We start from the raw sequence: 71,788 nt of genomic DNA, 5'->3' as shown, positions 1-71,788 counted from the left end.
ATCTCCTGCTTGCAGTGACAACCACTCACCTGTCCACCAAATGCACTACCCATGTATAAGACGAGCCCCAATTTTAAACATAATTTTTGGGGTAAAAATACTTGTCTTATCCATGGAAAAATACAGTACTTTTCAGATTTTTAAAGAATTTGAAATGGCTTTGACCAATGCTTTTTTTCTGGTGGTATGCAGGGGTGCACATACCCCTAAACATTTTGTGAATCCAAGGGCGGCTTCATTTCCTTTCCTGGTGATTTTTAAGAAAAAAAGCACTGGCTTTGACTAGAATCATGGTTGGACCAAGGCTATCTGAAAGACTGCATATCCCTATACAAAACTGCCTGGGTGCTAAGACCCTTGGCATACCCTCCAACATTTATCCGATGAAAATAGGGACGTTCCCATTCCATAATGATAATTTTACTATTCATGCCCCACACATCTAACTGGGTTGCATGAGCTACTCTGGGCAGCTTCCAATATATATAAAAACACAATAAAAAATTAAACTTTTTTTTAAAAAACCCTTCCCTATACAGCATTGCCTTCAGATGGCTCAGGGGTTGGATAACTCCATACCCTTCACCATTTCTTCAGTGAAAACAGTGACATCCTAAGGAAAAGTGGTGCATTCCAGGATCAAATCAGAAACTGGGGTGGCTTCTTTAAATCAGGGATGTCCCTGGAAAATAGAGATACTCTCTGCCAGTGAAGAAGGGGTGAGGGAATATCTACATCAGGAACAAGGGGGATGGGTGGGAAGAAAGACCAGCATTGGGATCTGCTGCCCCATGGATCCTGCCACCTGAGGCAGTCACCTCACCCTGCCTCATGCATAGGCCAGCCCTTGCAGTTGGGCTGCTGTGAGTATTTCTGCTGCTGTCTCTGGAGCCAATGTGGCTTCTGTGTTGTTGTTTTTATATTGTTGTTGTTTAGTCGTGTCCAACTCTTCGTGACCTCATGGACCAGAGCACACCAGGCACTCCTGTCTTCCACTGCCTCCAGCAGTTTGGTCAAACTCATGTTGGTAGCTTCCAGAACACTGTCCAACCATCTCGTCCTCTGTCGTCCCCTTCTCCTTGTGCCCTCAATCTTTCCCAACATCAGGGTCTTTTCCAAGGAGTCTTCTCTTCTCATGAGGTGGCCAAAGTATTGGAGCCTCAGCTTCCCGATCTGTCCTTCCAGTGAGCACTCAGGGCTAATTTCCTTCAGAATGGATGGGTTTGATCTTGCAGTCCATGGGACTCTCAAGAGTCTCCTCCAGCACCATAATTCAAAAGATTCAATTCTTCAGTGATCAGCCTTCTTTATGGTCCAGCTCTCACTTCCATACATTAACTATACAGACCTTTGTCGGCAAGGTGATGTCTCTGCTTTTTAAGATGCTGTCTAGGTTTGTCATTGCTTTTCTCCCAAGAAGCAGGTGTCTTTTAATTTCATGATTAAAGGTAAAGGTACCCCTGCCCGTACGGGCCAGTCTTGACAGACTCTGGGGTTGTGCGCCCATCTCACTTAAGAGGCCAGGGGCCAGCGCTGTCTGGAGACACTTCCGGGTCACATGGCCAGCGTGACATCGCTGCTCTGGCGAGCCAAAGCCGCACGCGGAAACGCCGTTTACCTTCCCGCTGGTAAGCGGTCCCTATTTATCTACTTGCACCCGGAGGTGCTTTCGAACTGCTAGGTTGGCAGGCGCTGGGACCGAGCAGCGGGAGCGCACCCCGCCGCAGGGATTCGAACCGCTGACCTTTCGATCGGCAAGCCCTAGGCGCTGAGGCTTTAACCCACAGCGCCACCTGCGCCCCCAATTTCATGATTGCTGACACCAATAGGCACTATGTAAATACACATTAGTTTAATGTTTTTATATTACAGACATTAAACTAATGTGTATTTACATAGAGTCTATTATTATTAACAAGTAGGATCTGGACAGCAGATGGAGTAATCTTACAAGTCACCTACACCACTGGCTTCCCCAGGATGAGTTTATTGAATTTACAGTGGTTACTTCAGGTTACAGACACTTCAGGTTACAGACTCCGCTAACCCAGAAATAGTACTTTGGGTTAAGAACTTTGCTTCAGGATGAGAACAGAAATCGTGCTCCGGCGGCGCGGCAGCAGCAGCGGGAGGCCCCATTAGCTAAAGTGGTGGTTCAGGTTAAGAACAGTTTAAGGTTAAGAATGGACCTTCAGAACGAATTAAGTACTTAACCCAAGGTACCACTGTATATTTAAATGACAGGCATTCTAAATCAGCCACTCTATGCAAATTAGTGTCCTCTTTTGTCCTCCTTTTTGGGGAATGCATTTCCTCTTTTTAGGACCAAAGCATATATGGCTCCTTTTAATGAAATGAGGCTCCATCATCTTAACAGTCCCTCTAAATATATGTGCTTGAAGCTCAGGGTCTCAAACAGTCCATACTTTGAGCAGTCAGAGCTGAAACAGTCTCTCTAGGCACCTAAGCAAGCCTTGTGTGCTGTTTATGTCTAAGTAAACAGAGGTTTATTGAGCCAGCAGTGCCTGTGTGGCTTCTTAACTTTGGTATTCTGTATGTGTGTGTGTGTATTTGTACATAAGGAACAGTTACACAACGGTGATGTAATATTACACCACACAGCAGAACGAAGCTGTGTTTTGATGCACCAAAGCTCATGGCTCTGTTTTCCAGGAGCCTTGCCACTCTCCTAAACAAGTTCATCCTCGATGCTAGACACTTTTTCCAGTAATATTTGGCAGAAGGAGATGGGCAAGATTGCATAATGATCTGACAATGAGTCAAAAATGGGGAGGGAGGAGAGATAGAGATTCTTTCCAGAAGATACTATTTCTTTCTATATTTTTAAAAAGGTTGTTGTTAGTTGCACAACCTGCAAGACGCAAATGTCCCGAGACCCTCGTTCCCACCCTTTAACCTTACATTTCCAATATGTGGTTGCTTTTAATTTTTTTAATTTTCTACAGTGCCTTATTTCCCCCCCCCACCTTTTAGGGTAAAACTCTCACAATGTGACTCACAGCAATGAATAAATACAATATATCAAACAAATAAAACTTTAAAGACAAAATCGGTCAATTTAAAAATCAAAACAGTCACAGCTCAAGCTTGAAGCCAAATAAAGCCATCAATAAGAAGCTGAGCTGAATTTAAAATGATCTAATATCCATCAATGAAAGGGCTGTTATACACACCACCAGGGAAGGGAATTCCAAAATGTGGGGCCACCATTGAAAAGGTCCTGTCTTTAGTACTTGCTGATATATGATTGTTCTTAGAGGCAAATCAAATAGTAGAACCTCTGATGATGATCCCGGGTCTCAAATTAAATCCCAGATGTCTCCACTTAAAAGAACCAGATACCATGGGGAAGGGAAATACCTCTATCAGAAAGTGGCTGCTAATCCAGATAGACAATACTGGGGTAGATGGACAAATAATTTGACCAGAGGACTAAGGCAGCTTCCTATGTTCTCTGAGATTAGATGTGACTGAGAGAAGTGGGCGTTGCTGTGTTTGTGTATTCACATGCCAGCAAATAATCATTTTTTAAAGTCACGTACAGCCTCTTAGCACATTGTAAAAAGTTGCTGATAGCAGTGGTTTCGTCACTGCCTGTTATGAATTAAATTATTTGCTACCCTCTGTGTAGCTGCTTCTGATTATGTTTCCATTTGCTCCAGGCTGCTACGAACGGAAAGCACTCCGCATTTATATAGAGCCACCCCCTGTAGATTCTGGGCTGTTGCAAACTAAACCATTTAGCGCTTTATATATAAAAATTGTTGCTAATCACCCCTTCCGCCTGGCCTGTTCTAGGCTATGCTGTGTGTGCTGAGGAACTCTAGAGGAGTAATGAGCTGGCAACTGAAACATACCAAAATTTAAAGATGTGAGCAGCCACCATAATCACAGATGGTATCTTCTATATCGCTGAGTAAGAATTTTTATTTCATTAAGACTGACAGCTGGTCTTGAAAAATGCCTTGCTGGTAATTGGGTTGAGCACTGACAGCTAACACTGTAGCACCGAATCAAGTCCTATATTGGATGGTTTGTATCTTGAACTCATTAGTGATTAAAAAGGATTGAAATCACAGGTGAGCAGGAGGAAGACCAGGATTTACTGTTAGGTCTCTGGGTGATATGAGAAATATAATTCATTGATTTGCATTTATATCGCACCCTTTCCCCTCCCTTATTTAACCCTCACAACCCTGCAAGGTAGGTTTGGCTTAGAGGCAGTGAGCAGCCTATGGTCACATGGTGAGCTTCATGGACAAGTGGGGGATTTGAACCCTGGCCTACACCTGATTTGTTGCCCCATGCCTGCAACCCTCCACACTTCTCTTCCTTTAAGCCACCACCTACCTGTGCACAAGGGACGCAGGTGGCATTGTGGGTTAAACCACAGAGCCTAGGACTTGCCGATCAGAAGGTTGGCGGTTCAAATCCCCACAACAGGGTGAGCTCCCGTTGCTCGGTCCCTGCTCCTGCCAACCTAGCAGTTTAAAAGCACATCAAAGTGCAAGTAGGTAGGAAGGTAAATGGTGTTTCCGTGTGCTGCTCTGGTTCGCCAGAAGCGGCTTAGTCATGCTGGCCACATGATCTGGAAGCTGTATGCCAGTTCCCTCGGCCAATAAAGCGAGGTGAGCGCTGCAACCCCAGAGTCGGCCACGACTGGACCTAATGGTCAGGGGTCCCTTTACCTTTACCTGTGCACACACTGTCATCTATGCACATGCAACAGAGGCAGGGCCATCTTTACCTGGGGATGCAAGGGATGCAGGGCACCCAGGCGCTGAATTCTAGGGGGTGCCAGGTGCCTGCTGCTGAAGCTGCCTAAGCTCTTTATCTATCTACCTGTTTTGAAATAATAAATAATATTGATCAAGCTAGAAAAACAAAATACATATATACCTAGGTATTACTGAAATGTATACCTACTGTTTCACTAAAGGACTTCTGACTTTGTGAGCTCATTTACCAAAGATGTGCCATGCCAGCAGTGGCGCTTGTCATTCACAGTGGCGGCACTTGTCAGACTTGGGGGCGCTGGGTGGATCTTTGCACCCCGGCGACACATATGCTAAAGTCTCCCCTGAACAGAGGTCTGAAATGCACCCACTTCCGCTTAACCATGGCTTACTTTTTCAAAGCTGATGGAAGCTGGTTTGAGGGGAAATGCATGAAGCCCCTGCATGCAACCACAATGATCAAGGGATGGGGAAACTCCCCAATAGAGAAAGGTTGCAGCAAACGTGAGTAAGACAGAAGCTTACAAAATTATGCACAGCATGGAAAAAGTGGATAGAAAAAACTTTTTCTCCCTTCATTTTGAACCAATGAAGTTGCAACTTAGAAGATCCGGGACGGATAAAAGAAAGTGCTTCTCCATGCAGTGCATAATTATATTATGACATTCAGTCCCAAAGGAGGCAGTGATGGCCACCAACTTGGATGGCTTTGAAAGAGGATTGGACAAATTCATGGAGATCAATAGCTACTAGTCACAATGGCTACATTCTCCCTCCACTGTCAGGAGCATCATACCAATTGCTGGGAATTGCAGGTGGACAGAGTGCTCATCATCATATTTTCATCATCATTTTTAATTTGTATACCGACTTTCTATCTTACAATACTCAAGGTGGTTTACAAGCTGAAGAAATAAAAAATGTACATATAACAATCTAATGCAATACAAAAATGTGATAATAAAAATAACTTTAAAATAGGCAGCCTACATCAAAAAAATAACAGTTAACAATCATTAGAATAGTATAAAATAATAATATCAACATATAAGCATTAAACAGAAATCCACTCAACAGTTACAATAAACAATATCTAAACTATAATCAATAAAAATAATGGCAAGCCACAGTACATAAAACAATACAATACGCATTGAGAAGCAGAGGGTGGGGCAAGGCAGGTGGAAGGAGGCCTTGCCTGATGGAGTCTCTCCCCTCACAGTTCTTCCTCCAGGAACAGCTCCCTCTTGTGCTCAGGTCCTGCTTGCCTGCTTCCCACAGGCATCTGGTTGGCCACTGTGAGAACAGAATGCTGGATTACATGGTTCTTCTCTTATTCTTATTTCCCAAGAGACTACAGGATACATATTGATGGAGGCTAACGTCCTGTGTACTTGGCTTCAAACACTGGTGGTGGGAGTGTGCTGGAACTGGAGTAAATGGTAATATGCACACAGCTTCAGTTTCCCCCCTGGTATTCAAAACAAATTCCTAGGTGGAGAATTTTTAAACTCTAAACCCATATTCATGTGCTCTTCTACGCATAGGTAGAACTGGCCTGCAAGGAGCATGCACTTAGCCTCACCCCTAATTTCATGTGAATTTCCCTGGCACTTAGTGTTATAAAAAGTACATTTCTGCGTCGGGGGCGAGGTTGGGCTCCCCATGCAATCTAGAACCCTGATCTTCCACCTGTATGAATGATCAGTCCATCTGATCAGCATGATGTTTATTTGACAGAGTGATTAATGCATGGCTCTGACCACTGTGTACGTACACACAGTTGGAGCGGGGCCAAGAAGCTTAATACAGCAATAAAGCACTAAAAGTACAGCATTCCAACTTATGCAAGTCAGCCAGAGGTTACATTAGGAACTCACTTTGTTTATTTTCTAGGGTGTCTTTTCTCTTGCATCTCTGTTTCGTGTGGTGGTTTTGACGAATCCTGCTTTTACACACATACACACACGTTTTGGCCCATGATGTTCTCTGCACCTGAAGCAAGTGGTTTACTGCCGACAATATTCAGCTCAGCAGGCATTTCATTTAAGATTCCTGCTCTTAAATGTTTGCAGAAGGAAGCACCCATAAATTCAGATTGGTTGTAGTTTCACTGATGTTTTCTAAATGGTGCGTTTTATGCCTCATTTCTTGCTGGATTTACGACATTTGCGCAACTGGCTTGGCCTTGTTGGCTCCAAGCTCTTCTCATCAACATCTGCAGAAAGTTCTCTTTTTGTTCTTCTGAATGTTGTTATTGTGTGGAGAGGATGGGTGTGTGGGGAGAGTATACACATGTTTTTCTGGACATAAAGTTAAGTGTTATTTTGTGAATCAAATTGAGTAATGGTCACTTTGAGGTTTGCTGATATCAAACTGGAAGAGATTTCACAATGCTGCTCATGAAACTGGCCATGCTTGAAGTGGATAAGGATTTTCAAGGAGGCAGATAAGGCTGTGAGAATCAACTAGACCACAACCCAAGGGCAAGATGCTCTGTAGCATGGCATGCACATCAAAACACATTTCCAACTCAGTGGATCAGGATGGATAAAACTGTTAGGTAGCAGCAGTGTTAAGACTTCTAGAACAAATTGATTCTGGGCAGCCCAAACTCTGGATTGCATTTCCATTCTGGAGCAGAATCTAGAATGGCCTTGGCCATGGGCTGCTAACATTTAGAACACGTATTGGAAACCTTTGGCCCTCCAGATGTTACTGAACTACAACTCCCATCACCCCTGGCCATTGGGAATTGTAGTTCAGCAGCATCTGAAGGTCCAATGGTTTCCCAGAATTGTTTTCAGGTAAAAAAGAGCAGGAGACAAACCCCTACTCACTCCCTTCCCATAATCAGGGATTATGAAGGAAAATAAATCCCTTTTATTTTCCCCACAGATAAACCATGGACCAATTTGTCTGCAATCTGACAGGCTTAATCCACTCTGGAAGGGTTCCTATGCCAGTGAATGTTATCTACTTTGGACAAAAGAGGAAACGTTACAGTTGCTTTCTCATTATACTCCACGGGAAATACAAACCTTTGTTTGGAATCAAAACACAGATTGAAATCAAGAGAACACAGATCAATTCAGAAACAGACTAGACTTTTAAAAGAAAAGAAAACACAAAGATACAAGGCAAATCTTGGTGTCCATTCACACCCCTATTTGTAAAGCCATCTCAGTTATATACATCTATGGTACATTTTGTACCTAAAATTTAATTGGACTGATGGCCTTTCCCCCTTTGTTTCAAACCTGAATTGCCTATATTTCAACAAATCTAAAGGTATAAGTAGGAGCCAGAAAGGATCTCCAACAATGACAGAAGTGAGAGATGGAGAAAAGCAGGGAAGGCCAACATCTGTATCATAGCCTATCTCATAATATTAGAACTTGAAGGTCATCCAGTGAAGGCGAACATTGGAAGATTCAGAAATTTGCTCTCAGAGGAGGTAGTGATGGCCACCAATTCGGATGGTTTTAAATTAAGCTAAGGCTATCAGTGGCTACTTGCCCCAATAGCCATCCCTCCACTGTTGAAGGCAGTATGTCTCTGAATACCAGTAGCTGGCAACCACAGGAGGGAAGAGTGCAGTTGTGCTCAAATTCTGTTTGTAGGCTTTACATGAGCATCTGGTTGGCCTCTGCAAGAAAAGAGTGCTGGATTAAGGATTTAGGACATGGACAGGGTGATAAAGGGGAGAGGCACATTCTTCCCTTCACACGCTTGCAAAAATCAATGATGACTGTCTTAAACATGCAAGCCCTCACTTGCCACTGCAGTCATCAAGCCTTGGCCATGGACCTGTGGACTCAACTCTAGAAGTTCAGCACTCCCTGAACTAACCTCTTCTAGCTGATAGAACAGACTTCTACAACATACAGAAATGTCTACTGTTTTCACCCTGATTAATACGATGAAGGTTAAAAATACTGTACATTTCCACCAAGTCCTGTGAATATTTTATTTGTTCCAACTGGCAGGATGTAAGGGAGGAAAAGTTCCTTCCGTTCAATAGCACTCCACTCATGGTGGTCTGGCGCAAGTTTAAATGATAGTTTTGAAGGCTCAGAAGACAGCATCTTGGAGCCTTTCTTAGAAATCAATATGTGCAATGAAATTAATTTTCTCTCCTCTGATGATGACAAAAAACAAACAAACCACACACTTGTAATAATAATAACAATTATAGGAAAATCCAGGAACATTGATTGAAGAGAACTGAAAAATGCATTTGAAAGCCAATTGCAATAGATATTTGTAAGCAAAGCTAGGGTGGGTGCGTTCCTCCCTCTTTAATATTCTCAAGAAAATATAAGAAGAGCTTGCTGGATCAGAACAATGGCCCATCTAGTCTCAAAGTAGCCAACCAGATGCCTGGTGAAAGCTGAAAAGTGGGACCTGAGCACAAGAGCCCTCTTGCTTCCTGTGATTTCCAGCAAGTGGTATTCAGAAGCATTACTGCCTCTGGCCATGGAGGCAGAGGATAGTCATCATGGCTGGTAGCCGTTGAGAGCCTTGTTCTCCATGAATTTGCTGAATCCTCTTTCAAAGCCATCCCAGTCGGTGGCCATCACTGCCTCCTGTGGAACATTATTGTTACTTGGATGGAAAAAGGAAATAAAAATAAATAAATACCCACAAGAATAGCAGCCAATCAAGGATGTGAATAGACACCTATTCATTTTTGTTTGTTTGTGCTGAAAAAGATCACAAAAGGATATTCAGCTCAATCCCACCACTGAGTGTTTGTCCAAAAGTTGAAGATGCCAAACTGAATGCACAGCTGAGCTGTCCGTTCAGCACTATAATCTCCAGGGAAAATTGGGAATCATAACAGCTGACTCTGGGTTTTTTTTAATCTGGAAGATTGTACAGTGCACTTGAAAAGTGAGTGTCTGAGATTCAGATTTGAACTGACTTTATCTTGCATGTTTCCTGGCCAAGGGTCGAAGAGCAACCAGGAACAGGGTAGCCAGAGAAAATATGTTGGAAAGGTGGAGAACAAGGTAGGAAGCTTGAGGAAGCAAGGGTGAGGCTAAACTGGTTGCAGAACATTTTACAGCCTGAAAGTCACGTTTGGTACTGGTGGGTGGGGCTAGAGGCAAAAGTGGGTGGAGTAATTAATATAAATTTTACCTCTGTACCATAGGCCAGTTTTACACACAGTTCCACAATGCTCTCTTGCCCATCTGGACAAGAGTTCAAGGACACATTTCAGCCATGCAAATACACTCAGAAAAAGTGCAAAGCACAGTCAATGAAGGCATGGCTGGAGATGGAGTGTGGTCTGGCGGAGAGTGCTGAGGGTTTCCTCATCCCTGGGTTAAAAGGTAATGCAGCACATAGTGGGAAAGACCTCTGTCAGAGCCCCTGGAGTGATCCTGCCATTCACAGTAGGCAATTGATGGATCAATAGTCTGACTCAGCACAAGGATATTGTCATATATCTTCATATGCTGCCATATGTCCACCTGCATGCTGGCCGTAAATATGAGTTTGGGAATCCTGTGTTTGCTACTGAACATCTCCTTCCATTATGGGTTGCTGTGCTACACACTGGAGGCATTATAAACATGTAACTGGTGACCTGAGGGTGACAGAGGGGATGAGTGTACTAGCTTCAGCCTCCCCTGACTGTTTTCATTGCCTTCCATGAGTTGGAAGCTACATATGGTGGGGAGCCTTTTGTATCAGTCTTGCATGTCTTGGAACCTTGGTACAGGGAACCTCCATGGATATAAGAGTCCCCCCTTTTTAGACAGCAGACTTCCAGTGTGTGGAAAGCAATGAAAGCAAGCATGGAGAGGGCAGTGTGATCACTCCACTTCCCTCACTCAGTGGCTGCATTCACAGGGCACAGGAGCTGGTGTGGTGTAGTGGTTAAGAGCGGTAGTCTTGTAATCTGGTGAACTGGGTTAGATTCCCCACGCCTCCACGTGCAGCTGCTGGGTGACCTTGGGCTAGTCACACTTCTTTGAAGTCTCTCAGCCTCACTCGCCTCACGGAGTGTTTGTTGTGGGGGAGGAAGGGAAAGGAGAATGTTAGCAGCTTTGAGACTCAAGCGGGATATCAAATCCAAACTACTACTCTTCTTCTTCTTCTTCTTCTTCTTCTTCTTCTTCTTCTTCTTCTTCCTCTTCCTCTTCCTCTTCCTCTTCCTCCTCTTCTTCTTCTTCTTCTTCTTCCTTTCCCCCAATGTTTCCCTATCAGTTTCCTCACTATATCTGAGCTTTTACACCATGTAAAAGCCACTTCTGCAAATCTAATGGAATATAGCACATGTTTAGCACTTATTTTCTTTTTTCGGAAAAAGACCCATTTACAGCTCCTTTAACCCAGAAAATTATGGCAGCAAAGTGATGTGATTTTGAGTGGTAGACTGGCATATAGTTCTTTCCTGCTGTTTCCCTGGGGGAATCGTGGAAGAACAGATGTAAGAATGTGCAGAAAGGGACAGGAAGCTGTGGCATTGCCCAATGACATCTGTTTTGTATCACATCATGCCCACTGGTATGAATGACATTTAGCATGGCATGCTGGTATATTGGTCAAAAAGCCACTGTTTCAACATGACTTCAGTGGATGTCCATGAGCTTTAATGTTGGAACAGAGGGAGAAAAGCTTTTCTTTCTCCACTTCTATCATGTCCCCTTGTACTTGCCTTTTCTCTAAACCAATCAATCTGATGGTTGGGGACATAGCAATTTTCATCTCCATCAAGGCTTTGGGTTCAGCCTACTCCAGCTGTGTTCACTTCAATTTCTGTTGCCTTTTTTACTCCTCCACCAAAGTTGGCAGGGGCCTAGAAAAAAAAAATCTTTTGGGGATTGGTCAAGCTGCCAAACTGAGCGCTAATCGCCCTGCCCTAGATCAGGTCCCTTTCCAGGTTACACTCCCTCTCTCGAGGTCACAACCCTTAATGGCTCTGCTCTGCATCTCAAATAATTTTGCATGACAGGAATGTGTCCTTGCACTGTGATAATGCCTCTTGCTTGCCTGAATGGAAAAGTGTGGGGGTATAAAGACCCCTGGATTTCACATTGCTAGAATGTAGCCTACTTTCCGGAGGGAAAAGTTGCACCCCTTTTTCCTCCACCCACATTTCCCTCAGGCCCTGCCCACAGTTTGCTTCAGCTCTGCCAACCATGCAGCCTCATTGTAGCAATACCTGTACAAAGAGAATGTGGGCCTCAGGTTGAAAAAGGTTCCCCACCCTTGTGCTTGAGACAAAACAGGAGCAAATGCCTCTTGATATTGAAAAAAGTGGTTGGAAAACCCCAATATGGAAAGGTCTGGGAAATGTGCATCTCTCTCCTTCAGAGCTTCAACAGATGACTGAAATCCCCAGTCTTGAAAAGCCCTTGTAATTTTTCCCTGGACATTTGCCAACTCCAGTGGTTAACAAGAATGGGCTCCATATTTTGCAACTAATAACATTTCACCCTCTATGTCGGGCTTTTTAGGGGAAGATTGTGGCCTTTGAGCTTGACTCTGCTTGTTGATGACTTAACAAGCATTATTGTCTTCAGGCTGATTGCATTGCAATCAGTTTATTCCCAGACTGAGTCATTTATGTGATCATGGGAATTTTACCATTAAGCTTTTCCTCTTGGGCTCCTAGAGCCAAGATGCAATGAGACACAGTGGTGTCAGGGCAGCTTCCCTAGGATGCAACCCCACATTGCTCTGTGAATGTGTATATAAAATCAGCAGCGGAGATCTTTTTTTGCAGGCCAAGGGTCATATTTCCCCGAGGGCAACCTTCCAGGGATCACATCCCAGTGGTGGGAGGGGCCACAGGTGAAAGTGGGTGGGGCAAGAGCAAAGGTTGGGAAAGGGATCTGGCCAGAAGGTCAGTACAGTGACTTCACTTCCTGGAAGCCAAGTTGCAGTGATGCCCTTCCTTTCCTGCCACTTCTGCATCATGGGCCACTTTAACACATGGGGTGGAGCCACTCTCCTGTCAATCAGCTGGTGTCAGGCAATGGAGACCTTGGTGGTGGGGCTACCACCAGAGGCTTCCTGGTTGATGCTGACCCATGACAGGGCCTTTTCAGTGGTGGTGCCTTAGTTGCAGCATGTCCTCCTTAGTAAGGTGCACCTGACTATTATTATCAACTTTCAGGAGGAATTGGAAAACATTCTTGTTTTACCCAGGCTGAAGAATACTGCTCCTGACATTAAATGTATGGAAAAAGAAGAATGAACAATTGCCTTTTTAATCAGATTCCATGAAAAAAAAGGAACTCCCCAGCCAGAGATGGAAGATTCCAGGCTGGCTTTTTGTAGGTGGAAATGTTCACAGGGGCGTCCCATCAGGCAAGAGGTGAGAGGGAAGAGAATGTTCAGCCCACCCCTTGCTCCAGCTTAGAGCAAGGAAACAATGATGACTAATTCATAAATAATTACTTTGCTCTGAACATTTTCTGCCAAAAAAATAGATGTATTTTATATTGTGTTTTACTCCTGGTTATTCCAGACAGTCCATTTATAGCACAAGAAATGCAAAGGTGTTGCTTAATTTGTTGTTTCGGTTTCAGAGATCATCCTTCAGAGGAGGTGTTTCTGCTTCAGAGAGATCCTATGGAACTCACTCTTCCAGGAGGCAATGATGGCCACCAACTTGGCTGGCTTTAAAAGAGGATTAGACAAATTCATGGAGGAGAGGGCTATTGAAGGCTACTAGTCGTGATAGCTAGGCTGTGCCTCCATGGTTGGGGGCAGCAATACTCCTGAATGCTACTTGCTGGACATCACAATAGGAGCACTGGCAGAGGAAGAGGAGTGTGGGGGGAGTGCACCGCCCCCGACAGCGCGATCCCGGTGGGTGCCACGTCCCGCAGGTGGTGTGCCACGCCCCCAGGACGAGCGCCACGCCCCTGCTGGTGGCGTGGCACACCCCCAGGACATGCGCCAGCCCCGCTCCTGCCTGCTCTCTGCACTCTCCCAGTGCCGGAGCATGAAGGAGGGGGAGAGAGCACTCTTCTGCTTAAGTTCTGTGAGAACAAAACGTTGGACAAGATGAGTCATTGGTCTGATCCAGCAGGCTCCTTTTATGTAGTGCTCAATCACATCACACAGGGTGCTCCCAGACTCTCATTCTTTGCTGTTCTGCAAGCTGCAAGGAGAACAGAAACTGTCCTTGTATACCCTTGGCGCACCAATAATATTTTGTAGCTGGGTTAGCGGTGCATGTTTCAATAGCTTGTTTCAATAGGGGTTGGGTGATTATTATTATTTTTTAACAGTGCCAGGGTTGTGGGTTTTTTTTTTGTATTTATTTAAATAATTTATATCTGACTTAACTGCAATCACATCTAAGCTGTGTGCAAAAAAAATAAATACTGAAAAAGTATACACTACATCAGTTTAAAATCTCATTTCAGGTAAAATGCTGGTTGGAAGTTGGAGCTGACTAATCTCAGATAAACTCCTTGTCAGTTTAATTGCTGACTTTAATCGCTCTTTAGACTTTGTTTCGAGTTTGCTGAGCCTGAGAGTGAAACTAACACGAGCTTTCTCCAGATTTTAGCATACCGTACTTAGTTACAGGTCTGATGTGAACTTTCTCTTTGAATGATGAGTGCTCCCTCTCTTGGAGAGATGGAGCACATGTAGGTCTTAAAAAAATTATAGACAGGCAGAAGACAGAGAGAGAAACAGGCAAAGAAGATGATAATTTTTTAAGACTAGCTAGACTAAGGTGGCATGTAACATTATACTGCTAACTCATATAAAATATCAAGATAGTATACAGCTATATACAATATATCAAGACAGCTGTATATAACATATATTAAGAGGGTATAAAGTTATATACAACAATAAACATAAGAACCATCAAAACAATACAAAATTATCATTAAAATGACTGGTTAATATAAATGAAGTTACATGTGTTTTATCTCTTTTTAGCTACTGTTGATTTTAATATTCTTTAGACTGTTTTATAAAAACCTGTGTTTAATTGTCTTTTTAACTGAGAATTGTAATTAATTTTTTTTTATTGTAAACCACTTACAATCAAGTGGCATATAAATATTGTTAAATAAATATAAATAAATAATCATGTTGTCCTTTGAATGCCACCCAAGTAAGGAAATGCAAGTTGTTACGTGCAAAAAACAACAACAAACCAAACCAAACAAACATACAAAAAAACCCCCTAATTTCGTTATGGCTGTAATTATGTACAGTAATTTTTTTCATGTTGTAAGTCACCTTGAACTGTGGAAAAGCAGCATACAAATAAAATATGTATGCATTTATATGTTGCAGAATCTGTTTCTGCAAGAGCATGTTGCAGAATCTGAGATTTTTAAATAGAGAAGCATTAAAATGAAGCTGATTCTGTCCCCCCCCCCCCCGATCCTGCTGCCTTTTGGTGTTTCCTTTCTACTAAACCAAATCTTTGTGTTCAGAATGGCTTTGTTTTAATAGTAAGCAAAGCTGGAATCCCAGAGACTTCTTGAACTGATTTCTCAGTTAAAAAGGTCAAACAACAGATGTAGCTGTTCCTCATGCAATGTTCCATGTCCTGTTAACTTTGGAAATGTAACCAAATGTTCTGCCTTTCTTGAGTTTGCAAACCATGATCTGTGAGCAGGTCCAGTGAATGGTTTAGGGAACCTACATCCTGAAGGATAATTGAAACTTAACAGATTTGAGCTTGATTAGCAATCTGGCTGAGAGATCCTTAGGAGCCCAAAGGAAACAGCAGGGTGAGCATGCAGTAAATAAAAACACAGTCAGACAGTGAGCAAATCCTATGTGGTGTGAGAATATATTCTGAGCCGGCCCATCCATGGGGGAACTGAAACATTTGGCCTAGCCCTACAGGATTTGCCAATTCAAGTGTAAGCAACATTCTGCACACTAAAACATTTTTATTGTTTTTATAAGAACACAAGAGCTCTACTGCAATCAGACTAAATGTCTGTCTAGTCCCAGCATTTTGCTTCCTAGAGTGCACAACCAGAATATGTGTATGAAGATGAAGACACTTTGGTGGTCTATAGCTGATCTCTTCCTTGAATTTGCGATGACCAAGTTAAATATTCCTCTGGCTGAGTTCAAGCACTTGAACACACTGAAAAGTATCTCTATAACGATCTATAACATTGACATCTTCTATAATCATATTATATAATCTGCCCATTTGCTTTTAACTCCTGAACAGTTTTGCTGGTGTGTTCAGGAGGAAGTTACAAAATGGGGAAGGTAATGGACTGTATATGGGGAAATGTTATCTAGAGGGTCCAGAATGCCCCATGCCCTCTAGATAAGCCGCAGTGGGAAATAGCTCTGCTTTCTCCTGATTCTAGGGAGGCACCAATGTCTTTGTGACATCATCAGATATGACTCCAATCCCAGTCCTCATCTCAGACCTGTTTGCATGTCTAGCAATCAAGAAGCTGAAAGGACTCAAAGTTGGACATATGTCCTGTTTTACAGTAGGACAACTTCTTTATTTAAAGGCCATTCAGAAGATAGCCTCAATCTGACTTTGACGTGCTTTCGAACTGCTAGGTTGGCAGGAGCAAGGACCGAGCAACGGGAGCTCACCCCGTCATGGGGATTTGAACCGTGACCTTCCAATCGGCAAGTCCTAGGCTCTGTGGTTTAACCCACAGCGCCACCCGTGTCCCTTCCATTCAGTGTTACTTTATTGCATATTCCATCAACTGGTGCACCCACTATGTTCTAATGGTGGGAATCTAACCATTAGACATTGGCAACAGGCCTTGAAAGAGCAGACATAGGGTATCTCATCCCTCCATTTTTAGGGCAGGGGGATATTGTGTGAAGTATAAATGTGAGTTGTAGCTTGATTTGTTTACTAGCTTCAATCTCTTTCAAAAACATGCACACTTAAAAGTTCCCCTTCGGAAGTTCTGCAACGGAGACCCCACCTCCCTGTCATAGTCAAACATTATGTCTTTCCTCTCCCTTTTGATCTCTTTGGACTTTTCCTCTGTTCTTTGCTATGGACCCCAGTGGCGTTTCCACATTTTACATGGAGCCAGCTGACAATTGTCATTTGCCTGAGAGGTCAGTGATTGAGTTGAAACTGAGATACGTTGGTTTGTTATTTTTTAAAAAAACCATCCATCTCCATCCCTGGTGGGGCGCTTTCCATGGAAAGTACAGCAAGGAACTCGGCTAATGGCAAGCATGGAATCTGTTTCAATTGAGTTGGCAACTTCAGCTGGCTGGCAGGTGGCCTGTAACAAGCCATTAAAAAAATGTGCGTCATTCCTGCAGCTTTCTTCCTTTTTTTTTTCCTGAGGAGAAGCACATCCGGAAGTTTCTTAATGCTTCCTATGTTGCAAAATGGAGAGAAACTTGAAGATCCTCCAGGCAGAACTAGAATTGAATACATAAATTTATAAAGAAAGCCCAAGCAGCATGGATTGCACAAACGTATTATTAGCTCCATGAATTTTCTTTGGGGCGTTGCTGGAAACTCCCCAGTAAGTCATGATAATGGACTGAGATATTGAATGTCTTTTTTCCTGGACACCTTGCAGATGGCATTTGATGTGTTTTTGGAAGTCAGCATCAAACGCAGATCATTATGCTTGACTCAGTTTTTTGTGGGGGGTTTTCTTCTGCCCATTGACTGACGGCTGCTTTTCTAGAGAACGAAAAAGGCCCACACAGTGATAAAAAGAAATGACTCTAAAATAAAGATTGCTGGGAACTTCCAGCAGATGACTGGTCTGTTACCCCAATTATAGAATCATCTCTAGTTAATAAAAGGGACATTGTAGCTCATCTGGCAAATTGCCAAGTGACTGTTAGTTAAAACCCACTAAGCAATGCTTCCCCAACTTTTTCGCGCCACTGCCCCTTGGTACCATAAACTCACCTACTGTGTCCCCTACCCAATAAGAAGCATGATTTGGAATAGGAGTTTGCACAACCCACTAAGGAAGTTAATAACACAATAAATTTCAAAACATTAATTAATTGCACATTTTTCAAAACCCAATTAATTTAACTAATAATAAAATAATTTTAATTTTTAAACAATATAATAATAATAATAATAATAATAATAATAATAATAATAATAATGGTCATTTACACCTCCAGCATCCCTCTGCTGCACCCTGGCCTCCTAGTGCCCCCCTAGGTAATCTCATTCCTCCCCCACAGGGAATCACAACTGTAGTAATCACACCGTCAAACATACACAACACTCACAGTATGAACTTGTGCATGTCTACATTGAAGTAAAGCCCCACTGAGTTCAATGGAGCTTATACTCATCTAGGACTGGTCCTACCATTAGGCAAAGTGAGACAACTGCCTCAGGTGGTGGATGGTGATGATGTCAATCTTCTTGAGCTTGAGAGCCCTCTCCCCTCCTGTGTCTTCCAGCAACTGGTAGTCAGAAGCATTGCTGCCTCTGACTGTGGTGGCAGAACATAGCCATCATGGCCAACAGCCATTGATAGACTATCCTCCACGAATCCAGAAGTTTCTAGCTGTAGAGAAGCATCAGCTACATCTGAAGGCCTCCTGCTCTGGATTCTTCACTGCAACTTTGGCGAGTGTTCCTCTGATGCCCAAGAGATGGCAGCACACATTTCATTCCTGGGTAAATGGAATGTTCCATGAGCCACCAGAGGGGCTATTGCGAGTAGGATGAAACGCTAGTAATCTAGAAGACAAACGGCTCATATAATCCTTTCTGGTTTATTTGTTAAAGTCAAATGGTTCAGCCCAAATGGTTTTCATGGCTCCCTACCCCCCACAAAGCACAGGTGGGAGAGGCTGACTTTTTATGCTAGACAGACAAAGGATGAACCTTGACAGGAAGCCAATGAGCACATTTGCAGACACTTTGAGAGAGGCTGTCTGGCAATCTTATGCGGGAATCTTATGATTCAGCAGCAGTTTCTGGTTAATTAAATTATGTCTTATCTCACCAGAGGAGAGGAGGAAGGGGGCCCCAATTCTCTGGTGGCGACTCTCCTTTGGAGAGGCAAGCACAAATGAGCAATTTCAGAGGCAAAGAAGAATGCCTTTCTTTATTAAACCTGAGTGGGAAGCCAAAGTTATAAAATGGCCAAAGTGTATTCATTCCAAAGATATGTCTACAGGGGCCATAGCTTGGTGGTAGAGTATCTGTCTTGCATGCAGAAGGTGTCAGGTTCAATCCGTGGTAGGGAGGTAGGGCTGGGAGAGACTCCCATTCCAAAGCCTTGGAGAGATGTTGCCAGACAGTGTAGAAAATGCTGAGCTCAATGGACCCAATGGTCTGATTCAGCATAATGCAGCCTCCTCTGTCCCTATGTCTGAATGAATGAAGAATTAAAACCCACCACCTAAATCATGGGTAGGCAAACTAAGGCCCGCAGGCCGGATCCAGCCCAATCGCCTTCTAAATCTGGCCCACAGATGGTCTGGGAATCAGGGTGTTTTTACATGAGTAGAATGTGTGCTTTTAAAAAAATGCATCTTTGGGTTATTTGTGGGTTATTTATTCGTTCATTCCCTCCCCCCCCAAAAAAATAGTCCAGCCCCACACAAGGTCTGAGGGACAGTGGACTGCCCCCCTGCTGAAAAAGTTTGCTAACCCCTGACCTAAATCAAAGAGAGAGAATCTGCTCAGATGTTGTTGGAGTGAATCTGCCATCATACCCAACCATGCTGGCTGAGGCTAAATGGAGTCCAACAACATCTGGTGGGCCACAATTTCCCCATGCCTGAGTTATTAGAACAGGCTTCCTCAAACTTGGCCCTCCAGATTTTTTGAGACTACAATTCCCATCATCCCTGACCACTGGTCTTGCTAGCTAGGGATCATGGGAGTTGTAGGCCAAAAAAACATATGGAGGGCTGAGTTTGAAGAAGCCTGTATTAGACAATGGTTTGAATCAAGGTCAAGGATTTCTGGGGAATTCAACTCAATAGTACTAAATCTGAGCATTACAAGGGTGTGATTCCAGAGTTTTCCTGCCATGAATGTCACTCACAGCTCTGTGCCTGGATTTCCCAAGGTCTGCTATTTGGAACAGTGTTTTTTACAACCTGAGGTTCCCATTTGGCAACTCGATATCAACCCCAAGTTGATGAATTCTGAAAGATCTGACAACTGCTAGAGATGGATTCCTGGCATGGTTCACTCATCCCCTGGTATAAATTTCCAGCTGTTTAAAAGAATGAAACTGGAGGGGTGGAGGAAGAGAAGCCCCCCCCCCCCCCCCGTGTCCCTCTCCATGTGCTTCAACAGCCCCAAGCGGGATCATTTAGAATAAATTTCAGTTTGACGTCTTTTGGCAATCCTGTTGCATAGAGAGCAAGACAAATGGTCCTCTTATCTCAAAAGCAGCAACCCACAAGCACTCCTGTTTCTAATTGGAGCCTGGCAGAACTTCTTTCTTCCATCCATCAAGCTGGTGAATAAAAAATGAGTAACCTTACAGCTGGGGTTCGCCAATGGTGAGTAGCAATGTTTGGGGAGGAGGTAAAGAAATCCAGGCCATTTAGTACCATCATTCCTTTCCTTGGCTCAACATTAACTTGTTTTCCATTGTAGTTTTTGAAGAACCCGGTTGACTTTATCTCTTAGATGAGGGAGGATAAGAAGCACTCCTCTCCCCTGGGGCCTTTGATAGTTGGTCCAGCACTCCAGAAGGGGCCAAATGACAAGGCAGGACCTGAAAAATGTGGCTCATTTGGAAGGCCAGGAGTACAAATCTCTTTGGAAAGGGGATGTTAGGTTTTACTGGGGTTTTTTTTTTGGGGGGTGTCTTCATCTCTGTATTTCTTGCATCCCTCTTTTGTTTTGATGAAAAGGGATGATTTTAAGAGGGTATGTGTGCTCCCTCTCTCCCCTGCCCACCTTCTTAAAACAGCCAGACAAAGGCAGAGGCAAAATGTATACGAGTGGATATTTTATTTTTCTTCATGTGCTTTCCAGGATCACATCCTGTTGTACACACTCCATCAGGAAGAGACTCCAGGAGTTCTTGCACTTACCTAGAGCTCTGTTCCTTTGGAATGAAGGTCAAAAGGGACAGTGATATTGTGATAGGAATTTTGAGGTCTTAGATATATGTTAAATGTTCATAAGTGTACCAACCAAGCACGTACATAGATCAGCACAGGAAGACCAACCTGAAACCATTTTGATTCCCAAACTGAGCAAGGGTTTTCTCTGCAAGGTCAAAGGAAAATGGAAAAGCCTCCCATTGTCTTTTCCTTCACAAATCCTGTCTTAAGGGTATGACTGCATTTGAATAGGGTGAGCCTGTGACCTAACTCAGGAACTAAGTATTTATCATTACTAAGTATTTATCATTACAAAAGATTGGCCAGGCTCCCCAGGGTATCCAATCAAGTAAGCAGGCAATCAAATCAAGTGACTATTAAACAGGTAACCTGTCAGACGAGATAAACAAGTCACTCAGATTTCTGTTTTAGACCACCTTTTCTGTGATGTAGGTATGATGTATCTGGGGGTCTTGAGTCACACCCCTTCTGTGATGTATGTGTGATGTTTCTGGGAGTGGTCTTGAGCTTGAGGGCAGGGAATTAAAAATGTCTATATAAGGCCTTGTGTGCCATTGTTCTGGGTTCCTCCTCCCTCCTGCATTGTGATGAGTGAGGACCCTGTTGCAACAGATCAATAAAGATCAGGCTTACTAGCTGCTTTGCTTCTCAATATTCTCTGGTTGGTCTCTGTTATTTTATCCTACCAATAGGGAACCTACGGTGCATAAGGACTCTATATGGGCTCTTGGATACCCCATAAGGGGAAAAGGGCAGATTTTGTTTACAACAGTGTCTGTAGGATATATGGTTTTATTTACACATATGGGACATGGGTGGCGCTGTGGTCTAAACCACAGAGCCTAGGGCTTGCCGATCAGAAGGTCAGCGGTTCGAAACCCCATGACGGGGTGAGCTCCTGCTGTTCATCCCTGCTCCTGCCAACCTAGCAGTTCGAAAGCACGTCAAAGTGCAAGTAGATAAATAGGTACTGCTCTGGCGGGAAGGTAAACGGCGTTTCCGTGCGCTGCTCTGGTTTGCCAGAAGCAGCTTAGTCATGCTGGCCTCATGACCCGGAAGCTGTACGCCGGCTCCCTTGGCCAGTAAAGCGAGATGAGCGCCGCAACCCTAGAGTTGTCCATGACTGGACTTAAAGGTTGGGGGTCCCTTTACCTTTACAACCTGAGCATAGGATGGAGGGGCTCACAGCATCAACACCCCAGCAGATCTTGCTTCCCTGTTAGGTTTCCAGGGAGGCCCCCAGCCACAGCTTTAGGTCCAACATAGAGAAAAACCAGCCTCTGTGTATATAGCTTCCAGCCAAAGTTCTCTCTCCCACAAGTCCTCCTTGGCTTATTGTTCACCCTCCTAGCATGACCTGACATCCAGCCAGGTGAGGCTGTGAAAGGACCACCTGTTTGTCTCTATGACAACCCCTTTAGACATGTAAACGACAATCCCTTACTGGCCTCCTAAGGCCATTATCTTAAAAAAAAGAACCCTGGTCTGATAAGTTCCGCAGGTTTCTGCTTATATATTCTAAGCTCACAGATACAGAACAGTCAAAATACATAAAAAAATAATAAAAATGTCCAATAGCACCTTGTCATCACAATAAAACAATTACAAATCTGTAATTGTAAAAAAAAGACCTCCAACACTGCAAGTATAAACAATAACAAACAAGGATGGCGGATTCTTTCCTGGACTGCACCCCCACCTACACCTTGTGCTTGTAATAGTCCACACAGTTTCTGCTGAAATCTGGACTTCAGACATGCACCTGGGGGCATGTGGTTTCAAGACCAACCTTGGCCATGTCATCCAGAACAAAATGGCCTTTCTTAAGTTCTCCTCTCTGAAGCCCTGGGCTGATCAGGGTTTATGGGAACTGTAGCTGAAAACAGCTGGAGGACAGCAGGTTACAGAACCAACTGAATGTCCAATGGGGCATGATGAGCCTTATCCCTTATACACCCAGAAGACTGCTGCAGTCTTCAGGAGGGTTTCTCCTGTGAGTTCCAACAATCTCAGAAGGCACAGTGATTCAGATCAGGGCTTTTAGTGTGGCTGCCCCTGCTCTGTGGAATAGCATTCCTGTCGAGATATGACAGGCACCCACTCATTACACTTTCCAGAAGCAGCTGGATAAATGAGTCTGTACCTGGAGCGTCCAGTTGTTAGGGTTTGGGCCTTGTTTTAAAGATAGTCATTGTTTTTAATTTAATATTTTAAAACCTTTGAGGTGGGGGCTTTGAAGACAATTAATAAATCAAAGTTAATTAACTAATACATTAATAAGCTCATTTGTTGGGGCTCATCACATCACTGAACTCAATCCAGATTTGCATACTAATACTACATCTTCTTTTTTTCTGCTACTTCAATCTATGTTTAAGTAACATCACCACAAAACCCACCTGGGTAACTCCCACCTCCCATTTAAGGCTTAAATGATGGATCTGATTACTCTGCTGATTCAGCAGCTTGACAAATTGCATTCCTTCAGGCTGGGAGTCTGAACGTTCAAAAAATTATGAAATGCATTGCTCAGCAAAAGAGAGGGGTGAGGAGGGTGGAGAGAGAAGGCTTTATGGATGCCTATAAACCAGTGGCCATATTTGTTTGGTTTCATGGAAAGCGCTCTCAGAGCGAGTCATTTCGCCGAAGTTCAAAGTGTACGGTTTCAAAAGGGTTTCAACGGTTGCCAAAACCTTCCTGGTTCCGAGGGTCTTGTCATGCTAAGTGGTTGTCATGGGGACAATTCTTTCCCATTATTATGCCTGGAGTCTTTCCTAAACCACATTAGAAGTGGATACTGTTACAACGGTTTCAGAATCAACAATGGAAGCTCAGAAGAGGACAAATTCTTTCCAGATGTTGTAAACTAAGAGTAGTTTACCTTTCATGCAAAAGGGAATAATTTTTGGAATGATTCTTAATGCCTGGGGGGCGGGGGTAGAATTCCCTCTAACAAACCACCTGTTATATCCTTGTAGTTAAGATCGGAAGTACACATTTTGGGATAGGTCTCCCTTTTAGCATGCTTCTAAGAAGTTTACATCTGAGCTGCGAAAGGATATATTTGCACTGGGAAATAGCCAGTGGCTTGTTCCTTCTTCACATTCTGTTTCAATATAGGACATCTTTTCAAGATGTATTAAAATTCACCAGGGATACAGAGTGATGCAAACAGTGGCTTCTTTCTGTATCATATATTTTTATCAGACATTTTGCTTGTTTTCTATATTGATCCTTTATCCCCTCTTGTTGGCACAGAAAGATTGGCCTCAGTCTTTCCCCAGTAATGTTCCTTTGAAGATCTGAATTTTAATTAAAACCTGAAAACTTGGGTTGTGGCCAATGTTAGCCTTACTTTGGTTAGGTGAAAAATTCCTGACAAAGTAAGTTGCTGAGCTGTTTTTAGGAAGAGTGATTTTTTGCTGAAAATTCCACCCTGACACCATTTTTACACCAAGAAGCCATTTTGGGAATTTTCCTGATGTTTGGCAAGCCTAAAGACTTGGGTCCATGTGAACACTGTATACTTAAAGCCATAGCTGTCAACGTTTCCCTTTTTTAAAGGGAAATTCCCTTATTCCGAATAGGATTCCTCGCAAGAAAAGGGAAAAGTTGACAGCTATGCTTAAAGCACTATGACAATGTGAACAGTCATGACTTTAAAGAATTCTAGGAGCTGTAGTTTCTTAAGAGTTGTTGGGGACCCATATTCCCCTCATAGAGCAATAATTCCCACAGTGGCTTAACAATTAATCGTTCTGCACAGTGAACTCCGGGAATTGCAGCTTTGTGAGGGGAATAAGGGCCTCCTAACAACTCTGAGCACCCTTAACAAACTACAGCTCCCAGAATTCTTTGGGGAAAGCCATGATTATTTAAATGATATCATAGTGCTTTGAATGTATGGTGTGAATGTGACCATAGTTGGATGCAGCCCTTAATTAGTGGCTGTTAATGAGTCAATGCATGCTATGTTAATCTTTGGCTTCTTCAGTTTAATACATGTTGGGAGAAATGGCCAACTGCTATCAACAAGAGTGAATCAGCTGGTGAGAGGTTGACTAACGGTTAATAGAGGAATCTGCACTAGACAGTTCATGCTCCACAGGTGATCTTTTGTAAGATGCTCCCTTCCTCTTATCTTTTCCAACAAGGCAACCTTGAGACAGTCATCCCTCTAATCAGGCTGTGCAAATATTACTGGGCAGGAGGAACCAAATGTTCTTGTCCAGAGTGGTGTATTTATAGACCACAAGGGCTCAAGATTTTCCCTGTTCTATTATAGAAATTGAGGCATCTGCTCCTAGTACTGACAGCAGCCTTACTCTGGTTGTAGAACTGATCAACGCTGATTAAGTTCCATGCATAGAAAGCCTCCATAAATCAACACAGGAGTTCAGAACATAATGAGAGCCCTGCTGGAGCAGTCCAAGGGTCCATCTTGTCTCGCATTCTCTTTCTCATGGTGTCACTAAATGCCTCTGGGAAGTCCACAAGCATGACACAAGCACAATCATCCTCTCCTGCTGATGTCACCCCAAAACTGGTGTTTAGAGGTCTTTGACCTTGGAAGTAATATAGAGCCATCAAGACTAGTAACCATATGTTGATCTATCCTCTATGAATTTGTCCAGCCTCTCTTTAAAGCCACCTAAGCTGGTTGCCCTTGCCACATCCTATGTCAAAGCGTTCCATTGTTTAACTATGAGCATACTTGAGCTTCAGGCAAGCAGGTAAGGCAGAGTGCCTGATTGCAAGCAGCAGGGGCTACCACACAAAAGACCCCGGTCTTAGTAGACATAAGATGGACCTTGGGAGCATGTGGCACTACTAAGAGCGTATTTCTCAAGAATCAAAGGGAGGGATATGCATGGTAAGCTGTTCCCAGAGGAAACTGGGTTCCAAGTTGTTCAGAGATCTGAATCTCAACAACAAGACGTAAAACTCGACCCTTAAAGCCATTTCCCCCCCTCAAACAATTCTGGGCACTGTAGCTTGAGAAGGATTGCTGGGAATAGCAACTATGTGAGGGGTAAACTGCAAGGCCCAGAATTCTTGGGGTGGGGATGGGGGTGTGTGTGTTTCAAATGTGCTTCAAAGGTATAATGTTTACGCAGCCTCTCTCTTCATAGAGGCTTGTTCAGGTGATCAACCAAGGAGAGATTAAAGAAGTTCTAAACATGGAAGCCAGGGGGCAATATATAATACCATGCCCAGTTGGGGTGGAGGAGTGTTGGCTTTTCTGACTTCTAAGCGCCGGCAGAAAACAATCCTATCATCCAGAGTTTTTAATAGATTATGTATTTATTACTCATTTGCCATCTTAATTTTATTGCTGTGCTGTGGGTTGGCTTTTACTGCTCTCGCTGCTTCTCTCCCGTTCCTTCTTGTCACCTCTGCTCTCAGTGCACTTTGTCTCAGTCATCTTACTGATTGGATGGTTTGCATTTTTGGCCTGGCCAGGACTGCATTAAGACCTTTAGAAGAGGCCCTAAGCACTGAAAAGAGTATGGCGCCCCCCATAAGTGATTCAAAAATTTTAAAAAAATTGAACCAGAAAACATTTTTACGTTTTGATTTTTTGAATGTTTTAAATAGTTGTTTTAAGAACATATGAAGAGCCTGCTGGATCAGGCCAATGGCCCATCTAGTCCAGCATCTTGTTCTCACAGTAGATAACCAAATGTTTGTGGGAAACCCGCAACCAGGATTCAAGCTCAAGAGCACTCTCCCTTCCTGTGGTTTCTAGTTATTCCAGCAACTTATGGAGGCAGAGCATAGCCACCATGGTTTACTAGACATTGATAGCCTTATCCTCCATGAATCTGTCCAGTCCTCTCTTAAAGCCATCCAAGTGGGTGGCCATCACTGCCCCATGTGGGAGCAAGTTCCATAGTTTAGCTATGTGCTTCATAAAGAAGTACAGTGGTACCTTGGGTTACAGATGCTTCAGGTTACATACGCTTCAGGTTACAGACTCCGCTAACCCAGAAATAGTACCTCGGGTTAAGAACTTTGCTTCAGGATGAGAACAGAAATAGCGTGGCGGCGGCGCAGTGGCAGTGGGAGGCTCCTTTAGCTAAAGTGGTGCTTCAGGTTAAGAACAGACCTCCAGAACGAATTAAGTTCTTAACCCGAGGTACCACTGTACTTTCTTTTATCTTCCAAAATTCAGTTACATTGGTTGGCTATGAGTTTGATGTTATGAGAGAAGAGAAAAAAATTTCTCTATACATTTTCTCCATGCCATGCATAATTGTATAAACTTCTTCCATGCCACTGTCATTTCCTTAAAAATCCCTCCTCACTATTTCTTTAATCTCTAACGTATTTGTTTTTCAACCCAGGATTAGCTTGCTGTCTAGGATTCATTTCTGAGGTTTCAGAGTCCTTAACAACATCTCATCAGCAAGACATACTACAATTGCCGGTTGGCCTCTCTCCCCACCCTCTTAAACCTACACAGTTTCAGCCAAATATTGGCCCCAGTTCTGAAAATAAATCAAGAGAATAATGCAAATGGTTAGCAGCCAATTTATGACATACTCTGAAGAAAGGACTGGCTAAGATTTATGCATTTTATGACACTGTGTCAAAAGACACACATCTCAAATAGTAGCTAGCTAATTATTAAACACAAAATATCTATCAATGATCTGTGGAATGGGATGGGCAAGTACAGGGGTTTTCTCAAAGCTATGGTATCCCTTCTGACAATTTGCTAAGGTCTAACATTTTCTAAGGTTGAGTCTCCATCCTAGTATTGATTTGTGTACACACACACACACACACACGTTATAATCAGTGCTCTATGTTTTCTTTGGAGCTACAGAACTCAGCCTTATAATTAATTCAATGTATCTTAACAACATATATGAGGTAGGAGCCAAATGACTGAATGTTCCCTCACTGTCACAGGCTGTAAGTAGTGCTCTGAGATCCTTCAAAAGCCAGAGAAGAAAGCCAGCAGCCAGAACTAAAGAGCAAGTCAGGATTGAAGGGGAAATCAGGGACAACAGGTCAGGAAACAAGACCAAAGGACACAGGGGTTCAGGAAGACAGTGGTTTAAGTCTTCTTATACTCTCCCCTGTCCAGGAGGCGCCAATGGCCAGGCTGGGTGAGCAGAGTCTTTCCAGGACCTGATGGTATTTCAGGTACACACACAGTTTCCTTGCCAATGGAAAACAAGCATCTTGGATGGAAGGTTAGCTGACAACTCTTGCCTGGACGTTCTGCAGCCTGAGGGCCGCCATTGCCTCCTGAGCAATCTTCCAGGGGCCGTTTGCCAATGGTAGGTGTGGGCAAAAGTAAAAGTGGGCGCAGCAATGAATGGAAGTGTTTGTACGGTGCGCAGCATTTGAGTGTTGCAAAAGCCATGCACCTCTCCATCCTCCATCCAGGCAGGCAAGAGACATTATCAGCAAAAGCACTGATGCAGAGCAGAGGCAGTGGGGACAATAGCCTAGGAGGGGAGTCTCAAGAGCCAGATGGAGAAGCCTGGAGGGCCACATCTTGTGCCTAGACCTGAGCTTCCCCAATCCTAAATGTGCAGAGATATTGTTTTTAAGGTAGAATCGTTGTGGCATCCTCATCCAAAGCTTGTGTAATCACCTTGCTCTCCTTAATTATTTATAAGCCTTTGGGGACAGAATATTGTATGGGGTTAGGGATAAATCCTGGATTGGTTGAGAAATAGTTGCCTTCGGTGAGTCAGTCTCAGGAACAGCAAAGGAGAGCTGGTGTACCCAAGAAACATATGTTTTCTATTGATGAAATAAAACTCCACACACATGTCCTGGCTCCCAGAAACCGTTGATCCTCCACATTGCATAATATTATTTTGTGGCTGATTTAATTCTCCTGCTTTCCACCCTGACACCTACCTTACAGAGAAAGCCAGCACGGCGATTGAAATAAGGCTAAGACATCTGTTATTTCTCAGAAATGAATTTCAGCAGAACTATCTATAACCTACGAAGGGAAAAAAAATATGCTAAAAAGTTCTAAGCAGTGCCACAAGTCTATGCAGCAAGCCATCTAGCACATCCAGCACCAGTATTTTCCCAGCCATAACTCAGAATGTTCCACTGAGTCAAATTGTTGTGATTCAGCTACAAATATTGTATCTAGTCACATGAAGAATGGCAGATGCAACCAGGTAAACTTAGCCAAGGGGAATCATTAGGTACTTAAGAGACTTAGCAGACTGGCCTATGGCACAACTTTGCATAAATTTTGCACATGTTAATTTATGCATTAAAAAAATTGCCAGTGTGGTATAGTGGTTAGAGTGCTAAACTGGGACCTGGGTTCAGATTCCCACTTGGGCATGAAGCTCTCCTTGGGCCACTGGGCCAGTCACAGCCTCTCAGCCTAACCTACCTCACAAGGCTGTTGTGGAGATTAATTGAAGAGGGGGAGAACCATGTATGCTACCTTGCGCTCCTTGGAGGAAAATCAATAAATAAACAAATATGCAGACCTTGCATACAGTTACATGTACTGGGGCTGCCCTTGAGACTGACCCAGAAACTCCAGCGGGTGCAGAATGCCTCAGCGAGACTCCTTACGGGGTCTTCGCTTAGAGATCACATTCATCCGGTGCTATACCAGCTGCACTGGCTCCCGGTGGAGTACAGGATCAGGTTTAAGGTGCTGGTTTTAACCTTCAAAGCCCTATACGGCCTAGGGCCCTCGTACCTACGGGACCGCCTCTCCTGGTATGCCCCACAGAGGAACTTACGATCTTCAAATAAAAACACCTTGAGGGTCCCAGGCCTCAGAGAGGTTAGGCTGGCCTCAACTAGAGCCAGGGCTTTTTCGGCTGCGGCTCCAACCTGGTGGAACGCTCTGTCACAAGAGACAAGGGCCCTGCAGGACTTGACATCTTTCCGCAGGGCCTGCAAGACAGAGCTGTTCCACCTGGCATTTGGTCAGGGCGCAGCCTGACCCCCTCCTCTGGCAATCTTTACAAAGCTTTAGTTTATGGTTGCCATCAATTTTGATTTTAATTCATTTTTATAATGTTTTATAATGTCACACTGTTTTAATGTTGTTAGCCGCCCTGAGCCCGGCTTCAGCTGGGGAGGGCGGGATATAAATAAAATTTATTATTATTATTATTATTGAATTATATGTATACATGGAAATTTAGGCTGACTTTCAGCACTTGCTGTCAGGCCTTATTCTGAACCATGAGTTCATAGGTTTGGGAACCTAGAGCACTGTATGTGGGTTAAGCAGGTCCCAAGGAGCTCAAAGTGACAGTCACATGGTTCTTCCCCTCCCAATTTGAAGCCATGTAGGCTGAGAGCTTCCTGGCCAAGTGGGAACTTGAACCCTGATCTCCCAGTTCATAGCCTGATACTTTAACCACTACATTCCTTCTCTCAGTTTGGCTTTCTCTGTTGGCATTGATGAAGAAATAGCACTTTCTGAGCACCTGTTTACATATGAGCTCTTACAGGGGTTGACATTCTGTCCCTTTTTGATGATGTCGCCCGTATTATGATGAGCAAACACAAGTGTTCTGAGGAAATATATTCAGGGAAGTCCTTAGTGGAGTAGACTGAGGTCACATCCACACCATACACTTAAAGACCACGATCCTCTCCACCCCAAAATTACCTCCTGTGGAATTACAATTCCCAGCATCCTTCACAAACTACAGTGCCAAGAAATCTTTGGGTGAAGCCATGAGCTTTAAATGTGTATTGGATATGCCTTCAATGTATGGTGTGGCTATGACCTGGAGCCATAGCAGACTTTCAGTTTTCTTTTGGCCTGTAAATTAATGTTTGACAAATGGGGTGTAGGTTTGTAGCAAGCAGAGTGAGAGGAAGCTCACAAGCAGACGCAGCCCCCATGGAAAACTTCCGTCAACTGTGTCTGAATCAGTGTCTGTGTCTCCCTGGCTTCCACTTGTGTTTTTCACTACTGTATCTTCTGGAAATTCCTCTTAGGCAGAAGTGTTACAGAAATTGCCAAAATCAGGCCAAGAAAAGAGAGCAGGCTGCTTTCTCCAAAGCTCATGTTTTCTTTGAATTTCTTTGGACTCTTTGAAGAAGAGTTCCTCTAGCTTATTTTGTCTACACTGACTGGCAGCAGCTCAGTATTACTCTCTCTCTCTCTCAACCCTACCTGCAGGTGCTGCAAATCGAACCTGGGAACTTCTACATCCAAGGCCGTTGCTCTACCATTGAGCTATAGCCCTTCCCCAAAGGCAAACTGCACCAGCTTCAATGCTGGAATTAATATTTTTTGACATTCTTTTATTTAAAATGGAAATTGGAAGGGGTAGAAAGAAGAGGGGAGCAAACCAACAGAACAATGAAGTCACAGGAAGAAGGAATTTTCCTCAGCATTGTGTACATACACACACACATACAGGAACCATAGACTCAGCACACTCTTTTACAATCCGGATCATGACTTGAGTTTAACGACAGCTTTGCTAGCGATGGGGGAGACATAACTAACAACAGCAAGAGATTACTGGCTCTTAACAACATTCCAGGATGCAATACAATGCAGGACGTTCAAAATGATACTACTGAGACAAGGCAACTGATTACCCAGCCATCTGGTTTGGGTAAATGTGTTGCGGCTGCGGTTATAAGATTAGACTCTAATGATTTGATTTCACACCACTGATTATCACAGGCAGCACACTGTTTCTAATTATATGTCCCCCCCCCCCAAGACATCCATGGGCTTCTGTATTTCAGCTACTGAGTTTATCCAGAGAAGATCTATTAGATTATTGACCTTGCCAATCTTCTCTTCTCAGCCATCATCTGTAGTAAGAATGGGGAATCTGCAGCTCTCCGGGTGTTGCTGCAGTCCATCTCCCATCAGCCCCAGCCAACATGGTCAATGGGCGGGAGTAATGGGAATGGTTGCCCAGCAACATCTGGGGGCCAGAGGTTCCCCATTTCTGATCTGCAGTAAGGATGGATGAATATGGAGTTGGGTACATTTAGCTTGGAGAAGAGAAGACTGGTCGGTGATATGATAGCCACCTTCAAATAGCAGAAGGTCTGTCAAATGGCAGATGGAATGAGCTTGTTTTCTGCTGCTCCAAAGGGCAGGATCCAAACCAATGGATTCAAGTTACAAGACAGGAGATTCCGACTAAATGTTAATAAGGGCTTCCTGACAGGAAAAGCTGTTCAACAGAGAAATGGATTACCTCAGAAGGCGGTGGGTTCTCTTTCATTGGTGGTTTTTAAACGGAAGTTGAATGACCAGCTGTCAAGGATTCTTTACCTATGAATCCTGCCTTGCAGGGGGTTGGACAAGGTGACCCGTGGGGTCCCTTCCAACTCTGCAGTTCTGAGATTCTATGAATAAGTCAATAAATTGTATTTTTTTTCTTTTGAGGAGGATGGGAGGGTACTTTTCCCCATTTTCCCCCTTCAGGTTTTCATTTTTTTTAACTTCCATTTGCAATATTTCTGTGTTAGTTTATGAAGTTGTTTTTTGGGGTTTTTTTAAGTCCTGGCAGAAAGAATTTCAGCATTTTAGTGGGCAAAATATGTACATTTTGTATGCAATTTCTCCCAATATACACATTTTTGCAAGAAATTTCCCCTAATATTTTTCCTTTTGTTTATTTTCATGGATACATATACACTGTCCCTCAATATATGCATGTTATTGCTCGGAAAATAGCATCATAAAATGCAAATTTCAAACTGTAGCTTGAATTTTGGCTTGTGTATTGTTTCAGGAAGCATGAATTAGTTAGGTTCACATTAAAATGCAAACAGGAGGGAATTTCTTCCCCATTCTTATTTTACAGAATATGAAGTTTTTTTTGTGAAGGTGAATGAGTTCACCATTTTCTTAATGAATGAATGAATGAATGGAGGGAGAAGGAAGGAAAGAGTGGTTAGGCTTATTTACAACCCTGGAATCTCCACGAGGTGACATCCACCCGAAACAGAAACTTCCAGGAATTTTCGGTTCCCCAAGTCATGGATGGTACCCACAAAAGCTGTGATCTTATTTTTATAAGATATCCAGTAAGTGAAAAAAAGGTCAAAGTTCCGTAGAATGACTGCAAACAGATCACATTGGGTGGTGAACTTTCTGAAATAGCTACTGGATGCAGTCTTTTTCATGTGGTTAATTTCAATGATTTTGGCTCAAGACTTAAGAGGAATGCTTAGAGGATAGGGATTGGGAAAGTATTTTTCAGCCCAGGGGTAACATCTCTTTGTGGGCAACCATCTGGGCCTGCAGGCCAGCCATGGGCAGGGACAAAGGAAAAGCTGGAGAGATCAATGGAAGTTTGTGCAACAGGGTAGATTCCATTCATGCAAAAGCTACAGGTTTTCAGTCCCACATCTCTTTGTATCCTCCATCCAGGCAGGCAAGAGGCATGGTCAGTATTCAGGCAAAACAGTATCCAGCCAGGCAAACAAGGGTACGAAGCAGAACTAATGAGGGATGTGACCTGGAGAAGGAGCGTGAGCTGGTGAGAGTCCCAGATACAAAAGCCTAGAAGGTTGTGTTCTGTCCCCAGGGTTGAAGTTCCCCATCCCTTAGAGAATATACCCATCAAAAAGCTAGGTAATAACATTGTTGTCTCTTGCCACTGAGAACAGAATAGTAAGAGGAAATTACCGACTCCCTCCAAATACAGCTAAGTCCTGTGTCAACATAGTATACTGTATTAGTGTGATGCCACATCAAAAGTTCTTAGAAAGATGTGGGTTGGTGGTGCTCTCAGATTTCCCTGGGCTTTGTTGATGGTGGAAAGAAGAAGAGGAGAGCTGATATAAAGTATGAAAAGGTAATGTTGGGGTAGGCATCCGTCTTTGAAGATCCTGTGTCCCTAACTCCAAAATGGGTTTACTATTAATAGTTATAGGATGCATTTGGTACCCGTTTAGCATGCTGACACTCCAAGAAAGGAGACATAATGTCTGTCTTTAATAGGCCAGCCGCCAGTGTTCTTCATGTTTTAGAGCTAGGAATGTTTGACTTTTGCAATGTTTGTGTTTGGCATTGGCTGAAAGAAAACTCAAATGTCACTACCAGCCATCTTCAGGAAGCTGTTTCTGCTCATGGTACTGGGAAGTGGGAATGTTTTGATTCTGCACACTCTAACTTAGTTGGCACCAACTTGGTGTCCTCCATATGTTGTTGGACTACAACTTCCATACGCCCCAGACAGCATGGCCAATGAACTTATAGGAATTGTAGCACAATAACATATGGAGTGTCCCAGGGTGTGGAAAGCTGATCTCATAGTCAACTCTAAAAGGGCATAAAGAAAAATGGGTTAGCAGGTCTTCCATAATACTGTGCAGAATCCATGTTGGACAGGCAAAGCAGGAAGTGCTAGCAAATCCAACTTCCTATGTAATGTATCAATGGAAATCTAGGCATCTTCCTTGTCATTACATTAGTGAGTTGTCCATGTGTCTGAAAAATACCCATTTCCTGGTTGGTTGGTTGGTTGCTTTGCTGTGACATAACTCTCCAAGACCCACTATGAGAGTCACAAGCAAAATCAGAACTACTAATTAACGCCTAATTGAGCTGATGCTGGCATTTCTGGAAGCCTTGGTACATAGTCCAAGGATAAAAAAACATAAAACTCTTATCTTTCCAAGGAGTCTGTGCTGTGCTTATTCTTTGAAACAAAGAGGGAATTGATTGCACAACTTAATTATTTTATATCTTGCACATGATAACAAACGTTCTTGCTTGAAGATAGATTTTAGGGGTGGTCTTTGTTTCAGTTTTCACACCGGCTGATGGCAGACCAGACAGATCCAATCTTGTGTTTTCACAGGTCACATGTTGACATGGTAATGTGGGGTCTGCAAGTCAGAGATAACGATCAGAGGTTGAGCCTAGTGACCTCCAGCAAAAGGTTAGCCAGTCTGAGGACTGAATTGAGGTCACAAGTATGAAAAAGAGAGAACGACAGAAGATGTCGAGCTGTTCAAAGACCGGCTTTGGCTCGTCCCGTTATTTGTATTATTTGTTTTATTAAAGGATTTATTAGGTTAAACTGGGCCTCCCTACTAATGGAGTTGAATCTGAGTTCAGGAAATTTGGCAGAGAAAGCAGTTGACAATCCTTTGGCCCAAAGCCTTCCTTCTGGAAATTGCAACCCCTCACCCCATCTCTTTCTCTTGAAACATGACTGCATATCAGAGTAGGTTTGCCTAGAGTTGAAAAAACAATCCAATCACTCAATTTTCCATGGGTGTAATTTTAGTGAGGCACACACAAATTCTATGAAGGTCTTTCTTCTCGCTATCTTGGGCTGTGGGCCTCACTTTAACATTCTTGTTCAAACCTCCAAATCTGCCACCCACACAGTTTCAAAGTGTGCCACTGGATTTCATTCCCCATAACTGATGCTGCTCCCGCTTCTGTTTTTGTGGTGCTATTTAATGCATTTTGTGTGCATGCGTGTTCGTATGCCAATGTACATATTTCAATTTGGTGGCCATTTTTTCCACATGCACCAGTGAAACGGAATGGTGGTGGCCAGCAACGTGATCCAAATATGGCAGCCATTTTTAAATGTGCAAATGCATGCTCACATGAACAATGGGGACAGTAGTTTGAATCAAGTGAAATTATTTGGGTGGAACAACTTCTGCTTTTGCAGTGGAACTTCCCTTTCCTTCCCTCTACTAACCCCCTGTCCCCTGTGCCCCTCCCAGATCTGCTCCAGAGGGTTGGGGGATAACATAGAGCAAATTTGGGGGAGGCCACATGGGGGGGAGGGAGAGGAAGATCCGCTGCACAAACAGAAGTCTTTCTGCTTGTGCAATGACTTCATTGGATGCAATCCAGAGACTCAAAGTCCCCAAATGAGCAGTCCTAACTGTGAATACTAGTACCAGATACCAGTTTATACCAAAGTATAAACAAAGACTGTATTAGCCCACTGTAATGGATCAAAGCGGAGCCAACAATGGAATAACTGAAACAATTATCCTTCTTTGCACCATCGTGGTTGGTGATACTAGGGCTGCCATACATTTTTGAAAGGTGGCGCTGTGTCCTGGATCTTAGGCAAGTTAATTGAAAAATTGCGGGGGTTTTGTTAAAAAAAGCTCAACAGTTCCGTGGTGTCTTGGTTTTTACTTTTTGAAATATGGCAATCCTAGGTGATACAATAATGCATTGCGTCTGATATTAAAGTCTGGGCATTTGAGGACTTTGAGTTGTTGTCCCCATCATTCTTGTGGTCTAAGTTAATGTGCTTGCATGCACATATGTACAAAGGATTGCCATCTATGTCACCCATATTTGACACCTGCCACTCCTTTTACATTTCAACTTTCCAATAGTTGTTCAGACATCAGCATTTTCAATGGCATATACACAATGGGTACGCAGTACCAGCACGTCTCTCTCTTTTGGTTAAAAAGAGTAGCACTTACTGTAACAACTTCATGATGAGTACTGGCACCTATTTTTCGGGGGGGGGGGGGAAGCACTGGATATACATTATATTTCCCAAGCAGAAATACATGGGGGGGGGGGTTGTTTGTTTGTTTGTTTGGTCTAAGAGCCAACACTGGCCTTCATAGAACCTGGGTAACTTTCTCTGTGGCTTCACATGCTTCCTATGAATGTGTGGCTTTCATGTAGTTTCCTCCTCATAGCCGAAAACTTCCTTTTCTTTCACAAAATGGTGGCACTTTCCTTCCAGCATCATTTCTGACAAATATCGATATTTAAAACCCTAGAACAAAAAGGGGCATGATAGCCTCCAACACTTCGTGTCCTGCAGAAAGAGTATGTTAGATCATCTGTCGTTGCCTGTGCTTTTCAAAATGTTTGCTTAAGGATTGCCATAAACCACACACTATTGAATGGAGGATGCAATTTAAGTTGATTTAGAACAGGTCTTATCTGCCACCATATAATCATGATTCAGGGCATAGACTCATAGGGCACAAGGCAGAGAGAGAGAGAGGCAGAGCATGCAATAAAGACTAGGTCATTTTTACCTTCCAACCTTCTGATAGTGGTGGGGGAGGGAACAGCAGGAAAGTTAGGTAATGATTTGTCATCCTCAAGCCTGCCGTAGTTGTCAACCCTACCGTGCTGGAGATCCTCGCTGTGATTGACAGCAGGGTCGTGGGGGCCTCACTTGTCTCTGTTGACAGTAATAATGCGGATTTGTCAAAGCCTAATGGACATGGAGATGCCAGATTACGCTGAGTCCCTCGACTCCTCATACACCATGTTGGAGTTCGAAAACCTGAGGGTGCTGCCCACAAACTCATCAGGTGAGTGAGGAGATACCTTCCGTTGCCTCTCCAATCGGCCTCTGCTACCTTTGTTCAAATGTTGTCCTCTTCGGTGGACAAGAAGGAATGGGGTCGAAGGGTGGAGGGTGTCGCATTTGTGTGGGTGAACTCTTGGACTTCTGCATTGGGACGGGTCTTACGCTGCGGCCTTGAATTATATTGCCGATATGGGACTTAGATTGAAAAGCTTGTTGTATTGTGATTGAGAAAATGGATTTCTAATCAATGGAAATCTCTTGGAAAAGGTGTATTCCACACCTCACATACCTTGCTATGACATCACAATGCTGCAAAATACTTAGCCAACAGCAAAGACTATTGTTTATTAAGCCTGGAAAAATCTACTTTCCGAATATTATGCTGAAGATGTATTTATCAAATAAATGGCATTTTATACCACTGTCGACTTTGTTTGGCAAGATGTACCATTGATAAATGAGATGGTGGGGAGAGATTACATTTAAAAATATTTATGAAATAGCTTGGCCTTCTTCTTCTACCTCTCCTCCTCCTCCTCCTTCCAAATCAATCTCGTCCGGAGCTGATTTCTGGGGCACAGGGAGAGAGGTCATCAGAGTTTTGTTGGGCATGTTCATTGTGAATGTTCACGGAACTTGCATATATTTAGAATCTCATGTCATCTTGGTTCTGATTGTAACTCTTGGATTTCATGACCATTTGGACTCACTCTTTACACACGTTTTCCCCATCTACCAGCTGAGGAGAACATAACATTTTACATATCTGATGAAGTACAGCATTTCATTTTCCAGAGGAGGAGCTGTGTTTGTCTGTTGTAGCGAACGCAACAGAGAACCCTATGCTACCTTAAAGATGAACACATTAATGACTGGATAAGCTTTTGCAGACTGCAGTCAACTCCATCAGTCCATAAAACCTCACACCATTATAAATGAGTTAGTCTTTGAGGGGAGAAATGACATTTCAAGCATCTGATAAAATGAGCTCGAGTCTTGTGCTACAATATTTCTCTTAGTCTTTAAGGTGAAACACAGGTGCCTCCCTGCTTTTCTTAAACAATATGGTGACACCTTTCTGTGACTTTGACACAGAAGGTTTGTGGGTAGCCAGAAAGCTTGAGCTGATGTTTCCTTCAAATATGTTTTTTCTTTCTTACAACCTGTGGCTCAAGTGTCACTGACTGGACAGGACATCATTCCTAGGAGTACTTCTTGTGGTTCCCCATGCCCCCGAATTTCAGCCAGCCTCTGCTATGGACTGAGCCTTTAGTGTGGTAGGCCCTGCCCTGTGGAACTGCTTGCCAGTAGAAGTTCAGCAAGAACTGTCCCTCTCTCCCTTCAGACATCTTTTGAAAACTGTTTAATTTAGAAAGGGCTTTGCAACCTGATTTTTCTTTTAACCGATCAATATCTATTGTTATTCATTGATCTTTTATTAATGTTTTTAATGATGTGTTATGGATCTTTGGTTGGTTTTATCTCTATAGCTCCACATTGCTATATATTTAGAAAAGTTAGGATTCATATCTATAGAATAGTGTAGAAACAACATGCTAGCTTTTCTGAAAGGTGAAGGCTGTTTCAAGTTGGCATTGTGGTATTTGCCTACTTGTTAATAAGTAAACCAACATAGTCAGGAACTTGCTGTTTTGAAATGAGCATGTTTGTCTTGGGTAAGCATCCTCATCAAAAATTTGTCCAAACAGCTTAAAAAAGAAAACACCCCCCTCCCTACAAGCTAGCCAAAACCTTGAGACCGCAACATATCCCATTAGTAAAATGATCCAAATGTAAGAGGTCTATCCAAGAGCTTTCACAAAGCTCTTACAATAGACAAACAGCCATCTTTTTAATGGTGTTTAGGGGAAATTAGGGGAGGTGTTTGCTCCAATTATGGAATTAGCAACTGGTTTAGAAGAAAGGAAAGGCTTTGTCTTGTATTGTGTTCTCAGTCTTATTCTTATCCTGGGCTTTGGAGCTTTCACTAGTGTTCCTGCCCACCCCCCTCCACCAAACAAAAAGGAACTTTGATAAAGTGATACTTCTCTGTTGCAATGGGGAAGGGGGAATATATTGATCCCTGAAAGGAAGTTCACATTGAAACAAAATTAAGACTCTCAAAATGGTGGTACATCACTGAAGGGGGAGGAGATAGTTTTGCTGGCACTGCCCCTGCTTATTCTCTAAAGGGTGGTATGCCAGGAAAATGCTGAGGCTGGCTTTAGAGATGAAGAATAAAATTAAATTGAAATGTCTTTTAAAGCGTACAAAGATGGTGTTGACATGAGGTGGTGGTGGTAAGCTGCACTGCTTATCACCAGAGATATCACGAACACTCTCTTGAGTAAGGTGTTCATGACATTGACGCAAGCACACCTAATAGGACTCTGCAAGTTTACTGGCTGAAAAACTGAGCTCCCCTCCCCTCCACCGATTGCAATTTATTGCAGCTTGAGCACCAGGGAAATGGCATATCCTTGAAGCAGAAACACTTTGTAGAAGGAAAACTTGGCGGATCTCATCTTGCATGATAAACAAGCAACATCTGTGCACTTGTTTCTTGAAAAGCTAATCATCGGGTATGGTTTTAGATATGCCCCGTTGAATCATCTTATTTTGTTGAAGCCAATGCCCTTTCCAATGCAGATTTAAGAGTCAAAAGAATTTCTGAATTAAAATCCAGCGATGAAACCTTCTGACTTTCTTAATTTTGTAGTGATTTCCTGTAACCTCCAAGAACCCCACTGGATTTCAGTGGCCTTTTGGTAGCCTTCCCAGTTGTTAAGATGGATCACTTCTGACATGAAATTGGGGAAGAGCTCTATGGTAGAGCATCTGCCTTACATGCAGATGGTCCCAGTAACCTTCCAGCATCTCCAGGCAGGCCTGGGAAAAGCCCCTGCCTGAAACCCTGGAAAGTCATCATCAGTCAGTATGGCCCATGGTTTCCCAAACTTGGCCCTCCAGCTGTTTTGGACTACAATTCCCATCATCCCTGACCACTGGTCCTGCTAGCTAGGGATGATGGGAGTTGTAGTCCAAAAGCAGCTGGATACCCAAGTTTAGGAAACTCTGGTGTAGACAATACTGAGCTGGATTGACCAATAGTCACTTGGTATAAGACAACATCCTATGTTCCCATGTGAAGCCGGCATAAATTGGCCTTACAAAGAACACCCATGTGGTTGCTTGGCTCCATTGCTACTCACCTCCAGGTGGACGACAAAGACAGTTTCATTTCAGTGGCATTTTTTTGAAGACTGCCTTGGGAAGGGGATTTTATGCTGACACTGTCTTTGTAATAATTTTAGCTTGTTTTATCTGGTATGATTGAAATTGCTCTTGCTTCATTTATTAGTATGCATTGATTTTTGATTTTATTTTTTTAAAAAAAGAAAATCTCTTGAATACGTAGTGGGAAAGTGGGATATAAATTGTGGCAGTAAAAAAGAAAGATACATCTCTTTCCAGTAGATTTTAGAATTTTGAAGATTCACCAGAAGTGGATTGAACCAGAACAAGATGTATGGTTGTAATCTAGAATACTTTATGATCCTATTTCTCACCCCCCTCCCTTTTCTTTGCTTTTCAAATCAACTCTTACAAACTTAAGAAATATTCCCCATCAGGCTACATCTGTTTATTTTTCTCTTAGGTACCATTTTAGCTGTCCTGGTCTTCCTAACTTACATTGTTTATGCTGGACTAACACCTGCCCCATGATACAATTCCTCATATTGTTGTTTCAGTATCTGGCTGATGTATCTCATTAATTGGAATTGCTTTGACAACTGGCTTGGAAAAGGAACTTCTCTTATGAAAATGTTTCGTTGTTTGCCCTAATACTTTCCCCCATCCTAAAAGTTCAGCATGACCCTTTTCAAAAATGTCACAGCTGCAATCTGGTCCATGGGTGGTGGCCAGGATGACCAAGTCAAACAAAGGAAGCTTATTATAGTGTAACATACCAAGAAGGCAATAGACTATATATCTGGATTCATGTAGAAGTGCACAGGGCATTGGGAGTAAAAATGGCTCCGCTCTTGAGGTGTGGCAGAACAGGCCAGATAACGTCTCAATGCCATTTCAATAAGCCTCACCCCATTCGTTGGCAAGGAAATACCCATAATAAAATACATTGTGGCATTGAGTAAGTTGATATCACATTATCAAGTGCCACATAACATTCGTTCTGCACTTGTAAGGAATCATAAGAACGTTAGAAGAGCCTTCTGGATCAGATCAAAACTCCATCTAGTCCAGCCATCTGTTCTCACAGTGGCCAACCAGATGCCCTTTTGGGAAGCCTGTGAGCTGAACTTGCGTGCACCGGCACTCTCTCCACCTGTGATTGCCAGCAATGGGCAACAGCACTTACTCTTTGGAATGCCCTGCCCATTGATATTAGGCAGGTTGCCTTCACTGTATTGTTCAAAACTTTTTTTCTTTCACTAAGCTTGCAAAAGCATGCCATTTTAACATGTAATTTTTAGCAGGTAGTATGGCTGATTTTATTTGCATTTTGAGACTTTGTGCGTGTCAGCTTGATTTTAATGCTTGCTTTCATCAATATTTTAAATGAATACTTGTTATTGTTCTTTGTAAACCCCTTGAAGGTTTTCTGTCCGGTTAGCAGGATATACATTTTGTTCCATAAGAAGTACAGAAGAAGAAAGCAGGGAGAAACTTGACACACAAGCTGCAATTCCACTGCTAGCTCTGTGGAATTAAAATAATAATTGAGATTCCAAGATGAAAACTAGGACTGATCCTTTGCTATATAGGCTTTTGCTATATAGGCTTTGCTAGGCTGCTCTGAGTGACTTACAATTATAAAAGCATACATGATACAAAATTTAAAAGACATCAGATGGATGAAATGGCATCCATTGACTAAACCCTGCAAAAACAAAAAGGTCGAAATATTACCCCACACTACTAAAAGAAGAACACCAATACAGCCTTAGGTATTGTCATTCCCAAGTGACCCCAATTAACAGGCAACTAGTTGACTGAAGAGTAACATCTTTGCTTGCACTAAGAAGTTGAGAATGATGGCGCCAGGCACATCTCTCTACGCACATACATAATGAAAATACACAATAAAATAATTTCACCAGAACATTAAAATGAATTAAAGTGTACAATAAAACAAGCCCATTAAAACAACACAACAATTTTAATAGCCCCCCCCCACAATTAGAGCAGGAATTTCAACTTAGTCAATTAGGGGAATGCTTTTCTAAACAAGTTTGTCTTCGAGAGCCGTGAGAGCCGGATGAATGCCAGTGCTGATGGGGCATCTCAGATTTCATCAGTGAGATCATTCTACTACACTGGTTTCACCAGCGAAAAAGCCTGCTTGATGTTATCACAAGTTGATAGCCATCAGACCATGGTGACATTAACCAGGTTCCATTTATTGACCGTAATGCCCTTACTGGCCAATAGAATGAAATAAAGTAGAGGGGTTTTTAAGGGCTTTATAAGTAAGAACATGGCCCAGAGTTGTTTAGGGATTTATAAGTAAGAAGAAGTAACAAAGAAATAATTAAGTCTATCTTGTTGAGTGCTAACCATAAACTGTATGTTTTCAGGTTTAAACGTCAGCCCTTTGTTCTGCATGCACTGTATATATTGAAGATCAACAATATGCTACGCACTTCCTCCACACATGATGCGGTTGTGAGGATACATTTTCTAACCCGAGACATTGCTATAAATTCCCAAACTGCACACAGTGCATCCATCACAGCCAGAATGTTTGTGGAACTTGGACGGAGTAGATTATTTTTCTGCCAGAGAATTCTCACCACAAATATATCTCAGAGCCACTCCCAGGAATTATTTTCCTGCCCCAGAACAAGGCCATTTATTGTATTTAAATTGGGGTATGTTTAGAGGAGATCTAGAACCCAAGTTCCATTAAGAACAGTTTAAAGAATTTTTTTTTAGCCTGGAGAAGATTATGGAGAGACATCATAGTGGTCTTCAAATCTCTGAGGACTGTCGTACAGAAGATGGACAATACCTGGGCCACATCCGCACCATACATTTAAAGCACTATTATACCACTTTAAAAGTCCTGGCTGCAATTTCTAGAGTTCTCTATGAAGAGTGATTGATTGTTAAACCACTCTGGAAACTGTAGCTCTGCAAGGCGAAATTAAGGGTTTCCTAACAATTCTCATCACCTTTAACAAACAACAGCTCCTACAATTCTTTGGGAGAAGCCATGACTGTTTAAAGTGGTATCATAATGCTTTAAATGTATGGTATGAATGTGGCCATATATTGCCTGCTTTCTTCCCACCCACCACCTGCTTTTGAAAAGCACTTCATTCCCCCTCCTTTTGACATCATCATAGCATCACTAATATTATTTCACTCACTAAAAGAATCAGCCAGCCTTTTCTTTCCAAGCAAAGGCATTGAGGAGTATTTATGGCCAAATAAAATGTCATCATCATATATTCCAAGCTAACATTTACTTAGCTGAGTTAAACTAAATGACAGGTGGCAAGCATCAACAAAGGATTCCATTTTTTAAAAGGTTTCAGAAGGCAGAATTGGAGAGATGGCCCTGTGACACAAAATATTAATGCCAATGATGCTTACCTTGGTCAGGCACCTTTGTGGGACGGCGCCAGGATCCAGCAGGCACTCTGGTGGTGAGGGGTCTTCCCGAGCCTGGGTGAACTCACAGGAGAGAAGAGTGCTGTTGTGTTCAGGCCTTGCTTGCAGCTTTCCCAGGGGCATCTTGTTGGCCACTGTGAGAACTAAATGCATTATTGCCAGTGTGGTGTAGTGATTAAGAGCAGTGGACTCATAATCTGGTGAACTGGGTTCTATTCCCCGCTCCTTCACATGCAGCTGCTGTGTGACCTTGGGCTAGTCAGACTTCTCTGAAGCTTCTCACCCTCACTCACCTCACAGAGTGTTTGTTGTGGGGGAGGAAGGGAAAGGAGGTTGAGAGCCGCTTTGAGACTCCTTAGGGTTGTGATAAAGCAGGATATCAAATCCATTCTCTTCATCATTGGCCTGGTCCAGCAGAACTCTTCTTATGCTATCTTCCCAAACACCTGAATGGCTAAATAAGGGAGGGACTTTTCAGTGCTCACACCCGAATTGTGGGATTAGCTTTCAGAGATACCCACCCAACTCCATCACAGTTGAGCTTTAGGTATCTGATTCAGAGAGCAGAGGAGTCCGTAGATGACCAGCCTGTTCATTGCTGGATGGCTTGGCTGCTTTACTGATGCTGTGGTCTCTTATAATGCTATGTTGTGTTTTAATTCTCTTGGTTTTATGACCACAAGCCAACTTGGCGATTGTAAATATGAGAAGGTCTGCTATAACTTATGGCTGTGCACAGCTCATCCCCCCTCCATCCAGCCTGTGGTCTCAATTGGGGTGGGCAATCAGGTTACATCCCCCACCCCAGCCACCTACCCCAGATCCAGTCTCAAATGAGTTTAGGGGTGGGACTAATGTTTATTTCCCCCCTTTAAAACCTAATTAAACATACAGGTGGGGGATGTTGCAACTCTCCACTGACTGAGAATAGGAGGGTTGAACCTGGAGGGGGCGCTGTTTCCTGCAGGCAAGCCACTTGGGAAGGAACACCCTGTATCCGCTGTTGCACAGAGACACCAATCATGTGAGGTGCTGCTTCAGAGATGGCGCATCAGGCAGGAAGGAGAATCAGGTGGCACTGGGCTCCTATCTTCTCTTGGGAAGATGCAGCTGGTGGTCAGATAGGCCTTGGCCTCTTAGTGGAGGTTTCCTGTGCACCGCCTGCCTTTCATTCCTGCCTGATCCCAAGTTGGTTGCATGTTTTTTTAATGTGAAATGGCAGCTGCCTGGATTGAGAAAGCAGCATTGGTACAATAAGGTGGTCTGGGAGGGCAGTTGCTGGAAGATCCCTGTGCAAGACAAGAAAATAGAAGTCTGTTGGGATACTTCCATGTGTGCGCAGTCTTGTTGCACCATCTTTTGCATGTGGCCTTGCACAACATTTCAGGATACTTGCTCACAGAAGATGAATTGCACATCATCACACAATGTTTTTCTGGTGGCTCTTACACAACAGTTAAATTGAACAGCACCGCTACCAGAAATTTGTCCTCTATTGCATCTTTGGATCCAATTCTAAATAAATAATTCTTCCCCTCTCCCCAAAAGATTGTCAACTGATCCTGGGTCGGCTGCTTTATTTCTCTGCTCTCTTGCGTGGTGTAGCTTGAACCACCTGAATCAATAGCTTTTTAATGATCAAGAATCTGTTTTGTTTTGTTTTCCATTTCAAGACCTATAAGGCACCATCTCTTGGCTTGGTCTTGGCTTGTAGCATCACATCCCAGGACTGCATAGACCAGGCACAGGCAAACTCAGCCCCCCAGATGTTTTGGGACTACAACTCCCATCATCCCTGACCACTGGTCCTGCTAGCTAGGGATGGTGGGAGTTGTAGTCCCAAAGCATCTGGAGGGCTGAGTTTGCCTATGCCTGTCATAGACTGATTTTCAGGATCCTGAATGGACTAGCTTAGGAGTGGGCAGATCTTGCTTCCATGGCCAGATTCTGGTGGACCACCTAGTGTCAGCTGGTGGCTTTGCTAATTTAGACTACATTCATATCATAGACTTAAAGCACTGTGATAACACTTTAAATAGCCATGGCTTCCCCCAAGAATTCTGGGAACTATAGTTTGTGAAGTGTGCTGAGCAATGTTAGGAGACTCCTCTGTTCCCCTTACAAACCAATGATGCCCATAGCTCCTTCTGAAGAGTGATAGATGGTTATACCAATTTTTGAATTGTAGCTCAGGGTGGGTAAAATGTGAGTCTCCTAATAATTCTCAGCACCCTTAACAAATTCTACAGCTCCCAGAATTCTTTGGGGGAAACCATGACTGGTTAAAGTGGAATCATAGTGCTTTAAATGTATGCTGTGAATGTTGACTCATTTAACACATAGCAGTGAGCAGTGTGAATTTTGATTTTAAAAATAAGGCAAGACCCAATACTCTATGGATTGTGTTGGTTTTGTTCCTTTCCAGAGCTGGTCCAAGAGGAAAGATAGAGCTTACCTCCCCACCCATTCCATATATAAAAGCCAACCAGATTGGTGGTTGCACCTAACTTAGACATAGGTGGTGAGAAACCATCCTCCACTCTGCTAGAGTGCAGTAGATTAGTTTATAAGTTGCTAGGCAGACCCAGCTGTATCCATACCTCTTACCTATGGTCACCTGTGGCAGCCGCCTCCCTCTGCCTCAGAGTAGGACTGGCATCCCCAGGACACCTACTTTATTGACCACTGGTGAACTCCTTTTTTGCAGATGCCATTGTTTCAGAGTCAGGGAGTGGCGGCCTGCTGGCGAATGGGATCAGCTCAATGTGTGCCATCTGTGGAGACCGTGCTACTGGGAAGCATTATGGAGCTTCCAGCTGTGATGGCTGCAAAGGGTTCTTCAGAAGGAGCGTCCGTAAGAATCACGTCTACTCGTGCAGGTAGCTCTATAGTTTTGTAGGTCATCCTTGGACATTGACAGGCTTTTCCATAAGCTTTGAACATTGTCACTGGCTTGAAGATGAAGACGAATGACAACTTGGAATTTTCTCTAGTTTGTACTGCCTGAAAACAATATGTGAACCATCCTTTGAAATTCACACGTTTCCTAATTTTGCAGTGGAGTTCTCCATCCAAGTAATTTGTACAAAAATGTAAATACTAGGGTAAAGTTTGCATATAAGGGCATGTTTTAATGAAAACAACACACAACAATGCATTATATATGGGGAAATTGCGTGCAGAAACAAGCACATTTAATCAAAACTGGATAGCTCAGTTGTTTAGAGTATGGTGCTGGTAACAGCAAGGTTGCAGGTTTGATCCCCATAAGGGACAGGTGTATATTCCTGCCTTGCAGGGGGTTGGACTAGATGATCCTTGAGGTCCCTTCCAACTCTGATTCTATGGTCAGGAGAAGTTTGCACCAAATTTCTAATAAATTCTCATGAGGACTCTTTTAACTAAAATTCATAAATTGCTACAGTAGCTTGAAAAAATGAATTTAAGTGGGTGGAAATGAGAAATGGAGAAACAGACTGTCCATGAAGCTGCCCTGACACTTAGCTGAAGCTAAGCAAGTCTGGCCAGTGGCTGGATGGGTGGCCACCCAGAGACCACTTGTACTCCACCTTGGGTTCCATAATGGACAAATAGTGGGATATAAAATGTAAAATAAAATAAGAGTCTAAGACATTTTATTGCCTGAGGCAAAGAACAAGATAGCTCTCAACCCAACCACACTGACAGTTGACCCTTGCTTCAACCCCGGCAAAAGGACAGCGTACAAGGCAGCAGGATTTGGGAAGGGCTGGTAGCTCATTGTCTCTGCTTTGCATCCAGAAACTCCCAGGTTTAATTTCCAGCATCTCCAGGCAGGGCTGGGAATATCCACTCCCGTCTGAAACCCCAGAGAGCTGCTGCCACTCAGCATAGACAATACTGAGCTAGATGGGCCAATGGTCTGACTTGGTATAAGCTTCCCCTGTTCCTATGCTTAGCAGGGGAATGTCCAGCCTTTAGCATTGCTCGTTGCCACCTTCACCTCTGGCACCTGCCATCGAAGGCAGCTGGCTCACTCTGCCAAATGATAGGACCGGCCCATCATACCACCAATGATTTTTTCAGAGCTTGCCTCTTTCCCTTTCCAGATTTAGCAGGCAGTGCATAATAGACAAGGACAAGAGGAACCAATGCCGATACTGCCGTCTGAAGAAATGTTTCCGGGCAGGAATGAAGAAGGAAGGTAAATGGTCTAAAACTATCCCCTGATCCAGAGTCCCATGTGCACTGCTGTGATGCTAGCCTTGCATTCAGTAGCCTGCTGCTAGCGTTGGGGGAGCTGATGAGTTGTGCCAAGTTCCACATCAGCAAATTCCTTTGCAGCACCATTAATGAGAGTGCTGAATCACAACGGATGAATTCTGAATCACAAATAGGCAGAGCTGGATCATGTGGTTTGGAGGGGGGGGGTGGAAAAAATTCAGGATGTTGCCCAGACAGTGCCATCCCAAGACATTTTGCTTCCTGAAGCAGAGTTCAAATCTGTATTAGTATTTTTATTTATTGTCTACCGTTCACTATGCAGTCTCAGGGCAGGTTTCAGCCATTCAAAAATACATTAAAACCAGTTAAAGACAAATTGCAATCGCAAGAATATAATGGCCCCTGAAAATATACCTCTCTAGTGTCAAAGGCCAGAGGTGCATCTTCAGTATTTGATAAAGACAGTATAGTGATAGTGCCAGATGAAACAAGATGAAAAACAAGGATAGAAACCTCATCTTGTTTTAAATTTCCTAAGCTGCTTTGAGAGCTTTATGCAGGAAAAGGGGACTATTTTTTAAAATAAAATAAAATAAAATAAGTAATTAGTATATAAGCAGAGCACCAGATGTTGCATTCAGACCCTCATCATTTACATAGTATATGCGTATTTAGTGAAAGTTTTGGGAAGTTACTGATTTGCTTCCTTTGCCAGAAAAGTGACCTCTACTGGGACAGGTATCGATTTCCTATGGTTTTTTTTATTTCTGCCCCTTGCCCCACCCTGATCCACCCCCTCTGTAGCAACCCAATCAGGTTTCAGGGGAAATGAAGCAAATTGTTTGGTTGGTGTTGCACTAGGAAGTCAAACAGCAAACACAGTCCTGTTTGTTCAAGATTTTGGACCTGGAAGGGACATTGAAGTTTTCCATCATTCGATTGCAGAATGCTCAGCAAAATCCAGATATAGCAAGGCTCCTGATAGGAAATGCCCAGTGATTTTCTACATCCTAAATTCTGGTCCAAAACACCCAGAAGGCACTGAGTTGGCAAAGGCAGAGTCAAAACTTGCTCTGTGATCATGCTGTATTTCCAGTGATGCAGTTTCAGTAAGCCTCTGTGTCTGTCCAGCCTTTCAGATAGGCTACTGGCCTCAGCTTAGAGATGGAGGAGAAACTCAATTCAGTTTGCATGTATGGGCAAACCTTCCTAATTCACACTTTCCCTAATAATACACTATCTGAAATGCAGCCATCCTTCAAAATTCACACATCTTTGAACTTTGCAATCTACTTCTCTAGTCAAGTAACAAATAGAAAAATGCACATATAGAGGCAAAGTGTTCACAGAAATGCATATATAAATGAAAACTGCATATAAAATGCATTATATAAGGGGAAATCGCTTTGCAAATATGTGTACATTAGGGAAAGCTGCATACAAAAGTGTGCGCATTAGGAGGAATTCACACTAAAATGCTGCTGAATTTTCACAAGGAAAAATGTGGAGAACGCAACCTAATGCTGGGAAACAGAAAAACTGAAATTCACAGGTTTGCCCATCCCTGTCTCAGTCTTAATGCTTCCATTCATCAGAAATGCATTGCAATGCACTCACCACCTAATAATGACTTACTTTTACAGTAGGTAAAATATTAACTGGATAAGTTTCTTCCAAGGAACCTCCTGCGATAATGCCAAAATCATCTTGAGAACATCATGCTTTAAGCTGGGGGGTTGTTATCTGCCTTGAAGGGAAAACAGAAAAATATACACCATAAACCACACAAAAGATAAACAAGGAACCACTTTGCTCTCCAAAGGGTGTGATTATGATAGGAGCATTCATGCAACTCACTTCAATTGGATCCTGTCTTCATTTGTGCTTTAAACAGTATGTGACACACCTGTTTTTTATCTCTTGCGTGGATGACCTTTTGGCCTCACTTTGTCATAAAATAATTCTGTTCTCAGGGTATATATATGCCTAGCTTATGCATCCATATACCTAAGTGGGACCCACAAAAGCTTTCAACACAAAAATGTGTTTGTTAGCCTTTAGGGTACTGTGGGAGAACACTGAGTCAGACCACTGGCCCATTCAGCTCAGTATTGTTGACACTTAATTTATATCCTGGGCTTAGCGTAAATGAAAACAGATGCAACTTAAACCACACAATGAATATCAACAGCGGCACTGAAAACAAACCACACAGAGAGACAAAAATACAACACCCACCCTCAGAAGACACTGCCACAACAGCTAGTTGGTGGCCAAGGATTGTTGGAACATAAAATACATCTTTGCCTGCTGGCAAAAGGAAAGCAGAGGGGGGCGCCATTCTAGTTTCCCATGGGAGGGAGGTCTACAATCTGGGAGCAGCCAGCAAGAAGGCCCTGTCTTGTGCGCTTACCAAATATGCCTGTCATGGAGGCAGAGAAAAACCTCCCCAGAATATCTCAAAGCCCAGGCAGGCTCACACAGGGAGAGGAAAGTAAATATGAAAGGAATATGAATTCAAAGGTTGTGAACATTTGCAAATGATTCTAACCACGTCACCACCAGAACACATGTCTAGGGGTTCTCCCTACCTGACCTGACCAGTTCCCAAGATTCTTAGCAACTGCATTTGGTGCAAATCCAGTAAGAAATGTAAACTTTGGAAATTACAGTGCAAGTCAGCCCTCTTGCTTATTGACAATTGGCTGTGTGGTCATTGGAGGGGATGCCTGCCTGACACAGTTGCTTCGTCTCTCTTGCAAAGCTGTACAGAATGAGCGTGACAGGATCAGCATCCGCCGGAGCAGTTACGAAGACAACGGAGCCCTGTCAATCACCATTCTGACCCAAGCAGAGGCGATGGCACATCAGGTAGGAGGGGAACCTCCCCCCCCCACACATTTCTTCTTACATCTTGTGGTCATTGGGAGTCTTCTTATCCCAAGGTCCTTAACCACAATGAAACCTGGCAATAGGGTATACAGTGGTACCTCGGGTTAAGAACTTAATTCGTTCTGGAGGTCCATTCTTAACCTGAAACTGTTCTTAACCTGAAGCATCACTTTAGCTAATGGGGCCTCCTGCTGCCACTGCGCCACCAGAGCACGATTTCTGTTCTCATCCTGAAGCAAAGTTCTTAACCTGAAGCATGATTTCTGGGTTAGTGGAGTCTGTAACCTGAAGCGTATGTAACCTGAAGCGTATGTAACCTGAGGTACCACTGTAATCTTCTGCGGCACCTAGGCAGCACAATGTGGTTCAAGTCACATCTAAAGGTGAACCTACCTAGTTCGTACTTTCCAAAACAATATGTGATTTGAAACACAGCCATCTTTTGAAATTTGTGTATCTCCATATTTTGCAGTGCGACTGTCAAGCCAAGTAATGGGTTCAAAAATACTAGGGTGAAATGTGCAATAAAATGTGTATATAAGCAAAGAACAACAACAACAAAAGGAGCAAAAGGGCGTTGTATTAAGGAGAACTGCATATATGCTCTAAAATGAATTTTTGTGAGAACTAGTTGTTGGGGAAATGTGGATGACTGAACTTAAGGCAGTCAAAATGAGAAACCAAAATGGACAAATTCATCCACCCCCAAACAACTGGCTAGTTTAGTAGGCCAAAGCAGGACAGATACTGTACATGGCTATGAACTCTTCAGCCTCCCTGAATGCCCACATTTCCTGAAATCCCCAACATCATCAGCTGGGCTTTCCCATTAGCCCCAGTAGGTGGGGAAGCTTCTGACTGTATGTTTGGAATTTGTTTATCATTTTTTGGCTGTAACATCCAGACCATTCCCCCCCCCATCCTTTTCTTTATTCTTTTTCATTGTTCAACCACTCCCTACCACATGGAAGATCTTATCCAACAATGAACTCTGGAGAACTCTTAAGCTTGCCACATTTCGGCTACTTTTTGTTTGGTCCTAAAATAAAGGTATTAGCTAACTGTGTACTATGGAGTTAGTTTCTCTCTCTCTCTTCATGAAGAAATTCTAAAGTGCCCCAAACAGGAATCAATAAATAAAATGCAAGCCTCTTGCACCGAAGGACTACAGATTTCCAGAACTTGCAGGGTGAGTTTGGGCACAAGGCAAATTCATAATGTCAACATACGTTGTTGATAGAATAGTTGTGATCTATTGCCACCTTCTGGACAAAAGGGTAACTTTCCATTTGGGCACGATAGACTCATCTATATGATAGTGTGTTATATGGAGGGGTGAAGGAGTGGGAAAATGGGGAAGAAGGAGATGTAGGATTGCCTAGTTAAAGGGTGCCTGATCTTTTCTCTTATAGTATTCGGCTCTCCGTCCTGTGCACAGTGCCGATATTGCCATGAAGAAGATTGCAACCATCAACGATGTGTGTGAGTCGATGAAGCAGCAGCTCCTGGTCCTCGTTGAGTGGGCAAAATACATCCCAGCATTCTGTGAGCTTCCCCTGGATGACCAGGTGAAAAAAGCAACTTCTGGGGAGGAAGGAGGCATATGTGGCTTCTGCAACCTGGATGCTTTGAACGTTATGCTTTCCTTCTGCAGACCTGCAATGTGCAAAGGAGAAACTTCCTAACTCAAAAATCTGTACATTTGTTCGTTTCACAACAGTTATGGATTGATTTAGTGATTTGGGAGAGATAGAATAGAAAACCTGGGTGTAAAAGATTAGCATTTTTCAAGCTAACACATGTATTGTATGGCAGCTGTTGCACAGAGCCTCAGATATCAATGAGATGGATGGGTAGGATGTTATGGAATGTTAGCCAACATTGCACTTGCTCAGAGAACAGATGTTTTCTGCTTCTGAGAGGGGAGTGGAAGTTGTCAGTTTGGCTGAGATGAAAGCTTCGCACAGACCCTAGAGACAGGAGTGGCTTTTGGGGGTTGGTCTAGGAAGAAGTCTCAGTCCAAGAGAGAAGTAACCCCCATAAGCAAGGTAACCAAAAACAGGGTAGAATGGACTGAGAAAAAGGTACCTGAAGGGAAGGTGTTGATGGAAGAGAAGGGAACTTGGGTAATTGGACAGATGAGGTGACAAACTGGGGCAACAGGAGGCTCTGAAGAGACCTCATAGCACTTAAGGAGGTGGGGAAGAACATAAGAAGAGCCTGCTGGATCAGGCCAATGGCACGTCATGGATCAGGCCAATGGCACTGAGGGTTGTAGGTAGGCAGCATTGTAGGAACCCTAGGGAGGCAATGAGTGTGAAGAAGCTGTAGGGAGGTTACCAGGGAACGGATTTCACATATTGAGGCAAGCTTGGATGTAACAATCCTAGCTGCTACTCCAGTTTAGCAGGCTTGGGGAAAAGCATCAGGTTTGGATGGTCACTTCTACATTACCAAAACATATATTTTAACTTTGGTATGTTTTAAAGTATGGTTGTGATTTTTTTCTCAGTTTTATTGTTTTCTTTTTTGTAAATTGCTTTGAGGGCTTTTTTATTTTTACATTTGTGTATACATTTTTATGAAATACACACACACAGGAAATGCACCATTTGTAAAGGCGACAAAAGGAGAGGACAGGTTTGCATACGCTTTGCAAATGCTCATTTCCTATCTATAGAGGCGCATTGAAAGATAATGGCTATAATTCACACAGACGTTACTGTGACCAGTGTGGAGAAGACTGTGACCAGATGACCCATTTGCCTAGTGCTCACGGTCAAGTCTCACCTGCACTCCTTTCTTAGGGTCCTTTATTTTAAAACCAGGCTTAAGCCAGACAGCCCTTCAAACAGAGACCACTCTGTAGAGTTGGACACAAGGCCACCCTAGCCAGGCCTTCACACTCCTCTCCTTTTTGTGGCTTTGGGGCTTCAGTCCTAGTTAATTTCAAACAAGAGTTCTCCCGTATATCCCAATGGGTAACTCTCTGGTTTTATGTCCATTTAATTAACAATGATCTTAAACCTATGGTCTGTATTTGGTTTTAGGATTCCCCCCCCCCACCTCAGTACCAGTAAGGGGAAGAAAGTACAGAGGCTGTAGTTAGGAAGGAAGGAAATTTATGGCAGCACCAGACATAAGGATGTTGGCTGATTTATTTCATGTTTTGATCACTTCACCAGAACTAGGATCTGATCAAGATCCATTGTTGACATACATCAGTAAAGCAGACTACTATTTAGTCAGTATGAAATTGTTCTTTCTTCTCTCTCTCTCTCTCTCTCTCTCTCTCTCTCTCTCGGGATTCACAGGTTGCCTTGCTAAGAGCCCATGCTGGTGAGCACTTACTGCTGGGAGCTGCAAAGCGTTCTATACCATACACAGATTTTCTATTACTAGGTAAAATACCCATGCACTATAACTCACCTCATTGTCTGGTTTCCACAGAGTAACCGGATCTCTTTACTCTCTCCATGTTTTCAAAACCACAGTGGTTCATTATAGTGGTATTATAGAATAAGACAACTGGAAAGATTACTCCCCAAAGACCACATTGTCAAACTCCCTCTAGTAAGGTGAAAGGTAAAGGTAAAGGACCCCTGGATGGTTAAGTCCAGTCAAAGGCAACTATGGGGTTGTGGCGCTCATCTCGCTTTCAGGCTGAGGGAGCTTTCCGGGTCATGTGGCCAGCATGACTAAACCACTTTTGGTGCAACGGAACACCATGATGGAAACCAAAGCACACAGGAACACGGTTTACCTTCCCACCACAGCGGTACCTATTTATCTACTTGCACTGATGTGCTTTCAAACTGCTATGTTGGCAGAAGCTGGGACAGAGCAATGGGAGCTCACCCCATCGTGGGGATTCGAATCGCCGACCTTCTGATTGGCAAAGCCCAAGAGGCTCAGTGGTTTAGACCACAGCACAACCTGCATCCCTCTAGTAAGTTAACAATAATATATAAACACCCCACCCTAAAATGTATCACCCTAACACAAGAAGATCCCTGCTGGATCCTGTTTCCCACAGAAGATAAGCCAAGTGTTTCTTTAAAGCTCACACGAAGCAGGGCAAGAAATTCACATAATTGATTGAATTTATGCAGTATGTGAAGAAGTACTTTCTTCTGTCTCAATTTCACTGAGCCTTTATTATGAGAGAGGGGAAAAATATCTCTCTGGTTCCCTCTCTCCACACTAAAGATAGCACATTAAACAGACAGCTTTACAAACAGCCACCATATAATATCCCTTTTACAATGCAAATCTATACATGTCTACTCAGAAGCAAGCCCCAGGGAGTTCCATGGGACCTACTGCCAGGAAAATGGGCATAGGATTATTGCCTTAAAGTGTATCCTATGCATCCATTGTCTACTCAAAAGTAAACCCCTCTGAGTTCAATGAGGCATACTGCCAGGTACCCGGTAAGTGTACATAGGGTTGCAACCTGAAAAGCCCCGAACACTCTAGCTTGGAGATGGAGATGGGACCCTCTAGATGATGCTGAACTCCAACTCCCCCCATTGGTCATGTTGGTTGAGGCTGATGGGAGCTGGAGTCTAAGGACATATGAAGGTCTACAGCTTCCACATCACTCTTACATCCTTTCCCCAACAGAGAAGGGGGTCCACCCTTTTCATTCTTTACCATCAGGTTTTCAGACAAGGCAACCAGAGAACTGTGCCTTAACTTTGTTTGGTGAAGAGTCCCATTTTAAATCCAGAAGCTTGTTCATTCTTACTTGCGGGGCCAATTTGTTAAAAATAATAATTTTGAAACAGCACATCAATATTTGCAATAAACACTGGAGAAGGTCTAGAGAGCTCAGTGGCAGAACATCTGCTTTCCATGTAGAAGGCTCCAGGTTCAATCTCTGGCATATCCAGATTGGGCTGGGAGACAATACTGAGCAATACTGAGACAATACAGTGGTGCCTCGCAAGACGAAAAGAATCCGTTCCGCGAGTCTCTTCGTCTAGCGGTTTTTTCGTCTTGCGAAGCAAGCCCATTGACGGTTTAGCGGATTAGCGCTATTAGTGGTTTAGCAGCTTTTAGCGGCTTTTAGCGGCTTATCGGCTTAGCGGATAAGCGGCTTATCGGCTTAGAAAGGGGGGGGGGGGAGGAAAAAAACCCCGCAGGAACTCGCAAGACATTTTCATCTTGCGAAACAAGCCCATAGGAAATTCGTTTTGCGAAGCACCTCCAAAACGGAAAACTCTTTCGTCTAGAGAGTTTCCGTCTTGCGAGGCATTCGTCTTGCGGGGCACCACTGTACTGAGCAAGATGGCCAAGTATCTGGTGTACAGCAGCATCCTATGTTCCTCTTTGCAGCAAGGTAAGATGCTTTTTCTCTTCCCCCCTCCCTTTTCAGGAAATGACTTCATCATCCCAATGCACTGTCCAGAGCTTGAAATTGCCCGCGTGGCTACCAGAATTCTGGATGAGCTGGTGAAGCCCTTGCGAGAAATTCAGATTGATGAGAATGAATACGCTTGCCTGAAAGCCATTGTGTTCTTTGACCCAGGTGAGGTCCTCTCATGTGCTACTGAACGTCACAAAATCCATTAATCATCAGAGGATGATGCAGATTTCAGCAGCAAAGCTCCACTGCTTATCCATCCACTATGCTTCAGGTTCCTTCCTGGACCATTCATTGATATGGTACCCCCTTCACCCTTTCTTCAGAACCCTCCCACAAACATCAGTTTTCTTTAAGGCCTTTTGCTGAACCCCTTAATCCTCTAGGTATACTGGAGGAATTCAGTTTTGGTGAATCTGAAAAATGAACTACCTGATCTACACCTTCAGGATTAATGTGTGGACCGGAATGCTTTTTTTTTTTTTTTTTTTGGATTTTGCACGTCTCTGAATATTACAACATGGTTCTTGACTCATGCGATTTAGCATTTGTATTGTAGGAGAAAAGAGTGTTTAGAAATGCATAAGGTAAAGGTAAAGGGACCCCTGACCATTAGGTCCAGTCGTGGCCGACTCTGGGGTTGCGGCGCTCATGTTGCTTTATTGGCCAAGGGAGCTGGTGTGCAGCTTCCACGTCATGTGGCCAGCATGACTAAGCCGCTTATGTCGAACCAGAGCAGTGCACGGAAATGCTGTTTACCTTCCCTCTGGAGTGGTACCTATTTATCTACTTGCACTTTGACGTGCTTTCGAACTGCTAGGTTGGCAGGAGCTGGGACCGAGCAATGGGAGCTCACCCTGTCGCGGGGATTTGAACCGCTGACCTTCTGATCAGCAAGTCCTAGGCTCTGTGGCTTAACCCACAGCGCCACTCATGTCCCACTAGAAATACATAGGTTGAAACAAAATTATTTATAAAACAGCTATTTTTCAACAATGTATTTAAATACAAATCTTCATGCAGATTTCTTAGAAAACAGCAACAAAATATGCAATAAGAGGATAATTTATTTATTTTAAAAAGGTATATCCTGAGTTTCACCATCTCAGTCCCCAACAGTCTTACAAAATAGAAACATATGATATACACCATTTGAAACATAAATTAAATGCCAGAGATTTAAACATCAGTGCAGCAGAGTGGTCCTGGCATAAAACAGTTTCAACCAGGTGTCTGAAATTTAGCAGGAGTGGTACAGGTTAATGTAGAAATGGGTTGGAACAAGCTATGAGCACATGTGAAGCCTAAGTCCATCCAATGGTATTTGCCCTTATCCATCCCTTGCTCCTCTTGTCTCTCCTTCACCCTCTTCAGTTGTCTTCACCACATGTCCATTTCCTGGGGCAGGGAATTCCACAAACTGGGCTTCACTAGGGAGAATGTTCTTTCATGCACTGTTGCGAACTATGTCTCGGATGGTGGCGCAGGGCACACAGAGAAATCTCCTCAGGTGATCTCAGAGGGTACTGTGCATATCCTAGTCGCAAACCCTTTCAGGCAGGGACAGGGAAACTGCTGCTCTCCAGATGTCGGGTTCCAGCCCCCATCAGTCCCAGCCAGCATGGCCAATGGTCAGGGCTGATTGGGGTTGGGGGTGGAGCCCAACATATGGAATACCACAAATTCCCCTGAGTCAAATTGCTGCATGCAAGCCAAACTAACCTTAGTTAGTTTCTATCTCCCTCCCAGATTGCAAAGGCCTGAGTGAGCCCGGGAAGGTGAAAAACATGCGTTTTCAGGTACAGGTGAACTTGGAGGATTACATCAACGACAGGCAGTATGACTCGCGAGGCCGATTCAGTGACATTCTCCTCCTGCTGCCTCCTCTCCAAAGCATCACTTGGCAGATGATTGAGCAGGTCCAGTTCGTCAAGCTCTTTGGAGTGGCAAGGATCGACAGCTTGTTGCAGGAAATGCTTCTGGGAGGTAACAACATTTGGAATGGTGCTGTGTCTTTCTCACCTGTGTGTCTTAAAACAGAGGAGAGGACCCTCAGGCCTAGAGACCAGAATGTCACCCTCCAGACCTTTCTATATGGTCCTCAGAACTCTCCCTAGGCCACACTCTTCACTGGCTTTGTGTCATGCCAGAAATGTTTTTGCCTTGTTCGGATGTGTCATTGAACTCTGGTGATGCCCCTTGCTTCCATGGATAGAGACCGTACAGGTGTGTGTAGACACTAGCCTACTAGACAAAGGTAAACTTGCTGCACCCACTTTTGCCTTTCACCCTGCCCACTGCTGGTACGTGGCCCTTGCAGAGTTGCCCAGAAGGAAAGGCAGCCCTTGGATTGGAAATGTTACCCCACTTGTACCTTTAAACAAAACTAGGGGGAATGACACACTTTGGGCAAAAGCCAGGAGACAAATCCATCCGTCCATTTGGGTGTTTGCATACAAAGAGAATGGCATAATTAGAAAATGCTTTCTGAAGGCTCAGAGTGGGTCACATCAATAAAAGCAAAAGGATTGCATTAGGCTTTCCCATTAAAGGCAGAATGAACTTCAAAACAAAGAAAAATGACGCCTGTGTTTGGTATTTCGTCAATAATGACTGGCAGAATGAGACAGCTTTTCTCTCTGTTCATGCAGGGACAACTATGGATGCACCACAGTACCAGTCAGGACCTTCCAGCCTTAACATGGAGCCTCTTCCAGGACACATTGTGCTCCCCAGCAGCATCGGATCAGTAATTCACACCATTTCAGCCTGTAGGTGTCCAATTTCCTATCTGTTTCACTTAGTTAAAACCTTTGCTTATTAAGGCTATGCAGATCTTTCCTCTGAAATATTAAATTCTGAATGTGCACATATTGGAACATTTCAGAAAAGCATGCACTTTCTTCCAAGGAACAAGGATAAGAAGAGGAAAATCTGGGAGCAATGCTTCAATTTCACTGCTAAAATTTAAGATACAATATGCAATTTCCTGAAAATTAAGTGCACTTTAAGTGCACATTTCTTCACAGCAATGGGAGAAATTGTACACAGCAGTAATGTAAGTCAATGATAGCAAAGATGCTTTGCATCCAGAAGTACTTTGGTTTGATCCTGCCAGGATCCTGTCCAACCCAGAGACCTCTTTGGAGGGAAAGGTTCAGGGGATGATTACATACATAACATTTGCAGACTTAAAAAAAAAAAAAAAAGCTAGTGAATGCTACTCATATTCACTTGTATGATTCCGGTTCCTGATCTCCAATGAACATGCAAATTGCAGCAATGTCCACTCCTGCTCCCATTTCAGATGGAATTTCCCAACATCTATAGTCCTGACCCACTGGTTGAAGACTAATGCCAGGCTATTGCAAATAACACCTTTTTGTGTTTTTCCCCCTCCACAGCATCTCCTGAAACATCCCTTCCTTCTCCTTCAACCAGTACAGGAAGTGAAGATTACAAGCTAGGTCCTCCCCCGAGGCCTGAAGTAGTACCTGCAACTGTTTTGCCTCAAGCGGTGATACCCAAACAGGAGATTCTATAAAGTACCATGCTGAAGAAATCAATAATTTAACCTTTCAAGTCTTAAGTCCAGTAGCAGCTAGCACTGCCAACCTCGCGGGGCCCTTTTCAGACACTGAAACAAAACGGCACCTTTCAGCAAAGACGGGAGAGAGCCCACCTGTCGGCAGTGTCCCCTTCCTATGGGTTCATGTCGTTTCCTCAGTTAGAATTGTAAGGTGTTTGGGGCAGGTGCTTCCTAATGAAGCAGCAGGGGTTCTTTGTTAATGGAGATTAAGTAGAAGATAGATGCATGTGTTCTAAGTTCTCTTGGCGACGGGTCTTCATGCTTGTGCATGTTCATGCTTTCCAAGCTCGGCCTACATACCAACAATGCCTGGAAGGCTCAAGCAGCAGACAGACTCAGAGAGACACACTGAAAAATTAGAAGCAAAGAGCAGGAAGCACATTGTGAATCCTAGACCTGTCTGCTGCTCTCTTCTCCTCTGGGAAGCTCCACAGTGCTCCAGCACAGAGATACTCCTTCATGGGGCTTGGTAATATTACATCTTATGAGGCCTTAATAATGTGATGCATACTAAAGAGGGCAAGCAAGCATAAATGCATCATCAGACCTTGTTTCCAAAGTCCCGTACCCTCCCACATTTCTCCAATGAAAATAGGGACATCCTATTCCATAATAATACTAATTTTACTATTTATACCCTACACATCTTGACTGGGTTACCCAAGCCACTCTTGGTGGCTTCCAACTAACAACAACATTGAGAAACTTCACTATACAGGGCTGCCTTCACGTGCCTCAGGGGTCGGATAACTCCATACTCTCCAACATTTCTCTGATGAAAATAGGAATGTCCTAAGGAAAAGCAGGACATTCCAGGATCAGATCAGGAACTGGGACAGTTCTGTAAATCTGGGACTATCCCTGGAAAATAGGGACACTTGGAGGGCATGGGATCCCAGCTGGCTCCCTGTTTCACTGCAGAACATCCAGTATCTCAGTCTTGCAGCACTCACTAAAGAGAGGCCCACTGATATTATTATTTGTGTAATTAATGGGTGTAAAGTGCTGTTTGCACTCTCCTCAGTTGGTATCTCAATGGAGGCTGGTTCATTTGGGAAAGTTGGGCACTGCCCCACCACCCTCTAGCTGCCGTCTGCCAGTCCCCAGCTGCCTGCTTTCTTGCTACAGGACACTTGCTGCAGGCGACACTGGCTGTCACCTTCCAACTTCTTAAGTCCCAGTGTTGGCCCTGTAGAACTCAGTGTGGAGGAGGATGGGGACAAAACTAAAATTAGTTGGCTCCACCTTGGCTCTGTTTCTGTCCATATGGGTCTCCCTGGCTTCTACCTTACCAGTTCCAGCGGGCATCAGTCTTCACTGAAGAGTGTGCTGCTCATCAAAAATTGGCAGTTTATTTTCTGTTAACACTCCCAGCTGTTGTGTGGTTCTTCTGGAACGGAATACAGGATACACAATCCAAAGTGGAGAAGATTGGTTCTGCTCATATCACAGCCACTGCCAAAATTGATTCCTACATTCCCATTGCTATTTCTTTTGATCCCATAGGTTTATGTTTATTAATGTCTGATCAGCATACTATTAGGACTTACTAATGTTTCTGAGATTTGTTATGCCATTTCTAAAAGCTGTCAACATTTGAAAATAGGAACATGCTGTGCTTAAATAAAAAGTCATGAAGTATGTAATTAATGCTCCAGTCTTTTCATTGCTTCTTGGAGACAGAAGCCTCTTCATACGTGTCAAGCTATGAGGTCCTCCTAAGAATATGTATCATGTGAAAGCCACAAACCACTGTATTGACTTGGATGGATGCATTGCCACTGCTGCCCTCATGAAGCGGGAACCACGACTCATAGCAATTATTGAAAGCCAGGGTCACCAATGCTTTGGACCCAGTGATTACATTTGGGTTTTTGAGAAAGTGCTGAGGCACAAGTCACAAAATGGCTGCCATGGAGACATGACAGAGCATAACACAAAATGGCTGCTGTGAGGTATGTGGCAGAACACAAAATGGTACCGTCGTGCCTCTCCATCAATGGTAAACAAAGGCACCTACATTAGGCACTGCCAAACTTGCTCACGGAGAGAGAAGCTCTTGGCACCACTCCTATGTTCAGAAGGGTGTCCTGTCCTGGTACACAATGGACTGTGGACATGCTTAGGAGGACATGTTCAATGTAACAGAGACTGAGCCAGTGCAAATAGGTACTGAGTGGAAAGAGCACTCATGGCTTGTGGATTTTTGAGGGGAGACCTTTTCAATTGAGACCTTTTGTAAACAACAGGGGAAGTACTTGCAGACACACTGAAACATGTGGGCACTACCTCTGATTTAAAGCCACCTTCTGAGGATTTTGAGTTGAGAGATATCCTTTACTACATGGAGTATGTGGGGTATCAACAATTACATTAACCACCAACACCATACCGTATTTTTCCGTGTATAAAACGCCCCCATGTATAAGATGACCCTTATTTTTTAAAACCCAAAATTAAGAAATTCAGTTGTTTAGCTTTTGGGGTGGGGGAGGTCACTTCCGCCAGTTGCTCACCTGTCTGCCCGCCACTGCCGATCGCACACCTCGTCGCAGCTGCCAATTGTCTGCCCGCTCACCACTACCAACAGCCTACCTGCCCACTCGCTGCAGCCGCCAATCGTCTGCCCACAGCTGCCAATCACCTGCCCAATTGCCACAGCCGCAGCAAATCGCCAGCAGACCTTGCTGCAGCCACCAATCACCCACCCAATCGCCGCTGCCTATCTCCTGCTTGCTGCTGCCATTAATTGCACGTCCCCTCTATATTCACTATCCGTGTGAATACCCAATTTTTGCCTTTTTTTTTAATAGCCAAAAGCATTGTTTTATGCACAGAAAAACACGATATAGTCTATTCTAGCCTCAGCAGGGGAAGCTAGTTTACTAGTTTACATGCTATGAAAAAGCCACTGGGCAGCACACAGGGCTGTAACAAATGTTTCATTCAAAATAATACCATACTATGACTTATGCTAGGACAGTGCAACAATGTCATGGGTAGGAATGGTTGCTATGAATACATGCAGATCCTGTTGATTGCTCCTTCCTGGTAAAACTCCTGTGTTTGATATCAAGCATAACAGAGGCATATGTAACTACACCTCTGTTGCACCAAGGTGAATCTTCCAGGGTGGCCACATGCCATCTTTTACAAAGCACAGCCATCTGTTTGAAGGAGTCCTCTGTTGCAGAGCTATCTGGTCCAAGTCTAGTCTACAAATAGCCAACACTTAAGAGTGAAGAAATTAAGACAGGAAATTGAGTGAGCACACAGGAAACCTAGCTTTCCTCACTATGTAGAGATGTAATGTATTTCTACAAACAGGAGATGGGTCGGAGCTCTGTGGTAGAGTATTTACTTTGCACCCAGAAGGTCCCATGTTCAATCTCTGGAATCTCCATGTAGGGCTGAGAGAGACCCACAACTGAAAAACTGGAAAGTTTTTCCCAGCCAGTCTGTGAGCTAGATGGACCAATGCTCTGGCTCAGTGTAAGGTACCTTCCTATAGTCCTAATACGACCAGATACCAGGCTTAACCAAAGCATATGTTAACAGTTGTTTCCTCTCTTTGAACAGCTGAAAAAAATGTCAGGAGGACATAGTCCTTGAAGGTAAGGAAGTTTTTAAAAGACAAATGCATAGGGGGAAGAAGACATTAGGTCATCAGTCCCTCTATTGCCTCCTCTGTTTGGTTTCAGAGTTCCTGAAATTCTTTAGGTATTCTTCCCAAATTCAAAAATGATGCCCAGACTTCTATGCACGCAAAACATGAGCTCTGCTGTCAATATATAAAAATGAAATTAAATATCCAACACAAAGCCCTCAATTAGTTACTTTATTTTACATTTAAAAAAATACAACAGAACAAGGATTCAAAAAGCCAAGAAACTCCATTTTCATACACACACGCACACACACTTGCTAAGTCACACACAGGTTCAGCTGCTTTAAAAGGGATTTGCTGAGTTCCAGCAGTATACAGTCCATCAAAGTGTATGTATGAAGTCTTGTGTTAAAGCAGATATAACCAATTCTCAAACTCGGTGAAGGTACAAAATGGAAATGGGCAAGATCTTCCTGGGCTTGCTGCATTTTTACCCCTTGCTTTGGTGATCCGAATCTAATGTTATTTATCTGCTTGCAAGTTCTGCTTCCCTAGTAATACGTGCACAGACTTGACGGAACTGTGAATATGTACATAAGAACAAACTGCAGGATTTTGTTCATGGGCCGAGAATGGACTGCAAAGATCCCTTGAGGCATTGTCTGAGCATTTTTGGATTCTTACAGGTTGCTTAGTTCACCAGCTGTGTGTGCCTGGCTTCGCTACAAGTCACCACCCGCTTGAAATGAGCCCATTTTTCTGTACGGCAGGTAGTGCACACATCACCATGGTTCCAGTTTATGCCCTGCGTGGTGGGAGAGCAAATAGGACCCCTTCATCACCATATAAATACTGTGATTTTGTAAGAAGCCTCTCCTGATGGAGGCCCAATTCCCCTCCTCCAAGGGAGGATTGTTTACATGGATGTATGTACAGTGTGCTTGCCCCACAGCTTACACTATGTGTGTGTGAAGAGGGGGAGCCTGTAACAAATTCATCACCTACATTAGGAGGGTCAGTGAACTGGTATGAAACAGACCCTTCCATTGTATCTCTTGTTTCTCCTTCCGTACTTCCATTCCTCCAGATCACACAGTTTTCATTTAATGCCAAAGACCAAAATGGTCATGCAGGAAGCCCCCTTCATGGGGACACACGCTTGGGCATCATTGCCACCCTGCTATAAAACACAATTCAGGTCATTATAGTTAAGACGCTGCACAGAGACATAGAGAAATAGGCGAGTGAACCTCCAGGAATTAAAGATCCTACTGGAAAACTCACACTAAACTTATAGCCTACAAGTCATTCAGAAGAGGGAATTCTGCATGAGACAGAAGTATGCTTGCTGTTTGCTTGCTTTTGTAATAACAGAAGTCGCAATCCACACTCTAAGCCACTTCTCTTCAGCAGTGGAAAGTGCTGGGGTAATATCAGCAAAGTCTCAGCTTCCCAGGCACATGCATACTCTGTCATCTGTGGGGTGTGCCAGCCTCCAGATTCTTGAGCATGCTGGTACTGCGATACCAATGGCTAAGCGAAAGCTCAGCCTCGATATGTTTAAAGGCAGGTTTCAATTTAGAAAGGCTTCCCCCGCCCCCTCAAAAAACATTTCTCCTTTCTATACATGCATGCTCAAGATGTGAAGTCTCCTGTTTAAATGGCATTAAAAGAAGGGGGGGGGGAAGGATCAGCTTCTGTTGCTGAGCACACATATCACTCCCTTCAGACAATGTTTCATTACTTGCAGATGTAACAGCACATTCAGACCATGTAGTGGTTTCACTCTACAAGGGATGGTAAAAGCTGGTTGGATACCACTGATTTCTCCAGTTCAGAAGTGGTTTTGTTTGGAATATGGTAGCATGCTGTATTTCCTTTTGCTGCCAAGGATTTTTTTAAAAATAAAATCATTACATGGAATCGTCACAGTCAAGTACTGCACTTGTTTCTGAAGAAATCTGCCCATCTCCTTTGCCGACAATGGTAAGCAAGTGTAGCTATGAGTCACACGGTTGGCATGGCTGCAAGGAGACTATCTGAACAATTGGCAACATTCCCAAACACATTCAAGATTCATCATGAGAGCCCCGCATTTGTGTAGGAGTGCTGACGAGTACTCAGCGCTCTCACAAGAGTAGTGCCAATAGCTTTAATAGGACAATGCCACTACAAGAATCCCTTTGCAAAATCAGGAGGCGCCTCTCCCACTGCAATGAACATGAAAACTGGTGTTATGTGGCAGTGGTGCATCATGCACAATGGTGCATTAGTGAACTCAGCAATTAAGGCCATCTGGAACCAGCAAGTCTGACTTCCACAGAGCATGTTTAGAATCTGGCTGCAGGCCAGCATGTTTAAAGCCATGCCTGTTCTTCAGATCTATTGCAGCTTACATCTTCCCACCCCCTATGTGCAAGTTCACTAGGTCTTACCCATAGCTTTTGAGAGGCCTGGCTTGCACTCTGACAAATTTATATAATGAAATGCAAGAAGCAATTGAAGCTGTTGGTTCAATTAAGAGACTTCCAATATGCATTTTTTCATGCCACCAGAAGTTTATATCCATGGTTCCACTCCCGCCCCCCTTTTGGAAGGACTAAAAGTAATCCTTCAATACACCTAATGATGAGTTCCCTTAGAAATTATAATGAATAGGAAATTGGTGTAAATACTTCAGGGTAGAACAAAACCCTGCAATATGATTTCTGCACACTTACCACTTAAAACTGAATCCCAAAAAAGGAATACTTTTCTGAGCCTATGGAAATTTTGGACACTGACCGGCCTTGTATGTTTTGGCTACAAAGTAATGGATTACAGACCTGTTCAGATACCCACATGCAGAAGTACAGCTGAGGGGGTCTTTGGGGACAAACAGAAAAGTTACATAATGGAGCTGAGCATTGCCTAAAAACTATCAGGTCAAAAATGGTTTCTTTTGGCTCATGATTTCCAGCATTTGTACTTGTATAATAACATGATTGACAACTGTGCCTTGCCACAAAGTCATATAAAAACAGCAGAGGTCAACTCCTTAAAAAAAAAAAAGACACATATCAAATAAAAGGGGTTTGACAAAAATAAATGCATAATTAGTCCTCTAAAATAATAAGTTACAGTAGTAAAGACAATATTTTGGCTTCATAGTGTGACTGTCCACCTTTCTTGGTTGTTTCTGATTGTTTTGTCATCTTGCTTGAAAGCCATGTGTGGTAGTATCCAGTTTACACTTCTGAGAGTTAATGAGATGTCTGTGACTATAAATGTATAAAATTCTGCTTGCTACAAGCAAAATGTTTCATGTGTGTCAAATCTTCATTGGTCACAGGTTACTTGTGGGCAGCTTTTTTCCTGGTGCCCAATAAATACAATATACTACTTTTTGTGAGTTCCAGCATGATTAGACAGACTCAAACAGAAAACTCAGGACCTCCTTTCTTGGCTCTTAGCATAAGCCGTCTGATTCGAAATCCAGCAAACGGATTTATCCATAGCAGAGAAGGCTGGCCCCCAAAGACAGATTTCATTCCTTCCCAGCGCAACCTCCGTTCCCATGTAGGCTTCTCACTCTTCAGTCTTTCAATCTCCTGCAAGTAAATATTATAAAAATTGATGTTAAGAAATTTGGAAAGCACGCCAAACTCTAGCCAAGACTGAACATCTGTCTCAACAGAGGATATGGAAAGGGGCAGAACAAGGGCATAGGAGAAGCAGGTTCAAATCCCTATCCAGTCCTGAAACCAGACCCCAAGAAAAACCCTCAATTCTGACCGTTTCATCATTGCATATCGAGTGGATCTGGGTGCCGAACATTACTGCGGTAAACGTCAGAAACAGAAAACCCTCAAGGCACAAGAAGATCAACAGAATCACAGTCACAGGTGGTGAAAAGTCACTGCATTCTGAAAGAGAGCGGATGAACTTCAATGAAAAAACAAACCGCAACAAGCACGCCAACAAGAGTCAACTTCAAAAGGATTAGCAAATCTGAGAATGTAACAGGAAGTTAGGAACAATCTACAACACAAAGCCCAGGCTGAGGGATCACATGCATACACATCAGTAGCCAGACTGTTGTCCTGCAAGAGGCCAGTGACACTTAGAATGGGAGTTTGTTCCTATATGGAGCTGCCACTGTACACAAATGGTAGTGGGACACCGTGTGCTCAAATGGAAAGTGCCTTCCAGGTGCTTCAGGCTCAGGTGCCACCAGAATTTGTATAGATCTAAATACCCAGTTGTATTTATATGGCAAAGTATAAAACACAATATACGCAGGCCTCCCTCATCACTGATTCACCATGCTAGGTAGGTGTGCATGACCTGCGCCCACATGCACAATTTAAAAAGGCAATTATTTTAAAAGCAAAGTTAAAAGGCACGGTCTATTGGAATGTGTCCCACCATTGTCAAGCTCCAAGGACTTCCTTAATAAGGAAGGATGATGCCTGTTCATCTTTGTGATGGAAATGGCACAAACCACCTTAGCAAATACTGCAGGGCTTCTCAATCATAGATTGACATGGGTGACCAGTTTTTTAGGCCAAAATTTCAAAGGGCTGTTTTTAATCTTGAAATCCCTATACACCCTGAGCTGCCAGCGGATTGCCTTCTCCCCTATGGATCTGCCTGACCCCTTCAGAGGTCCTTCTCAAGGTACCCTCATCTTCAGAGGTAAGGAGGATGGTTGCCGGGGAAGAACTTTTCAGTGGTGGCCTCTATACAGTCATACCTTGGTTGACAAATGCCTTGAGACTTGAACGTTCTGGCTCCTGAACGCCGCATACCCAGAAATGAATGTACCAGTTTGCGAACGTTCTTTAGAACTTGACTGTCCAACGTAGTTTCTGATTGGCTGCAGGAGCTTCCTGCATCCAATTGGAAGCCGTGCCTTGGTTTTCGAACGTTTTGGAAGTCGAACAGACTTCCGGAACGGATTCCATTTGACTTCCAAGGTACCACTGTACAATCCCCAAACAAATCTGGGAGGCATTTTTTAAAATAATACTTATGTGGTGAGTGAAAGCTTTTCTTTATTAACCAAGGTGTTTGAATGACTGTTCTGCTGTTTTTACTGTTTTAGTGGTTCTTGAGGTTTATCTGCTTTAAAAAAAAACTCTGTTACTGATTTTTATTTTTTTTTAAAGATAATGCTGTTAACTTTTCAATTGTTTGATTTTTACATGGTAGTTTCTTTTATGGCACTTGGATCCTCTGGTAAAAAAGTGACTTAGATACACCAAAAATAAATAAGTAAAACGCCATATTACAAAAGCAACTGAAGTGTGTGCTTACCAATCCACTGTCCTCTGACGCAGGAGAAGAACTGAAACCCACACAGGATGAGAGCATGAGCTGAAATTAGAGCTATGTACATCTGGAAGTGAGAAAAAGATTTTGAAATCAGCTCTGAAAACCCTGCAACCATTAGGCAGGCAGTCAATATTTAAATTCTTTAACAACTTGTAAGAGGACCATGCTACACTGTGCAGTGCTTTCAAAATTCTCTTTTTTTGAGGCAGGGCAGGTGGGCAGGGAATTTGCTGCATTAGCTCAAGGTTCCATCTAGTGCAGGGATAGCAAACCTTTCCCATCATGCCTCCATCCAGATGTTGTTGGACTGCAACCCCCATAATAATAATAATAATAATAATAATAATAATAATAATTTATATCCCGCCCTCCCCAGCCGAAGCCGGGCTCAGAGTGGCTAACAACAATAAAAGTAACACAGCATTCTAAAATTAATTCATCTTAAAATCAATTCAAAATCAAATTAATAGCAACCATTGGGCTGGAGTTCTGTGAGGATTACCAAAGGAGGGGGTCAGACTTTGCCTTGGCCAAAGGCCTGGTGGAACAGCTCTGTCTTGCAGGCCCTGCAGAAAGATGTCAAGTCCTGCAGGGCCCTAGTCTCTTGTGACAGAGCGTTCCACCAGATCGGGGCCACAGCTGAAAAAGCCCGGCTGTGGCTGAGGCCAGCCTAACCTCCCTGTGGCCCAGGACCTCTAAGATGTTTTTGTTTGAAGACCATAAGGTCCTCCGTGGGACATAGAAGGAGAGGCAGTCCAGTAGGTACAAGGGTCCTAGGCCGTATACGGCTTTGAAGGTTGAAACCAGCACCTTAAACCTGATCCTGTACTGCACCGGGAGCCAATGCAGCTGGCATAGCACCGGGGGAATGTGATCCCATGGCGAGGACACCGTAAGGAGTCTCGCTGCGGCATTCTGCACCCGCTGGAGTTTCTGGGTCAGTCTCAAGGGCAGCCCCACGTAGAGTGAGTTACAATAATCAAGTCTGGAGGTGACCGTCACGTGGATCACAGTGGCTAGGTCAGAGCGAGAGAGGTAAGGAGCCAACTGCTTAGCTTGGCGGAGATGAAAAAATGCAGCCTTTGTTATAGCTGCAATCTGCGCCTCCATGGAAAGGGAGGTGTCGAAGATTACACCCAAACACTTAACAGACGGTGCTAGCACTAATTACGCCCCTGCAGGAGATGGAAGTTGCCCCCCCCCATCTCAAACCAACGGCCATGAAGGCTGGGGATCTACACGCTGACTATCTGTGATCTAGCCCATCAATGTTTACCAACTAGTCAGACAGATCCAGGAAACTCACAAGAAAGCCATGAAGTCAACAGCTCTCTCCTGCGGTTTTGGCATCTGCCCCACCAACTGATATTCCGAAGCATGCTGTGCCTCTGAGTGTAGAGGTTCTAACTTGAAGATTCAACCCCCAAATTAGGATAGCCAGGGCAGGGAGTTTTATATTGGCAACAAACAAACAAACAAACAAACAAACAAACAAACAAACGGTAAACAACTAAACAAACAAACAAACAAACAAATAACCATACTCACAGTAAACAGCACAAAAAACCTCTGGTTTCTTTCCCCCACACAGTTATTGACCCAGGGGCAGTGATGATCCATCTTCCGAATGCATCGCTTGCAAATGCTAGTGGAAGGAGGGGGGAAAAACACTGAAAATTATGCTGTGGTATGTGTTATGGATATTTTGCCCTTGGTGACTGCAAAGAGGCCATCTCTCTGGAAATCTAAGACGCTGGCATGCGTGGTACAGGAGGCCAAATGGAGGATGATTTCAAACTGCAGCTCGTTCAATGCAGCCGCTCTACATTAACAGATGCCGTAGGACATTCAAACATTGTGTGACTTAATATTGTTTGTTTTCTGCATGTCAAAGTGAATAAACATTATTAAAATACACACAAACACACCTCAGGGGGCACACCTTGCTCCCTCCCCAATAAAAACAGTTCAATGAAAACTGAATATACTTAGAAGTCTTGGAATATTGAGTATTAGCTGGAAAAGAAAAAAGGAAAATTGGGGTGGGATAATGGAGGAGGGTACAACTGGATGGGTGGCTCTCTGAGCAGCGCTCAGGTTTGAAGGTAAGTATATACATGTTGTTCCTTGCCCCACCAACAATACTAATGCTACTAATTATAATAATCTTCAATACATAACAACATTGCACAGTTCCACATTTCATTCTACATGGAGTGCTGCACCTTCCCTTACCTTGAAATGAAGGCTCTCAAGCACCACATTTTTCAGGAAATACATCTAAAACTAGCAATTTTTAGTGCAGATGAGCTCTGCCAGATCTTCCAGGAATGGCCAGATTCAAGTGCTTTGCTATCACAAAGCCACAGCAAGCTTTTAAGCATTGAACTTAATGCTTAGAAGAGCGAGGCACAAAGAGATGGTTGGACAAAGTGGGGAAGCAGCTGCAGGCAACTTGTGGAGAACAACAACCCTTCATGTTCCTGCTTAGCTTGTTCAGACAAAAGGGAATTTGAAAGGAATCTTGAAAGAATTGACCTTGTCTGTCACTTTTGCACAAGCTATAGTGAATTGCAGGCAACTTAAAAGTCACACAGCAATGCTCTGTTCTGAGAAAGCTGCAAATAGAACACACATGAAAGCAAAGAATACTTTTAGGGAAATGTGCTGAAAAAGGCATCTCTGAGGTCTGAGAAACCACACAAGAGTCAAATTATACATTACACTAAGACTGCCATTGTTTATGTGATTTTTTTTTAAAAAACAAACAAACCACAGCTTCAATCCTTACTGGAAGTATTCTGCAGAGACCGTGAGGCTAACTCATTTCCCCAAGTGCTGAAGTCACAGGGGAAATTGCCTTACTCTTTTCCCCAGGAGGGAAAGTGGTGGGGGAGGATGATTTTCATTGGGGCTGTGGAAAGGAGGAAAGGGGTCAACTTCCTTCCACCTGCATAATTGCAATATGCAAAGACGTTTTTAACATCACTTATAGTTTGGGCCTTGGATTCCAGGCTGAGAACAGTACAGAAGCAGCAATGGGACATACCTGCAATGGTGGGCACGTTCCGGTTTAATGCTGCAGCACTTTGGACACTTGTAGATTAC

General features: G+C 43.4%; 2 protein-coding genes and 2 long non-coding RNA genes across 5 annotated transcripts in view; 2 read left to right on the top strand and 2 right to left on the bottom strand.

Moving 5' to 3' along the window:
* The first annotated feature begins 18,135 nt into the window (after nt 1-18,135).
* LOC307222678 lies at nt 18,136-20,200 on the top strand. The gene is made up of 2 exons (XR_013841840.1): nt 18,136-18,372; nt 19,778-20,200. It is a non-coding gene; the product is annotated as an uncharacterized lncRNA (long non-coding RNA).
* A 14,261-nt stretch (nt 20,201-34,461) lies between these two features.
* LOC307223119 lies at nt 34,462-37,679 on the bottom strand. Of its 2 annotated transcripts, none has more exons than XR_013841952.1 (3): nt 37,576-37,679; nt 36,786-36,934; nt 34,462-34,628 (listed from the first exon to the last, which is right to left on the bottom strand). It is a non-coding gene; the product is annotated as an uncharacterized lncRNA (long non-coding RNA). The 2 variants fall into 2 exon arrangements; XR_013841953.1 differs by lacking the exon at nt 37,576-37,679 and adding an exon at nt 37,084-37,333.
* Nucleotides 36,933-61,403, top strand: LOC307223068 (hepatocyte nuclear factor 4-beta-like). The gene is made up of 10 exons (XM_079988867.1): nt 36,933-37,067; nt 46,413-46,584; nt 47,794-47,888; nt 50,673-50,779; nt 52,213-52,368; nt 54,115-54,202; nt 56,181-56,333; nt 57,918-58,154; nt 58,820-58,939; nt 59,573-61,403. The coding sequence occupies exons 1-10, from the start codon at nt 36,950-36,952 to the stop codon at nt 59,710-59,712; spliced, it is 1,386 nt and encodes a 461-aa protein (XP_079844993.1). The 5' UTR covers nt 36,933-36,949; the 3' UTR covers nt 59,713-61,403.
* Nucleotides 61,404-63,581: 2,178 nt separating this feature from the next.
* Nucleotides 63,582-71,788, bottom strand: part of ZDHHC7 (zDHHC palmitoyltransferase 7) — a 24,455-nt gene continuing 16,248 nt past the window's right edge. The window contains exons 4-8 of the mRNA XM_079989181.1: nt 71,730-71,788; nt 70,229-70,325; nt 68,663-68,744; nt 67,139-67,269; nt 63,582-66,954 (exon numbers count right to left, since the gene is read on the bottom strand). The exon at nt 71,730-71,788 is cut by the window's right edge and continues 66 nt beyond it. Coding sequence (XP_079845307.1) covers nt 66,778-66,954; nt 67,139-67,269; nt 68,663-68,744; nt 70,229-70,325; nt 71,730-71,788 — 546 coding nt within the window. The 3' untranslated portion in view covers nt 63,582-66,777. The remainder of the gene's footprint in view (nt 66,955-67,138; nt 67,270-68,662; nt 68,745-70,228; nt 70,326-71,729) is intronic.

This window comes from Podarcis cretensis (genome assembly GCF_951804945.1).
Source record: "Podarcis cretensis genome assembly, chromosome: 8".
In the NCBI taxonomy this organism is placed as follows: domain Eukaryota; kingdom Metazoa; phylum Chordata; class Lepidosauria; order Squamata; family Lacertidae; genus Podarcis; species Podarcis cretensis.
The sequence above is the reverse complement of the archived record's forward strand: the minus strand, read 5'-3'. Positions and strand labels throughout refer to the sequence as shown.

What these genes read in the sequence shown, in the direction of transcription:
- LOC307223068 (XM_079988867.1), top strand. Translation starts at nt 36,950, where the DNA reads ATGCGGATTTGTCAAAGCCTAATGGACATGGAGATGCCAGATTACGCT. An exon ending in CAGAGGCGATGGCACATCAG is followed by an intron (nt 50,780 to 52,212) that starts GTAGGAGGGGAA and finishes TTTCTCTTATAG; the next exon opens with TATTCGGCTCTCCGTCCTGT. An exon ending in GCAGGAAATGCTTCTGGGAG is followed by an intron (nt 58,155 to 58,819) that starts GTAACAACATTT and finishes CTGTTCATGCAG; the next exon opens with GGACAACTATGGATGCACCA.